This window comes from Hordeum vulgare, chromosome 6H, assembly GCF_904849725.1.
Source record: "Hordeum vulgare subsp. vulgare chromosome 6H, MorexV3_pseudomolecules_assembly, whole genome shotgun sequence".
NCBI lineage: Eukaryota > Viridiplantae > Streptophyta > Magnoliopsida > Poales > Poaceae > Hordeum > Hordeum vulgare.
The window spans coordinates 14,503,384-14,575,472 of NC_058523.1; the positions used below are offsets into that span (position 1 = coordinate 14,503,384).

The 72,089-nt window shown below is 45.5% G+C and overlaps 1 protein-coding gene and 2 non-coding genes across 3 annotated transcripts; 1 reads left to right on the top strand and 2 right to left on the bottom strand.

The window, feature by feature from the left end:
* The first annotated feature begins 11,507 nt into the window (after positions 1 to 11,507).
* On the top strand, positions 11,508 to 15,636 carry LOC123401865 (serine carboxypeptidase 3). The gene is made up of 9 exons (XM_045095719.1): positions 11,508 to 11,990; positions 12,145 to 12,313; positions 12,758 to 12,877; positions 13,677 to 13,820; positions 13,916 to 14,066; positions 14,366 to 14,454; positions 14,531 to 14,789; positions 14,951 to 15,084; positions 15,224 to 15,636. Exons 1-9 carry the CDS (start codon positions 11,671 to 11,673, stop codon positions 15,362 to 15,364), a joined length of 1,527 nt encoding a protein of 508 aa, XP_044951654.1. The 5' UTR covers positions 11,508 to 11,670; the 3' UTR covers positions 15,365 to 15,636.
* A 5,915-nt stretch (positions 15,637 to 21,551) lies between these two features.
* TRNAT-CGU lies at positions 21,552 to 21,623 on the bottom strand. Its single transcript has one exon. It is a non-coding gene; the product is annotated as a tRNA-Thr (tRNA).
* Positions 21,624 to 36,719: 15,096 nt separating this feature from the next.
* On the bottom strand, positions 36,720 to 36,791 carry TRNAT-CGU. Its single transcript has one exon. It is a non-coding gene; the product is annotated as a tRNA-Thr (tRNA).
* Positions 36,792 to 72,089: the final 35,298 nt, after the last annotated feature.

Sequence of the window (72,089 nt, forward strand, 5' to 3'; positions counted from 1 at the left end):
GAATCGATCCTGTAACATGAGTTGACAAGTTGATGCATTTACTAGAGGAGTTTGAACATGTATGATTTGTTGAATAAGCTTCTGCTAGGCACAACTATGTACAAATGTGTGATGGTTGAAGTGTGGCTGTGAAGAAAATTTTCAAGTCCCACCTGTTAAGTGTGCCTTATGAGGCCTCCGGCAGGAAAAGCTCAGTCCGATTGTTGCTTGTGCTTCTCTGGTGTTTACCTGGTCTGTATTTCTGGCTTACTACATTGTATTCGTACCATCCTTATGATGTTTAGTGATTAATTCTTGTACTCTGTACTGTTGACTCGGTGCATAGGATCTGGTTAATGCTGATGGAGTTCACATCACATTGCCAACAAACTAATTGTATGAATTTGCATGGTGATACAAACAGTAGTTCCGCGAGTAGCGGCAGCAAGGCAGGCCCCGAGCTACTGACACACACGCGTACAGCTTGTGGCTGCTAATACTGATACTACGTTCAAATAACCCTGTAGTGCAATGCTCACGCACGATGAGTGTGGCTGAGACAGAAATTAGGCCCATTTGGTACCATGATCGCTCGGCCTTGTGCGTAAATATATATGTACGCCCACCCTCGTTCGTCTTCCCGCCTGAGAATTTCACCATGTTCAAACAAAAACAATTAACCAAGCACGTGCAATCAAGGAGTATTTCTTTCAAAAAAATCACTCCCGCCTCTTCAGGTCGCAATTTTGCCTTTTTTCGTAGATTCTTTATTTTAAAAATATTTTATCTCTTAAACCATGCGTTCAAACCATGAATCATTTTTATCGTTGGATTCCTCGAGTCGACATCTATAAAACTTGATCTCGTGTTGATAAACTCTTTTTTTCACGAAAAAAAACTGAATGGAACTGTACCTCTCGCAGAAGAAAAAGAATAAAACATGTTTTTGTTTTGTTTTGGAGAGGTCGTGCCTCCCGCGAAAGTAATACAGTGCCTCTTCCGGAAGAAAAACAAAAAAAATACATATTTTTTTGTTTTCGAGAGGCATGGCCGTGCCTCTCGCATGAGAAAATTCGTGTCTCTAGCAAAAGAAAAGAAATGCATTTTTTTTCTCGAGAAGCAAGTAAATCCGTAACTCTTGCGGAAGCAAAATAGTGCCTCTCAAGAAAGGAAAAAAATGCATTATTTTGTTTTGTTTCCGAGAGGCTCAGCCGTGCCTCTCGCGAAAGAAAATCCATGCATACAGGAAAGAAAAATCATACTTTCTGAAGAAAAAAAACGCATTTTTTCATGTAAAACAAGCTAAAACAGATCGGTGGAAAACCGAAACACCGAGAAAAACCACTTAAAAAGCCAAAACGCATGCAAAAAAATTCAAAAATATAATTCAAAAGAAACATTCAGAATATGACATGTGGTAACGACCGAGAACGCGTCAAATGATGATGTCTGAGAATAATCGTTGGGATGCTCTTGAAGAAGCGATGTCAACTAGTTACTCTCTCAAGCACATGTTAACTGTCAAGTGCTAGTACACCACATCGTGTGTCCATGCTTGTGGACGAATCCTATTTAGGGCTTTGGGCGACGGTTTTAAGATATTTGGCAAACCAATAGTTTTTATACAGGCTAACCCAAGTAGCTTTTTCCCTTCAGTTCAGGTTCTACAGTGATTTCTAAGCGATTTTTCTTCCGTTTCTTCGTGCATAATTTCCGCTTGTTCTTTTTATGTTTTCACTAACTTCTCTTTTTTTAAAAAAAATATGTTTTATTTTTCCATAATTGATGAACTTTCATACAAATTAATCTTTTTTCAACCAATTATTTTTTTAATAAAATTATTAGTTTTTTTTCTAATTCAATTAACTATTTACAAAATCCATGAACCTTTTAAAAAATTGATAAAATTTTGTTTTTTGGCCGTGTTACGAGTAACAAATTATATAAACACGGGCATTTTTTTAACAGAATCCAAAAGATATGTATTGCCAACATAGGTGTCCACCAGGTTTTTAGTTTTTATGTGTACCCGTGTCGTCATTATGTACCAACCTAGGTGCCCACCAGAAGAAGAAGAAGGTTGGGCCTTTGGATCTAGATCGAGTGGTGGAGAGTCCTCGAGACAAACGTTTTGTGCATGATTTTCTTCCCCCAAAAGTAGGGCCTATCAAACATTAGGCCCCATAACATGAATATATACTCATTCTATTCCTGTGCAATGTGTGTGCGGTTCATACCCTTGTTTAAGAATTGCACTACCATATGCTTATTTTTACATATTATGAAACAATGTGATTTCTATGCCAATCATGTGCAGTTTTCTGCCATTATTTGATTTATGTTTTCTTTTCTTGCATTGCCTATCTTCTTTTGTGGGATGCAATATCATGCCACTAAGCTAGCTCACGCGCGCACGTACACGCCACAACACACCACACGCTGCATGCAGGGAAAATAAAGTGACTTAGCCAATTAAAACAGTACAGAAGCAAGCGTTTATATACACACACATATATTCATATAATTGAAGTATGCACACCTATTCTTATAAACATCTTTGAAAGACTGACTCGATATATCATGTTGAAATTTACGTAGTCACCGCCGAGAAAGGCGCGTCTGGATCGTCTGGGCTAGAGCGCTTGAACCTGGGTACCGGCAACATGGCATCATGGCCAAAGTGGCTGCCGGGCATGACATCCTTACGAGCAGCAGTGCTCCTCGATCATATATACGGGGACAACCATACGTGATACGTGCATAAATGCAGTGGAGACGGCGAGGTTGGGCAACTTCTTTCCCTTCCTTCCGTGTACACGTTATGTGTTGTCTGCGTTTGTTTCTTTTAGCGGTGGTGCGAGTGATGTGATTGACGGATCCACGCGAACCATGGAGTGTGGCGTTGCAGAGACCGGGCTCCAGTAAGCCAGGTATTTAAATATATATATAAATATTTGAAAGCTTCAAAAAATACCAAATTTTTTAATACAAATACATATACATGGTAGTTAAGTATGTAAAAAGTTTCATCAGGTATTTTGGCTTTTTACGTTCCATACAAAAAAGATAAAAATCTGGCCCAAATACAACAAAAATAAAGCCCATTTTAATCTATGTATTTGTCTTTTTTATATACCTACATAAGAGCATAAATATTAATGAAAACTTATACGCGTATATTACAAATACGTATGTATGTATATACTTTTTTCAGATTTTTTTAGCATGTGAAAATAGTATTTTGGTAAAAAAAAATAACGGCCTCGCCGGAGCCAGGGTGTCGCTGTGCTTTTTCGGCGAATCGTACGTACCTCCTACTTATGAGTAGTACTCCTACTTATGAGCTTGCGAGCTGCGGAAGCGAAGCAACCTCTGCTGCAACTCGCGTCGCCACAGAGAGTCCGAATCTGTAATCAATCCATCGATCCGATCGGCCAGGCGACAGGCGAAACCAATCAATCAACGCTGCCGCTGCGTGCAAGTGCAAGGAACACCCACACTACACATGTAGACGAGATAGTAACAAGTGTGTGTGCGTGCACTCCACCGCGCCCGCCCGCAAGATCGATCAATTATCATGCACCCGCCCATGCGTGTCGCTCGCACATAAAATGCCCACGTTTGAAGGCGACGTGGCCGCACCTTTAGTCCCGGTCCAGAGGCAGGCCGGGACTAAAGGATCCAGGCCAAAGGCCCGTTTTCCACTAGTGACGAAATCTTGCTGCTAATTAAGACATGCAGTCAACCTCCGTGTCGAGCAACGCGTCACGTCGCCAGCTTCCTTCCTTCCTTCCTTGCAAGCCAAAGGGAAAAGATTCAGGCTCACACGGCTGCTCTTACGCCGCCGCATGCACAATTAAACTCCAGGTTCATCCACTAGCTACCAGTGGGTGTTGGGGCCTTCAACCCAAAGACTACTCTACTACTACCAGGAGAACTTGGGAAGACTCCAACAAGCCACAACCAACCCAACAAGATTCAGCTCAGCTTGCGGCGGCAGAGGAAAAAAAAAGGAAGCCAAACGGTCGAGAATGAGAGAGTTTCGGTCAAATTCTCCGGCCGTCCATGCGGTCACGCGGCAAAACAAACCCAACCGATCTGATTTGAGAATCGGAAATATCCACCTCGTACGCTGGACGCTAAAAACATCTACTACAGTGTATCACCCTCGAACGTCTGAAATACCCTTTCGATGAGTGTCCATCTAAAAAATCCAATTAAACCTATTTTCTTTCTAAACGTATTGACATATCTCAACCCCGTCTCAAATTTGAAGGCCATATGAGGCTGCCCGATCACGTTCGGACACCTCCACTTGACCCCACATACACCCATGCGGGCTCAAACACGGGCGGGCGGCCAAGGGCACATAGCCACGAGCACGACCACGGACGCGTGCTTCGGCCGACTGATGGTGACGCATCCAAGTATTTGATAAAATGTCTACAAATATGAGAGATTGAAAATACGGATCATGGTTATTTTATAGCATAAATTAGATAATCATCCGGACATTGACCGGGCACGTTCGTGGGCGTTTGAGGCTTCAAATCAGATGATCGTGGTTGTAGAAGCTCTAATAATACGCAAAGGTCAACGATGAACTTTTTTCTGACTAATCAATCAGCGTTGCTGTTGCATGTCAGATAATCCATATTTGTTCCACGTAACAAGTTGCGTTCTTCTGCCTTACTATCAAGCACTTCGAAAGAGGGAAAGATGAAAAATGAGGGACGGGGAAGCTTCCTTGGAGACAGTAAGAAAGGATGGCGATCAAAAATAAAAAGAGAAAAAAGATAAGCTTCATATATTAAAACTTAATATATGAAGCACGTGTTGTAATTACAAGTCGTTATGTGTAGATTGAAATTATTAGCTTCATATATTAAAACTTAATTAAAAAAGACGTGTATTGCACGTACAAGCTTACTAGATATATATTAGGGATCAGCAACATTTCTACAGGAACTCGTGTACAATGCACAAGCGGCAATGTTTGGTCTCGGCTGTCCATCTTACATTCAACGGCTAGTGTCCCTCCAGTTACGACGCTCACTGGATCTCGTTCCCCTCCCATGGCGCCGCTGGTTCTTCCTACCACGCCCGCCTACCCGGCTTTCCCAAACTACCGCGTCTGCCATAAACTTGCAAGTGCATGGATAAATTTGAAATCATTGCACATGTAGAATTACAAGTAGTTACGTGTAGATTGAAATTATAAGCTTCATATATTAAAACTTAATTAAAAAAGACGTGTATTGCACGTACAAGCTTACTAGATATATATTAGGGATCAGCAACATTTCTACAGGAACTCGTGTACAATGCACAAGCGGCAATGTTTGGTCTCGGCTGTCCATCTTACATTCAACGGCTAGTGTCCCTCCAGTTACGACGCTCACTGGATCTCGTTCCCCTCCCATGGCGCCGCTGGTTCTTCCTACCACGCCCGCCTACCCGGCTTTCCCAAACTACCGCGTCTGCCATAAACTTGCAAGTGCATGGATAAATTTGAAATCATTGCACATGTAGAATTACAAGTAGTTACGTGTAGATTGAAATTATAAGCTTCATATATTAAAACTTAATTTAAAGAGACGTGTATTGCACGTACAAGCTTACTAGATATATATTAGGGATCAGCAACATTTCTACAGGAACTCGTGTACAATGCACAAGCGGCAATGTTTGGTCTCGGCTGTCCATCTTACATTCAACGGCTAGTGTCCCTCCAGTTACGACGCTCACTGGATCTCGTTCCCCTCCCATGGCGCCGCTGGTTCTTCCTACCACGCCCGCCTACCCGGCTTTCCCAAACTACCGCGTCTGCCATAAACTTGCAAGTGCATGGATAAATTTGAAATCATTGCACATGTAGAATTACAAGTAGTTACGTGTAGATTGAAATTATAAGCTTCATATATTAAAACTTAATTTAAAGAGACGTGTATTGCACGTACAAGCTTACTAGATATATATTAGGGATCAGCAACATTTCTACAGGAACTCGTGTACAATGCACAAGCGGCAATGTTTGGTCTCGGCTGTCCATCTTACATTCAACGGCTAGTGTCCCTCCAGTTACGACGCTCACTGGATCTCGTTCCCCTCCCATGGCGCCGCTGGTTCTTCCTACCACGCCCGCCTACCCGGCTTTCCCAAACTACCGCGTCTGCCATAAACTTGCAAGTGCATGGATAAATTTGAAATCATTGCACATGTAGAATTACAAGTAGTTACGTGTAGATTGAAATTATAAGCTTCATATATTAAAACTTAATTTAAAGAGACGTGTATTGTACGTACAAGTTTACTAGTTATATATTAGGAATCTTAAGTCCGGATTATACAATTGAGATTAAAGGTGCTTACAAACCGGAACAAAAGCTTGGTTATCCACTAGTGTGCGTGGCCCAGACGACGGAGGTCGCCAGTTTGTGCAGTGAATCTGACGCCTACAATAGCACGGACGGCCAAGGCCCCGACCTGATGACCGGTGACCGGAGGAGGCGGATAGCCATCGAGTGGTAACTTGGTTTAAGTTTAGTCTAAATTTTGGCGAAGTTGATGTAAATTGGCACTGGATTTCATTTCAGCAGGTTTTATATATATTTGTGGCATTTAAATGTTTTTTTTTAACCTACATCGTGATCCGCCGTGTTGCGACATGCAAGCATTGGGGACATCGATGCTGGCGAGAATTAATAATGGAAGCTGACGGCATGCATGCTGCTGCCCTCCTCTCTCTTTGGAAGCGGGGTTCGGACGTACGTACATGCATGCAGACATGACGACACGTACTAACGTACGTACATGCATGCATACATTCATCCGGCAGCGGCGACGGCGACGGGCGGAGATTTGCGCAAAGCTGCATGCTTTCCGCGTACACGTTGCCATGCTTGCCTGCCTGCCTTGGTCTTTCTTTTACCGGTAAAGAAAAAACGTGGCTTGCCCTATTTCTAATTTCTTTGTTCCGATCACGTGCCACCAGTAGTGCATAACTGCATATGTATATTATGTATATATATGTACTGTGCGCCGCTTGCGAGCTGCGGAAGCGAAGCAAACAATCAATCAATGCCGCTGCTGCGTGCAAGGAACACCCAACCCCGGTACTAGTACAAGTACCACCACCACTGATAGACAGCAGCAAGCGGTATGGTGTGCGTGCACTCCACCGGCACCGCGCCAGATAGATAGATAGAATTAGATACCATCAACCAATTATGCCATCCACCACGCGATACACATCAATAACGCCTGCGTCCTCACACGCCGCTGCTAATCCTGTTCTCATCAGAGCATCTTCAACAACGGCTGTAAAAAAAAAACGCATGCACGCGTTAAATGTCATTTTACCGCGTTAGCGCGCACGGGACGGTTTCGCGCGCTCCGACGGAGGCGGTATACTCACGCGTGCGAAAACGATTGCGCGCGCGGGAAAAAGCGAGCGGGCGCGCGCTAGATTTGGACGCGGCGGCGTGGCGCCTCAACATGCATCGTAGGGAGATGAATTTCCCTGAGATGATGACGCTTCAGTGGACGCAAAACCTCGCGCCTCGTTCACGGGTTGTCACCGAAGAGGACCGTCGTCGGAACCGGAGACAGAAGCGCCGCCTCAGCATTCCTGAGATGGACGAGCATGCCATGGTGAAGTGGCGCCCACAGTTCCTGCCGCAAGTCCTCGACAAACGCAAATTCTTCGCACAAAAGAGGGCAGAGAGGGCGGAGAAGAGGGCGAAGCAAGCCGCCTGTCGTGAAGATAGGCATACGCGCAAACAAGCCGTTCTTTTTTAGATAGAGTTGAAGGAATCGTCGACTTGGTCCTCCCACGATGAACGTTGGGCTGACGTCTTCATCATGACGGAGGAATCGGACACCGGCGTGTCGGAGTCCGGCGACGACGATGACTAGTCTTCTATGGACCGGGATCGGGTGACATGCCCATGGGCAGTCACGCCGTAACATGCGGCTCCATATCCACCATCCAAGCAAGATCCAACGTCACTGGTTGACCTTGGTAGAAAAACAATTCAGACTCGTTCATTTTTAGGCATTCAACGGTAGCAAACAGCTAACAAGAGCAATCAGTTAGCGATCAGTTTGTGAAAATAAAAACCGCAACGTATATGATATATCAATCTGTATCTACTGTTAATTTATCAACGCTTCCAGCCATCAGGCATCCAACACGATCTCATATTACTCCGCAAGGCTGTTTGGACGCATTTTCTCCGCAAACCCGAAACAAACATCGGAGGTTTAGTGGGCATCTGGACCCTTGCAAGGCGTGCTTCTGCGTGTCCTCGCCATCAAAATCCCTCGTCCGTCTTTTTCGTTGCGGTGTCGTCATGCGCGGGCTCCAGCCGCTACGCACAAGTTCAACTAATTTTCTTAAGTAAACAAAAACTAAGCAAGTTATCGGACGGATCTCCAACGTTGACGCCTGAATTCAAACGAAATGTACGAAAATAAGGGTCTTCAACGGTTGTCGTGCAACATGAACGCGAGCGTCATACCAATGTTCGGCAAGACATCGTGTCAGGCCGGGTAATGTCAGACCCGAGTTCGCGCTAGCCTGGGCCGAGGACCGGTTCAGGGCCACCGTAGAGACGTTCAGGCGGTGCCGACACCGGCCTCCGACAACGACAACGAGGACACATAGTTTAAATGTATTGTAAAGAACTTTGCAATATAGTGTATAGAACTCGCTAAACATAGGGCATGCATACGATTCATATTATACGAGTTCTATACACTATATTAAACCAACTTATGTTAGAAAATAGGCTATTTTAAAACTTTTCATCCGTCACAGTTTATAAGGCATGCGCGTGTACCTAGGTTGTCAATTTGACTTATATAAAATATATTGTTTAACATAAAAATTATATCATTAGAAAATAGAACATCTAAAGTTTCTAATGATATATTTTTTATAATATATGCCTCTCATTAAGTTGGTCAAATTAACGATCTAGATACACGTACCGTACTTATAAACTGAAACGAAGGAAGTAGTTGTTGATATCAAAATTTATTCCTAATTAATACCAATAATTATCCTGAATGTAGTTTCAATGAAAGCACTTAGTGCATAGCTCATGTATACAAAACTACAGAGAGTGGGCGTCCTAAAAACTGCCAAGTGTTGGCTGGTTTCCTCAAAGATCAATCGCCACCATTGGATTTTGAATGAACGCTGGATTTGTGATAGCATGTTACGGCGTGACTGCCTGTGGGCAAGTCACCTGATCCCGGTCCGTCTTCTATCTATCTAGACTATCCATGCTATGTTATGCATTTTTTTATATTTTTCTATCTATCTAGGCTATCTATGCTATGTATCGTTTATTAAAAACTATGCTATGTATAGTTTATTAAAACTATGCTATGATAAAAAAATTATGTTGCAAGCGCTGAAGTTTTTGCGTGAAGTATGGCGCGTGCGCTAAATTTTATGGTTTTCATTGGAGTCAGCGCTGGCCAACGCGCTAAAGTTAAATGTGTGTATGCTCTGAACTTATTTTTTATGCGTCGCGCGTTGAGTGCCTGTTGCAGATGCTGTTAAGAACCCAAGCCTGCCGTCCAGCCGTCTCTGTCGGCGTCGAGCCTCGCATCACATCGCCGGCTTCTCCTGCCGTCCAAGCCACAGCCCAGAAAAGGGAAAATGCTCAGCCTCGCCTCACACGCCTGCTCCCATGCCATGTTCAGATTAATTATATGTGTGTAAAGTTGAGCGGCTGACCGACCAGTGGTTGTTAGGGCCTTCAAGCCAAAGACTGCTGCCGGGGCAAGACTCCAACGAGCCACAACAAACCCAACGACATTCAGCTCAGCTTGCAACGCCAGCAAGAAAAAAGAGAGCCAAACGGTCGAGATCCGAGAATGAGGGAGAGAGAGAGAGAGTGAGAGACTTCAGTCAGATTCTCCGGCCGTCCATGCAGTCACCCGGCACAACCGAGCCAACCGATCTCAGTCCACGTTGCACCGTGTCGTGTGCGTCGGGCGTGTATGTGTGATGGCGGAAATTTCTGTTCCAGGCTCAGTGGAGGAGCACATGGATATCCACGCGGTACACGTCATGCTAATAATATGCATTCTCAAACGCCGCCTCAAATAATGCATTCTACATGACATGCTGATAATATGCATTCTCAAACGCGATCTCAAGTAATGCATTCTACAACTGAATATTTTAATGATGGTAGTCGATGACAGATTATTTATGAAAGAAGCCGACGTTCACCACGACGCTGTTGCGGCACCGCACTGATGCACCCTATGTGGCACCGGAGAATGTGACTCCGCCTTTGCAACATACATCGTTGTGGGGGCCTCCACCGCCTCTCGTGCCCGTTGCCTCGTATGACGGGTACGCCTCACCATGTTATCGTCCAAGGGCACCCATGGTTCGTGCTCGACGCGTCAACGGAGGGGTTGCACTTTCGCCGCGATGTTCGGACGAAGGACATACCGCACCACCGGATGACCGAAGAAGGCCGAAGATCGCCGGATGGGGGCTTGGGTGACGAATGAGAGTGGAGTGAGTGGCTAGGTTATGGTCCGACGAGTGGATGAGGACGAATATATGTAGCGTTGATGCGGCCAGGCAGACATGTCCGGGCTTCTCCATATCCACCCCATATTTTGACTGAATATGAAGAGTGCGAGTCAGGCGGGGCGTTTGAAACCGATTAGAGAGGTCCAATTGGATAGAAATATCTTGATCAATCAGTGACCGAACGTTTGAGACGGGTATAAATGGTTCAATTGTTGATGCTCTTACAATGTTTTTGACTTCGCCGGGAGGTGTGTGAAAGGTGGTGTGCATCACATCTGGTTCTGTAAAGAAGGCTTTGTTTTTCTTCTACAAGTTTGTTTCAGGCCAGCTTACGCTTGGTTCGTCATTTCTTCATCGTTTAAAATACATGTGTATCGAATTTACAAGCGTAACTTACATGTTCATAGCTATTTTCAGATAAAAAAATGAAATGATGGACGGACGTCCGTATTTTATTTATCAATGTATTTAACAACAAAACGACAATTCAAACAGGGCATTAATGGTGCTATTCCGCGGAAATCCCTCTCTCTTAAAACCTCCTCAATCCTCTTTAACCAAACGAGGCCTAATGGTGCTATCCGGCGGAGTAGACTGCGTGACTTTGGCGGAACTTCCGTCTGTAAAGAAAAATTATATACTATATATACTGAAAGAAGGAACAAAACCCTTTTCTGGTGACCGGTTTCCCTGGATCTGGGAAGTTTCTCTTTTCACGGTAGATACGTGCATCGTGTGAGCTACATCGTGTATCATGATTCGGATCGGATTAGGATTCTGATCAGAGTTATTTATTCATTTAATTATTAGTTTAGATCAGAGTTATTAATATAACTGAATAACACGCTCATAATACTGAATAGTTGGTGTCCAAATACAAAATGCAAAAGCAGTAAAGAGAAGAGCAGAGGAATCTCAGGAAGCGCTTCTTCCAAGCCAAGCCAAGCCAAGTCAACAAGAGAAACAGAAGCAGAGCATACTCCAGCAGCAGCAGCAGTCCGTTGCAAGCTCCACCACCTCCCCACCCCCACCCCCACCAACGCTATAAATTCCCGGCGAGACGGAACGGAGCCTCCGCCAAATCCCTGCGAAACCGTCCTCCGCGCCCCCACCACCGCGCAACAATGGCGACGACCCCGCGCCTCGTCTCGCTGCTCCTCCTGCTCGCGCTCTGCGCCGCGGCGGCCGGCGCGCTCCGGCTGCCCCCGGACGCCAGCTTCCCCGGCGCGCAGGCGGAGCGGCTCATCCGCGCGCTCAACCTGCTCCCCAAGGACTCCTCCTCCTCCTCCGGCCGCCACGGCGCCAGAGTTGGCGCGGGAAAAGAGGACGTCGCGCCCGGGCAGCTGCTGGAGCGCCGGGTCACGCTCCCCGGCCTCCCCGAGGGCGTCGCCGACCTCGGCCACCACGCCGGTTACTACCGCCTCCCCAACACCCACGACGCCAGGTCCGTCCGTCAGCCCAGCCCCACTCCTGCCGCCGCCCCTTTTCAGCTCCGGCCGATCCATGCCCCTCTCAAGCGAATCCGTCCCCAAATTCCACGCCTTTTTACTCCGTAGTAACGGCGCGCCGGCGATTGGGTTTCTTGCTTGTGCGCGCAGGATGTTCTACTTCTTCTTCGAGTCGCGGGGCAAGAAGGAGGACCCCGTGGTGATCTGGCTCACCGGCGGCCCGGGGTGCAGCAGCGAGCTCGCCGTCTTCTACGAGAACGGGCCCTTCACCATCGCCAACAACATGTCGCTCGTCTGGAACAAGTTCGGCTGGGACAAGGTACCCAACCAACCAACCAACCAGTCGGTCAAATCCCATCTTTAACTACCATATGCGCTTTATTAATCTTCCGAATGCTTTATGCGTTTCGTCAAGAAAGAAACAAAGAAACCGAATGCTTTGCTTACATAACACGTAACCGCTTCAAAAAAGTTCGCCTGAATTCTTGCAAGTCTGAAACTGTCGCCTGATTTCGGGTGTAAGCAACTGCTCTCAAGTATGAACTGAAGTGTTTTTCCTGTGCTTGGCTAGGGGTTCAGAAAATACTAACTATACGTATGTCTATGGTTAAACTGATTGATGGTGACGAGAAGGTCAATTTGAGGTCTTTGGGCTGCAGTCAGCTCCTGGATTATGTCACAACTATTATTCCGCACTCTAGTCTCAGAGTGGTCTCTGAATTCTGTTACATCCTCCTGTGCTGACGGCACTTGGTCCCTGCAGATCTCCAACATCATATTTGTTGACCAACCTACCGGGACTGGGTTCAGCTACAGCTCCGACGATCGCGATACCCGTCACGACGAGACAGGGGTCAGCAATGACCTGTATGACTTTCTCCAGGTTCAGTTTACTTCTTTACTCTATCGATCCAATTCGAAGCAGTATTATACTACTACTATTACACTACTGCAGAAACGTGGTTTATTCGTTCAGCAAGAAATACTTTGTCAAAAAGATGCTAAAATATCCTCCAGGTGTAAGATGATCATATAACAGCATAAAGGCGTAAACACATCAGGGCATTCTTTTATTTGTAGTACTAGTTTGGTTTCAGTTAATAATGCTCATATATAGTGCAGTCCTACTTTCTTAAGGCCCAACAATTCCTTTACGTTTGGATACTCCCACCGGAGCATAACCCATTTTTCCTGATTAAGTGCATTACAAGATGTTTCTCCCCACTTTCTAAATTCGGTGCTAGCTATTTCTGCACCCCTTAATCGACCAGAACAACGAATATCTATCCCCTTCAACCTCTTTTGGATAACTGTACAAGAGTTAGGCAGGTACACTCCGACTGATATGCCTAATTGTGTATCCTCTTCAATCTGTCCATTGTGTGCATTTGTGCGCATAAACAGAATGTTCCCCATGCTCCACAAAAATTGTTAAGGCTGAATGAAATTGATAACTTGCTTGCACAAGCATATGAATTTAGCAAATTTGAATGCATAGCTTCATTAGAGGTGGTAAAGAATGATTTACCTAAAGTTTAGGCCTTAAATCAGACCAGATGAAGTAGAAGAATCATGTAACAGAGCTGTGTATGGTTCTAAGGCCTGATTATTCAGATGTTGTTGACTTAGCGAAAACAGAAAAGTAATGTGTAGTGATTATTTGTTCTGAACTTCCATTTCAGGTCTTCTTCAAGAAGCACCCGGAATTCATAAAGAACGACTTCTTTATAACTGGTGAATCATATGCTGGGCACTACATTCCAGCATTTGCAAGCCGAGTTCACCAAGGAAACAAGAAAAATGAGGGCACTCACATAAACCTGAAAGTAAGGCCCTTACTGAAGTTCACGTTGTATTTTATTCTCTACTGATGATTTGATTCTTTATTAATATGCATAACTCTCTCTTATTTGTACTATAGGGATTTGCGATTGGTAATGGCCTCACAGATCCAGCAATCCAATACAAAGCCTATACAGACTACGCATTGGAAATGAATCTTATTCAGAAAGCTGACTATGAAAGGATCAACAAATTCATCCCACCATGTGAATTTGCAATCAAACTCTGTGGTCAGTACTACATAAATGCTTTTGACACAAATACTCTGTTTCCTCGTAATCATTTGCAGAAGATAAGATCATTGTTATGATTATGCCATTGCCTGAGACAAAAAGTTATATTCCAAGTGTTAAACTTCCTGAAAGTTTAATGAATCCATTTGGGTCTAATTAAGGTTGATTAATATTGCCTATGTTCTTTAATGGATCCTTATCTAGAAGTGTTTTCAACGCATTCAAATCACATCCTGATTCCTGAGGATTTGTTCAAGTTAAAAGAAACTGTCTCAAATTACATGCTGATGTTTCAGGTACAAATGGGAAAGCATCTTGCATGGCAGCATATATGGTCTGCAATACCATCTTCAACTCCATCATGAAACTTGTGGGGACAAAGAATGTAAGTATTCCATTGCTGTCAAATTACTCGTTATATTAGTTCACTAAGACTGAAAATGTTAATGGCCTCTTTACAGTATTACGACGTTAGGAAGGAGTGCGAAGGGAAACTCTGCTACGACTTCTCAAACTTGGAGAAATTCTTTGGCGACAAAGCAGTCAGACAGGCGATTGGAGTAGGTGATATTGAATTTGTCTCATGCAGCACTTCAGTTTACCAAGCAATGCTCACAGACTGGATGAGGAACTTGGAAGTCGGCATCCCAGCTCTACTTGAGGATGGGATTAATGTGCTCATATATGCTGGGGAATATGACCTTATATGCAACTGGCTCGGTAAGGATACGTTGGAAGTCAATAACTTCTACAGTTTGCAAATTTTCTTTGCATAAAATCGACGATGGGGTTTCCAGTTTTCTGTCGTCACCACTCCCCAAGCATAACACAGTTAACATATCAACTTATCACGTGTAATTGCATTGTTTATGTTTGAGCAGGAAACTCAAGGTGGGTCCACTCCATGGAATGGTCTGGTCAGAAAGACTTTGCCAAAACGGCTGAATCATCGTTTTTAGTAGACGATGCCCAAGCTGGAGTTCTGAAGAGCCACGGGGCACTCAGTTTCCTCAAGGTTTGTGATGAGGCACCTTTATTTCTCACTTGAACTCAATACCTTACTGCTCCAAAATAATTCAGAAGAAGCCAGTGTAGGTACATGACCTGTCTATAGATTACTGACAAGTAGTCTGTTTCTGTCCGTGCAAACGCAGGTTCACAATGCTGGCCACATGGTTCCGATGGACCAGCCGAAGGCCGCCCTTGAAATGCTGAGGAGATTCACCCAGGGGAAACTCAAGGAGGCGGTTCCTGAAGAAGAGTCATCGACGACCTCGTTTTACGCCGCGATGTGATTGTCAACACCGACCAAAAAAGGAGAAGAAACTTGCTAGGTAGCCTGCACGCTTCGCCCTTGCGGTCTCAAGGAGTGCCTGCTGTAGCTTCCTGTTTTCCATGTATCTTTTCTCCGATGTTTCAACTGGATATGTATAGTCCCTAATAACAAGAACGTTGGCCCCGAAATGTAACTGCACGATGTATGCTTGATGAAGTGATGATGATGAAGGATGGAATGCACAACACCATGGGGGGCAATGTTTGAGAGCTTTGCGTCATGTTTTAATCATGTCCATGTGTGTGCCTCTCTCTTTCTCGCTTTGATCTGATAAAAGAAATACCTTCTGGTTTATTTCATCTTGGGAAGGATCATTCTTCGGGCAGCACTGCCACACAAACACAAATTAAGGCTCATCATCCCTTTCTCCCAAGCAAAAAAGCGATCAATGAATCGATGTTCTGATGTATGAAGGGATACAAAGTGGTCCTCAAATTTGCCAACAAGCTAGGTTATGATCTAACTGACTCACTCTTGCACGCATGCAACAGGATAATCCTTAGGAATGCATGCAGAGAGACCATAACACAAATGGTAATTGAGTTGGATGAAGAAGAACACAAAATGATGAGGGTGTAAAACTGCCACCGTCTGACCTTGTCAGGCAGCAACCGGAAGGCTGCACATCGATTGGCCAAACTCTGGACAGTCTTTGGCAGCAGTCCGAGAGTGTTCACATGTAAATCATTGTTATGTGATGGCAGTGGTGGACTCAGCGGAACAAAGTGTGAGAGGGAGAGAAGCCAACGGAGGCCAACCAGTTTGCATTTAGAGTTGCATGTACTGCTTTGGAATATCGGGAATGCTTCTGCAAGATGCCTAAGCCGGCGGAGATCACTCAACACTGGACCCCCCCGGCGGAGATCACTCAACACTGGACCCTGCCGCCACCCCCACAGGATTTTGGATTTTGTTTTCTGTTTTTTACCGGTGCAGGGCAAAATGGGCAAAATTCGGTTTTTTGGAAAAATTTCTGACGAGAATCATAAACCAAAATTTGAATTTTGAACAAAATTTTAATAAAAATTGTCAATTTTTTTTTAAACAATCCCTGGGATCAGCATGGTGCTTGGGGTGTGCTGGCTCGGGATAGCGTTGGGGTTGTGGTCGCTGCTCGAGCGGGGCGAGTGGAACATGTTGCAGAGGCCTTTGACACTGAATTACATGCGGTGGAGAAGGCACTGGACCTGGCGGCTGTGCTCGGGGTGGTGAGGCTGATTATTGAGACAGACGCGCTCCTAGTCGAACAATCCCTCAATAGACGGACGTCAGATTTTTTGGGGCAGGCACATGTAATTGCAAATGTCAGGGTGTAGGCCAGACTTTGGTTTTCCTCTTGTGAGTTCGTCCATTGTAAGTGTGAGACAAATATGCCTGCCCATCAGATTGCCAAGCTTGGCTTATTGCTCCTTGAGGGAGAAGTGGTTGTACTTGATGATGATGTTCCAACTCATGTACCTGCTTTTGTTATAGGCGATTTACCCAAAACGTTGTGTAATAAAGCTTTATGCTTGTTCTAAAATAACTGCCAATGTCTGATTTCACCCCCAGCGAACGTTCGCCAAATAGCTATTACGATGTCAAAATGTTATAACATCGGCCAAAAAAATTTCCAAATGCAGTTACAAATCATAAAAGGTATTTTTTCTACATTTACAGAGCGGTTTTATCTCATGAATCTTACTCCATCAGTATAACAAGTAGCAACGATTTTAACAGCTACAGACATCTAAGTCAAATCCGCCTCTAACGAGTTCCACCTACCGGTCCACATAGGAAAATACTCGACAATGGGGGTCAGGGAAGTATATAATTGTTCCAAGGATCAGACATCTATCGCAAAAGAATGGAGGATTCATGACATCTCATATATAAATGGCGGTTGTATTGTGTAAAATATAGTCGCCTAAAAACGGTAAGTTAGCCATGAGCATCCAATAATGGATTGGTAGAAAAGATGTGTGAGGACGAGATAAATCATAGGAAACTTCTTGATGCCTCCCATGCTCATAATAATAACTAATAAGACAGAAATATACAAAAAAGATTTGGTATATTCAGATACGGTCTAAACTAATTTGGGGTCCAAGGCAAAATCTAATTAATATTTTATACCAAACGTTTATAATTATTTAACTTTATCTTATTACAATATTATGGAGTGTAATTTTAATGTTAGATGTTAAAGTTAATCACGCAATTGAGTTAGTATATTTAAAAATGTTCTTCGTTGTGAGTATTAATGTATATAACCGGTCACTTGGTTAGTATAAATTTAAATTAAGAAATTTTCCGTAAGTTATATTATGTCCATTTTTTTGATAACTTAAAAAGTTGCATAATACACATATACATAAAGTAATTAATAGACTAGAAACATACGGAGGATATGTGTCATATTTAAGGACGATTCAAACTAATTTGGGGTCTGGGGTGAAATAAAATTAATAGTTTATACCAAATTTTTATAAATAATTAACTTTATTTTATTACAATATTACATAGTGTAATTATAATATTAGGTCCTGAAGTCAATCACGAAACTGAATTGGTATAATTAACAAATGTTCTTTGTATATGATATATATGACCGGGCACTCTGCTTAGTATAAATTTAAATTAAGTAATTTTTTGTAAGTTATCTTATCTCCATTTTTGTGACAATTGAAAAAATTACATAATGCACACCTACATATTTGTATGAATGTGCCTATGTTCATTTATAATTTTTTTCATTAAATATCATGTGAGGTTTCTAAAGAATAATTCTAAACTAGTATTTAATAGTGATTTCTAGTGTGTTACTCGGTGTGCATATTTCTAGAACATACAAATTGTACCATTCGCAATGTTTAAAAAAGCGGTGAGCGTAAGCAGAGCGCAGCTTAGAGCAATGGGAGCTTAAGCGCAGCTTAACCGGGATTAAGCATTTTTTATAAATTGACCAGAGTTTGGCTGTTTTTGGATAATAAGCATAAGAAATAGGAAATATAGCACATAGGTAACAAAAAATAATCTGAAATAGCATATAAGGCTGAGGTTTTGCTAAAGTTGTTGCTGCACTAGCATCATCTCCTCCTCCTGACTCCATTCTAGAACAGAATTAAAGCACTAAACTACTGTTGCCTGCTGTTGAAATTAACAAAGGAGGCAAGGGACAATTAATGGAAGAGGAACTGGACAACTAAACAGCTATACAGCAACGCAAAAGCAAAATGATGCTGGAGTGCTGCATGCCTACCTATGGAAGAGGAAGAACCAGAGGAGGAGAGGAGAGGAGGAGGACGAGAGGAGAGGAGGAGGACGAGATCCTCACGTGAACTTATAGGGATGAACATCGAGGAGGATGAGGAGGAGCTCAGATTCAGTCTCAGGATGAGGAGGAAGAATCTGAATGCATGAAGCTCTCCTCAAATGTCCGAGAAACCCTAGCCGTCAGCAGTGGCAGAGCCAGGAGAGAATTGGAGGGTGTGCACATCTGAGGAAAAAAAACTCAACCAGATTTTTTAGGCTAAATAAGTACATATTAAAATAAAATTCTTCAAATTCTGGGTGGGCCACGGCCCACCATGACTACACGCTAGCTCCGCCACTGGCCGTCAGTGGAGCTCTCCTCTTCCTCTGCCCTTTTAACTGAGTAAACCCTAGCCTAACAGGAAAGTATTGGGCCAAGCCAGTATTGGACCAGGCAAGTAAACACTTACCCCTTCAGTCTGCGGCCCATTCTCGCTTTTTGAACGCTTAAGCGCGCTCAACGACCGCTTAGCCGGCGCTCAACGCTTAAGCGGTCGCTAAATTTTGCTTTTTTTGCTTAACGCTAAAATCTACGCTAAGGACAGAAGCGAAGCATTTAGCCTCCGCTCAGCGCTTAAGCACGATTAAGCGCCGCTTAAAAACGCTTTCTTGAACATTGATCATTTGCAAATCCGCTTCAAGTTAGATAACGTAAGAAATTTAACATATGCATGGTATAAAAATAGTCACTGACGAATCACAACATATCATCGATTCAACTATGCTAACCCATGATTTATATATTTGGTATACTCATCTAGACATTTGGTTCCATCTGATGTATACAAAGAATTTCGAATCTATCGAAACTTATTATCACCAAGAAGATTCACTATAGTCTTTTAGACTGGTTGTTAGTTGATGATGTGATGTTGATTTGCTCACGTAAAATTATAATTTTATTTTTCATGTTCGAAATAATGTTTTAAACATAACAGATAATTGGAGTATAACTTATTAGATAATACTATAGTGCTTAGTACGATATTTAATATTTGGGGCACTCCTTCTCTTGGGGCTTGGGGCGGTCGCCCTCTTTCCCCGACCTATGGACGAGGAGGGGAGTTGAATCTTATATGTGAGCACAATACTTAGATCATGGCACGAGAAGACGAAGTATATATAATATCGAAAGAGTTTAGGATCATGCCACGAATGAATATGTCATAAGTAAATCATACATAAAGATATATCAGATAATGTCCAATGGTGGGACATCAGCACAAACCATCTTACAAATTAAATGCCCAAGATTTTAATATTGATATCAAAATATGTTAAATGTCCAAATAATTATCATGAATAATATAAATGAATGCTAGAACATATTTATAAAGATATGTTGAAGTGTAAGTCAATATGTTTGTAGAGTCATTTTGCAATGCCCCTGTGTAGTTTTTGTATCAGATCAAAGCAATACATCGACTCGGCGTTTTCCGTCTAGAGTTTTACCGAGCCGATTCGAGTTCAATCGCCGCGTGAAGCTAGCTCCAGTTCACGTGTATGTACACGGCCAGAATCCATTAAGCTGCCTGCTAGCTTGCTGCCTAGCTAGCTTGCACTTGGTGTTTTGGCTTCCCGGAGGATACGAGCTAGCACTCTAAAACCAACACATGCCACAGCCTGTCAGTCATCTTGTTTGAAAATCAAAACATTGGTCTACATTTTGTTTGGAAGAAGGAGATGATCATACCTTTGTGTGTGAGTCCCAGGGGTATCGTCAGATTAGTACTAGATGCATCACAGATAATATATCAACTTATCAAGCAGGAAACTCAAGGTGGGCCCACTACATGGAATGGTCTGGCCAGAAAGCGTCTGCAAAATCTCTAGATGCGTCCTTTTTGGTTGATAATGCCTGCCCAAGCTGGAGTTGTGAAGAGCCACAGGGCGCTCAGTTTCCTCAAGATTTGTGGTCAAGCATCTTTTTTCACTTCATCTCAATAGCTACTAAACCAAAAATAATTCAAAATAAGTGAGTCTATTAGGTACATGGCCTGTGTAGATTACCGACAAGTAACCAGTTTTCTCTGTCCCTGCGAGTGCAGGTTCACAATGCTGGCCAGTGGCCACATGGTTCCGTTGGACCAGCCGATGTCCGCCCTTGAAATGCTCAAGAGATTCATACAAGGGAAACTCAGGGAAGCCATTCCTGAAGAAGAGCCATTATGTTATGGACACCAACTCTGAAAGGCGGGAAAACTTTTGCATGCGTAGTCGTTGCGGTCTCAAGGCATGACTGTCGATCTGTAGCTTCCTGTTCTCCTTCCCTGTACCGTCTTTTTCCCAAGTTTGAGCTGGCCACTAACAATATCAAGAATGTTGGCCCCGAAAATGTAACCGCACGATATATATACTTGATGATGATGAAGGATGGAATACACTACACCATGGGCAGGGGGGGGGGGGCGATGTTTGAGAGCATTGCCTGAAGTTTTAATCATCTCCATGTCCATGTATGTGCGTCTGTCTCTCTCTATCTCGCTTTGATCTGGCAAAAAAGATATACTTTCTGGTTCATTTCATCTTGGGAATTGAGGACCATTCCCTGGGACTCACACACAAAGGTATGATCATCTCCTTCTTCCAAACAAAATGCAGGTCAGTGTCTTGATTTTCAAACAAGATGACTGACAGGCTGTGGCATGCAACATCAGAATCCTTAGGCTGCATTCGTATCCATGCCCCAACCAAGGTGGTCCTGAGATGCAACAGGGGATATAAGGTTGGATGATGGAACGTTGTGACATGAACAAATGGAAGTTTGTAGGATGTTTGCTTGGGCTTGGGCTGCGGCTGAAGAAGAAAACAGAACAGCAAGAAGCAAAAGCGCAAAAAGAAAAAAGATGGTAAGCCCCCGGTGAGGATCGAACTCACGACCTTTCCCTTACGAAGGGAACGCACTACCACTATGCTACGGAGGCTTCAGCGAGGAATGCTAATATTTGTCTCGAAATTAGGACTATAGTTACAAAGAATGAAGGCGGTTATCCCTACATTTACGGAGCAGCTTTGTTCCATGAGTCTTACTCCATCATGGTAACGAGTAGCAGCGACCTTAGCAGCTGTAGAAATCGAAAGTCATATCCGCCTCCAGGGTACTCCTCCTACATATATTTCACCCACATAGGCTAGCAGTGTTAGAGTGTCAACAGTAGGGGTCAGGTAAGTACTTGAGCGTGCCAAGGACCAGACATCGGTCACAAAAGAGCCGACGATTCATGACAGCTTAAATAGATGGCGGGTGCGCGTGTACAGGGTAGTCAAGTACCACGGTATGTCAGCCATGAACATCCAGTCGTGGAATGGTGGACAAAATGAGTAAAGATGAGATACATCATAGGGAACTTCTTGACGCCTCCCATGTTCAGAATAGAGTACTGTAATTAGTGGCAAAATGAAAAAAAATGATCCAAAAACGAAACTAATTCACAAAATGAACTGTCCGCGGAAAACATTCATCCGCTTGACCCTTTTTTTTGGCGTCTTTTTCTTAGGCACCACACTACATTACGTGGCGTTCGATACTATGTTGTGTGGCGCCTAAGGCATATGCGTCACACTATACTGTGTGTCGTCTAAGACAAAAAAGCCACACAGTATAGTGCGGCGCCTGACTGTCGGCGCCACATAAAAAGATCAGTTGGGTATTTATTTTTTCAAAATATGGTTCAGTTTGTAAAATACTTTTGTCTATAGGTCAAATTAGTTATTTTTGCCATGCCAAAACATACAAGGAAAAGATGTAACATGTTGTTTGGATGATGAGCGGAGTTGTATATGAGAACACTACCTAGATCGTGGCACGAGAAGAGGAAGTATATATGGCATCTAAGAAGCTAATGATATGCATCATGTATTTCTCTCCTCTCTCTCTCTCTAGAGATGGAGGCAGGTGGCCAAATGATTCTTTCATAAAAAAAAGATATATTGGATAATGTCTAGTGGTGGGACATCAGCACAAACCATCGATCTTAGGAATTAAATGCCCAAGATTTCAATGTTGATAGCAAAATATGTTAAATGTCTAAATAATAATTGTGAACAATATAACTGAATGCTAGCACGTACTAATAAGGACATCTTCAAGTCAATATGTTTTTAGTGTCATTTTGCATAATTTTCGTCATAACTAATTAAGTACTACTGCAATGCCTTCGATTGATAAGTAGCCGCACATAGACGACAGGATACTAGCACAAGTACTGTGTTTTTGCTATATAACTAGGGTTGATAGTTTTCTACCATCACAACTCCCAGGCCATAACCAGCATACCACTTTAGCATCTTGTTTTGTTGTTCCCCACACCTAGGAAGCCTTTGAAAAATCTTCAAAGGAATCGTTTATAGTAGATAATGCCTAAGCTGGAGTACAGAACGGCCACACACTCTTTGGATCGCTCCCTCGAGGGCAATCAGGGGGCCAACCCCAGCGCCCCAGCCGCCGCCCCCTCCCCCCTCTCCTCCACCTTGTTGTCTCCAGAGACGTGTGCCAGCTAAGTCTCAGCGCCGCCGGTGATGGGGACGACGGGAATCTAGGCTGCAACCATATGGTCTGGAGGGACCAGCGGCGCGAGATTGCCCTTCGGTCTTTGTCCCTCCCAGCGATTAGGGGCTGCTCCGGCGGCTTCGTGGGGTGGGCGGATCAGGAGGGGATGAGGCCATGGTTGACTAGTTGGCGTTGCCTCCGGTCAGATCTGATCTGTCCGGTGCCGCTGGCGGTGGTGGTCATCTCCTCCCTCGGAGGTGGTCGGCTTGAGGCTGGATGGTTAGATCTCGGGATCCACCATCTAGTTTCGGCTGCGAGTCTGAAAGACATAGTTGCCGATGAAAACCGAGCCGATGGCAGGCAATGGGGGCGTTCTGCGTCGCTACGTTGATGAAGGCATCGTCATGTAACTATTGTCGACCCACTCATGCTGCTTCGAGGGAAACCCTAGGATCCGGTCTTCCAGATCGGACGATGACGATGCCTCGGTGTCGTTTTCTCTCTTGGGAGCATCGTCTGTGGAGCGGAGTTGGAAGACAGAGGCAGGAGGTGGAGCGGCTTTGTCTTGGACGGAGCTTTCGGTGGAGATGTCAACTCATGCTTCACTGACAGGTGTTATGCTGTGTCATGCCTGGTCAACAGGTGCTACATACGACAGATCTTTCAGAATCTTTATGTCTCGATTAGCGAGCATGAGGCGGTGGCGCCGTTGGGCATCGTGGTGGCGTCAACGGATGGACGGACTGGCAAGGATCATGCAGATCTCTCTTCTGAAGATGGGTCAGCGGTTCAATGATGATGGCGACGCATAAAACGTGTACAAGTGATGTACACTTTAGGTCTGCTGCATCGGCTGTGGGTTCCAATACGTTATGTGGATGGAATCGACGACGTCATTGGTTTTACATATGGAGAGTGAGTGCACTCCACATTATCGAGTTTTGTAGGTGTGAGTGGTGGCTTCGGGTGGCTTGATGTATGTTATTGTTAGACTTATGTTGAATAACAAATAAAGATGGTCATATGCATCGATAGATGCAGAGGCCTGGGGTTTTAACCTCCTTTTTCCAAAAAAATAAGGGACATGGGCACTCAGTTTCCTCAAGGTTTGTGGTCAAGCACCTTTTTTCGCTTCATCTCAATAGCTACTGTTCCAAAAATAATTCAAAACAAGCAAGGTACATGGCTTGAGTAGATTACTGACAAGTAACCTTTTTTTATGTGCAAAATGCAGGTTCATAATGTGGGCCACATGGTTCTGATGGACCAGCCCAAGTTTGCCCTTGAAATGCTCAGGAGATTCACGCAAGGCAAACTCAGCGAAGCCATTCCTCAAGGAGAGCCATCAACGATGTTCTATGCCACGATGTTTTCGGAACCGACTCACAAGGGTGGGGGCACTTATAGGTTGCGTGCTGGACTTGTGGTTGTGGTCTCAAGGAATGTCTGTCTATAGCTTCCTGTTTTCCTTGTATGTGCCTTCTTTTTCTCTGCACTGTCTCAGTTGGATATGTATAGTCCATAATAAGAAAAATGATGGCACCAAGTTGATCTCAAGAAGCAACAGGGAAGAAAAGGTTGGACAAGCGAGACCAGAACACGAAAGGTAATTTGATTTGGATGATGAAGCGATGTGACATGAACAGATGGAAGTTAGTAGGATGTTTGCTTGGGTGTGGATGAAGAAGAAAACAGAATGGCGAGAAGCAAAAGCGCAAAAAAGAAAAAATGAAGCCCCCGGTGAGGATCAAACTCACGACCTTTCCCTTGCGAAGGGAGCACACTACCCCTTTGCTATGGAGGCTTTGACGAATGACGTCGATAGTTACCATAAAATTGCAAATCTAGCTACAAGGCATAAAGTCTATTCTTTCTCCATTACAGAGCAGCTTTGTCCCATGATTCATAGTTCCGTACATCACCCTAGTAATGAGCAGCAAGGACCTTAGTGGATTTAGAAGTTGAAGTCATATCCACCTCCAGGGAGCTCCTCCTACCGATCGCCCACATAGGCAAGCAAGGTTAGAATGCCGATAATGGGGGACAGAGAAGTATATCATAGATGAGTCGATGATTGATGGCAGCTCAGATATAGATGACAGGCGGGCATGTACAAGGTGCTCTTTTGCCACGGTATGTGAGCTGTGATAATCCGGTCGTGGAATGGTGGGCAAAATGAGTGAGGATGAAATATATCACAGGGAACTTCGTGACCCTCCCATGCTCAAGATAGAGTAATTAATAGGTAAAACACACAAGGGGAAGATGTAACATGTTGTTTGGACGAAGAGGGGAGTTGTATTTCAGCACAATACTTAGATCGTGGCACGAGAAGAGGGAGTATATATGGCATGTAAGGAGTTAATGTTGGAATTATGCCCTAGAGGCAATAATAAATGTATAGTTATTATTATAATTCCTGTATCAAGATAATAGTTTATTATCCATGCTATAATTGTATTGAATGAAGACTCATTTACATGTGTGGATACATAGACAAAACACCGTCCCTAGCATGCCTCTAGTTGGCTAGCCAGTTGATCAATGATAGTCAGTGTCTTCTGATTATGAACAAGGTGTTGTTGCTTGATAACTGGATCACGTCATTGGGAGAATCACGTGATGGACTAGACCCAAACTAATAGACGTAGCATGTTGATCGTGTCATTTTGTTGCTACTGTTTTCTGCGTGTCAAGTATTTGTTCCTATGACCATGAGATCATATAACTCACTGACACCGGAGGAATGCTTTATGTGTATCAAACGTCGCAACGTAACTGGGTGACTATAAAGATGCTCTACAGGTATCTCCGAAGGTGTTAGTTGAGTTAGTATGGATCAAGACTGGGATTTGTCACTCCGTGTGACGGAGAGGTATCTCGGGGCCCACTCGGTAATACAACATCACACACAAGCCTTGCAAGCAATGTAACTTAGTGTAAGTTGCGGGATCTTGTATTACGGAACGAGTAAAGAGACTTGCCGGTAAACGAGATTGAAATAGGTATGCGGATACTGACGGTCGAATCTCGGGCAAGTAACATACCGAAGGACAGAGGGAATGACATACGGGATTATACGAATCCTTGGCACTGAGGTTCAAACGATAAGATCTTCGTAGAATATGTAGGATCCAATATGGGCATCCAGGTCCCGCTATTGGATATTGACCGAGGAGTCTCTCGGGTCATGTCTACATAGTTCTCGAACCCGCAGGGTCTGCACACTTAAGGTTCGACGTTGTTTTATGCGTATTTGAGTTATATGGTTGGTTACCGAATGTTGTTCGGAGTCCCGGATGAGATCACGGACGTCACGAGGGTTTCCGGAATGGTCCGGAAACGAAGATTGATATATAGGATGACCTCATTTGATTACCGGAAGGTTTTCGGAGTTACCGGGAATGTACCGGGAATGACGAATGGGTTCCGGGAGTTCACCGGGGGAGGGCAACCCACCCCGGGGAAGCCCATAGGCTTTGGGGAGACACACCAGCCCTTAGTGGGCTGGTGGGACAGCCCCAAGGGGGCCTATGCGCCAAGAATAAAGAATCAAAGGAAAAGAAAAAAAAAAGAGGGAGGAAGTGGGAAGGGAGGGGGACTCCTCCCACCAAACCAAGTCCAACTCGGTTTGGGGGGGGGGGGAGTCCTCCCCCCCTTGGCTCGGCCAACCCCTTGAGGGTCCCTTGGACCCCAAGGCAAGGTCCCCCTCCCTCCTCCTATATATATGGAGCAATTAGGGCTGATTTGAGACGACTTTCTCACGGCTGCCCGACCACATACCTCCATAGTTTTTCCTCTAGATCGCGTTTCTGCGGAGCTCGGGCGGAGCCCTGCTGAGACAAGATCATCACCAACCTCCGGAGCGCCGTCACGCTGCCGGAGAACTCTTCTACCTCTCCGTCTCTCTTGCTGGATCAAGAAGGCCGAGATCATCGTCGAGCTGTACGTGTGCTGAACGCGGAGGTGCCATCCGTTCGGTATTAGATCGTGGGACTGATCGCGGGATTGTTCGCGGGGCGGATCGAGGGACGTGAGGACGTTCCACTACATCAACCGCGTTCTCTAACGCTTCTGCTGTACAATCTACAAGGGTACGTAGATCACTCATCCCCTCTCATAGATGGACATAACCATGATAGGTCTTCGTGCGCGTAAGAAATTTTTTGTTTCCCTTGCGACGTTCCCTAACAGTGGTATCAGAGCTTGGTTCATGCGTAGATGTCTTCTCGAGTAGAACACTAAAGTTTTTGTGGGAGGTGATGTGCGTTTTGCTGCCCTCCTTAGTCTTTTCTTGATTCCGCGGTATTGTTGGATTGAAGCGGCTTGGACCGACATTACTCGTACGCTTACGAGAGACTGGTTTCATCATTACGAGTAACCCCCTTTGCTCAAAGATGATTGGCAAGTGACGGTTTCTCCAACTTTAGTTGAATCGGATTTGACCGAGGAGGTCCTTGGATGAGGTTAAATAGCAACTCATATATCTCCGTTGTGGTGTTTGCGTAAGTAAGATGCGATCCTACTAGATACCCTTGGTCACCACGTAAAACATGCAACAACAAAATTAGAGGACGTCTAACTTGTTTTTGCAGGGTATGATTGTGATGTGATATGGCCAATGATGTGATGTGATATATTGCATGTATGAGATGATCATGTTGTAATAGAAATATCGACTTGCACGTCGATGGTACGGCAACCGGCAGGAGCCATAGGGTTGTCTTTATACTAACGTTTGTGCTTGCAGATGCGTTTACTATTTTGCTAGGATGTAGCTTTAGTAGTAATAGCATAAGTAGCACGACAACCCCGATGGCAACACGTTGATGGATGATCATGGTGTGGCGCCGGTGACAAGAAGATCGTGTCGGTGCTTTGGTGATGGAGATCAAGAAGCACGTGATGATGGCCATACCATGTCACTTATGAATTGCATGTGATGTTAATCCTTTTATGCACCTTATTTTGCTTAGAACGACGGTAGCATTATGAGGTGATCTCTCACTAAAATTTCAAGACTAAATTGTGTTCTCCCCGACTGTGCACCGTTGCTACAGTTCGTCGTTTCGAGACACCACGTGATGATCGGGTGTGATAGACTCAACGTTCACATACAACGGGTGCAAAACAGTTGCGCACGCGGAACACTCGGGTTAAGCTTGACGAGCCTAGCATGTGCAGGCATGGCCTCGGAACACATGAGACCGAAAGGTCGATCATGAATCATATACTTGATATGATTAGCATAGGGATGCTTACCACTGAAACTATACTCAACTCACGTGATGATCGGACTTGGGATAGTGTAAGTGGATCATGAACCACTCAAATGACTAGAGAGATGTACTTTTTGAGTGGGAGTTTAGCATATAATTTGATTAAGTTGAACTCTAATTATCTTGAACATAGTCTAAGTCCACTTTGAATATATTTGTGTTGTAGATCATGGCTCACGCAAGTGTCATCCTGAATTTTAATACGTTCCTAGAGAAAGCTAAGTTGAAAGATGATGGAAGCAACTTTGTAGACTGGGCTCGTAATCTTAAGCTAATCTTACAAGCTGGGAAGAAGGATTTTGTCCTTAATGCTGCGCTAGGAGATGAACCACCCGCTACGGCTGATCAGGATGTTAAGAACGCTTGGTTAGCGCGTAAGGAGGACTACTCAATAGTTCAATGTGCAGTCTTGTATGGCTTAGAACCGGGACTTCAACGTCGCTTTGAGCGTCATGGAGCATTTGAGATGTTCCAGGAGTTGAAGTTTATCTTTCAGAAGAACGCCCGGATCGAGAGGTATGAGACCTCCGATAAATTCTATGCTTGCAAGATGGAGGAAAACTCGTCTGTTAGTGAACATGTGCTCAAAATGTCTGGGTACTCAAACCGTCTAGCTGAACTGGGGATTGAACTCCCGCAAGAAGCTATCACTGACAGAAACCTTCAATCACTGCCGCCAAGATATAAAGGCTTTGTGTTGAACTACAACATGCAAGGGATGAACAAGTCTCCCGGCGAGTTGTTTGCGATGCTGAAAGTCGCAGAGTCTGAACTCCGTAAAGAGCATCAAGTGTTGATGGTGAGCAAGACCACTAGTTTCAAGAGAAACGGCAAAGGCAAGAAGGGCAATTCGAAGAAGAGCGGCAAGCCTGTTGCCAATCCGCCGAAGAAACCCAAGACTGGACCTAAGCCTGAAACAGAGTGCTTCTATTGCAAGGGTATGGGTCACTGGAAGCGCAATTGCCCCAAGTATCTGGCAGATAAGAAGGCGGGCAAAGAAAAATCAGGTATATTTGATATACATGTTATTGATGTGTACTTAACCGGCTCTCGTAGTAGTGCCTGGGTATTCGATACCGGTTCTGTTGCTCACATTTGCAACTCGAAACAGGAACTGCGGAATAGACGAAGGCTGGCGAAAGACGAAGTGACGATGCACGTAGGAAATGGTTCCAAGGTTGATGCAATCGCCGTCGGCACAGTGTCACTTCAGCTACCATCGGGATTAGTGATGAACTTAAATCATTGTTACTTAATGCCTGCGTTGAGCATGAACATTATATCTGGATCTTCTTTATTGCGAGACGGTTACTCTTTTAAGTCTGAGAATAATGGTTGTTCTATTTCTATGAGTAACATCTTTTATGGTCATGCACCGAATGTGAGAGGATTGTTCATATTGAATCTTGATAGCGATACGCATATACATAACATTGAGACCAAAAGAGTTAGAGTAAACAATGATAGCGCCATTTTTTTGTGGCACTGCCGCTTGTGTCATATTGGTGTAAAGCGCATGAAGAAACTCCATGCTGATGGACTTTTGGAGTCACTTGACTTTGATTCACTTGACACGTGCGAACCATGCCTCATGGGCAAGATGACTAAGACTCCGTTCTCCGGAACAATGGAGCATGCAAGTGACTTGTTGGAAATCATACATACCGATGTGTGTGGTCCAATGAGCGTAGAGGCACGCGGCGGATATCGTTATTTCCTCACCTTCACTGACGATTTAAGTAGATATGGTTATGTCTACTTGATGAAGCACAAGTCTGAAACATTTGAAAAGTTCAAGCAATTTCAGAGTGAAGTGGAAAATCATCGTAACAAGAAGATCAAGTTCCTACGGTCTGATCGTGGGGGTGAATATCTGATTTTCGAGTTTGGTGCTCACTTAAGACAATGTGGAATTGTTTCGCAGTTAACACCGCCTGGAACACCACAGCGTAATGGTGTGTCCGAACGTCGTAATCGTACTTTGTTAGAGATGGTGCGATCTATGATGTCTCTTACTGATTTGCCGTTATCTTTTTGGGGTTATGCATTAGAAACAGCTGCATTCACTTTAAATAGGGCACCATCAAAATCCGTTGAGACGACACCATACGAACTGTGGTATGGCAAAAGGCCAAAGTTCTCGTTTCTTAAAGTTTGGGGATGTGATGCTTATGTCAAAAAGCTTCAGCCTGAAAAGCTGGAACCCAAAGCGGAAAAATGCGTCTTCATAGGCTACCCAAAAGAGACAGTTGGGTACACCTTCTATCTCAAATCCGAGGGCTAAGTGTTTGTTGCTAAGAACGGAACTTTTCTCGAGAAGGAGTTTCTCTCGAGAGAATTGAGTGGGAGGAAGATAGAACTTGACGAGGTTGTCGAACCTCTCATCCCTCTGGATGGTGGCGCAGGGCAAGGGGAAACCTCTGTCATTGCGACGCTGGTTGAGGAGGAAGTTAATGATGATGATCATGAAACTCCAGTTCAAGTTTCTGTTGAACCACGCAGGTCGACGAGATCACGTGCTGCTCCAGAGTGGTACGGTAATCCCGTCTTATCAATCATGTTGTTAGACAACAATGAACCTGCGAATTATGAAGAAGCAATGGTGGGCCCAGATTCCAACAAATGGCTAGAAGCCATGAAATCCGAGATAGGATCCATGTATGAGAACAAAGTATGGACTTTGGAGATACTACCTGAGGGCCGCTAGGCTATTCAGAACAAATGGATCTTTAAGAAAAAGACGGACGCTGACGGTAATGTGACCGTTTATAAAGCTCGACTTGTGGCAAAGGGTTTTTCACAAGTTCCAGGAATTGACTACGATGAGACTTTCTCTCCCATAGCGATGCTTAAGTCCGTCAGAATCATGTTAGCAATAGCTGCATTTTTCGATTATGAAATTTGGCAGATGGATGTCAAAACGGCGTTCCTTAACGGTTTTCTTAAGGAAGAGTTGTATATGATGCAACCCGAAGGTTTTGTCGATCCTAAAATGCTGACAACGTGTGCAAGCTCCAGCGATCCATTTATGGACTGGTGCAAGCATCTCGGAGTTGGAACAAACGCTTTGATGAGGTGATCAAAGCATTTGGGTTTATACAAGTGGTTGGAGAATCTTGTATTTACAAGAAAGTGAGTGGGAGCTCTGTGGCGTTTCTAATATTATATGTGGATGACATATTACTGATTGGAAACAACATAGAGCTTTTGGAGAGCATAAAAGGTTACTTGAATAAAAGTTTCTCTATGAAGGACCTAGGAGAAGCTGCTTACATTCTAGGCATTAAGATCTATAGGGATAGATCAAAACGCCTGATAGGACTTTCACAAAGCACATACCTTGATAAAGTTTTGAAGAGGTTCAAAATGGAACAGTCCAAGAAAGGGTTCTTGCCAGTTTTACAAGGTACGAGATTGAGTAAGACTCAGTGCCCAGCAACCGATGAAGATAGAGAGCATATGCGCTCCGTCCCCTATGCTTCAGCCATAGGTTCTATCATGTATGCGATGCTGTGCACTAGACCGGATGTTAGCCTGGCCATAAGTATGGCAGGTAGGTTCTAGAGTAATCCAGGAGTGGATCACTGGACAGCGGTCAAGAATATCCTGAAGTACCTGAAAAGGACTAAGGAGATGTTTCTCGTGTATGGAGGTGACGAAGAGCTCGCCGTAAAAGTTTACGTCGATGCAAGCTTTGACACAGATCCGGACAACTCTAAGTCGCAAACCGGATACATATTTATTCTTAATGGGGGTGCAGTAAGCTGGTGCAGTTCCAAGCAAAGCGTCGTAGCAGATTCTACATGTGAAGCAGAGTACATGGCTGCCTCGGAGGCGGCTAAGGAGGGTGTCTGGATGAAGCAGTTCATGACGGATCTTGGAGTGGTGCCAAGTGCACTGGATCCAATAACCTTGTTCTGTGACAACACTGGTGCCATTGCCTTAGCAAAGAAACCAAGGTTTCACAAGAAGACCAGACACATCAAACGACGCTTCAACCTCATCCGCGACTACGTCGAGGAGGAGGACGTAAATATATGCAAAGTGTACACGGATCTGAATGTAGCAGACCTGCTGACTAAACCTCTTCCACGGCCAAAACATGATCGACACCAGAACTGTATGGGTGTTAGATTTATTACAATGTAATTCACATGGTGATGTGAGGGCTAGATTATTGACTCTAGTGCAAGTGGGATACTGTTGGAATTATGCCCTAGAGGCAATAATAAATGTATAGTTATTATTATAATTCCTGTATCAAGATAATAGTTTATTATCCATGCTATAATTGTATTGAATGAAGACTCATTTACATGTGTGGATACATAGACAAAACACCGTCCCTAGCATGCCTCTAGTTGGCTAGCCAGTTGATCAATGATAGTCAGTGTCTTCTGATTATGAACAAGGTGTTGTTGCTTGATAACTGGATCACGTCATTGGGAGAATCACGTGATGGACTAGACCCAAACTAATAGACGTAGCATGTTGATCGTGTCATTTTGTTGCTACTGTTTTCTGCGTGTCAAGTATTTGTTCCTATGACCATGAGATCATATAACTCACTGACACCGGAGGAATGCTTTGTGTGTATCAAACGTCGCAACGTAACTGGGTGACTATAAAGATGCTCTACAGGTATCTCCGAAGGTGTTAGTTGAGTTAGTATGGATCAAGACTGGGATTTGTCACTCCGTGTGACGGAGAGGTATCTCGGGGCCCACTCGGTAATACAACATCACACACAAGCCTTGCAAGCAATGTAACTTAGTGTAAGTTGCGGGATCTTGTATTACGGAACGAGTAAAGAGACTTGCCTGTAAACGAGATTGAAATAGGTATGCGGATACTGACGATCGAATCTCGGGAAAGTAACATACCGAAGGACAAAGGGAATGACATACGGGATTATACGAATCCTTGGCACTGAGGTTCAAACGATAAGATCTTCGTAGAATATGTGGGATCCAATATGGGCATCCAGGTCCCGCTATTGGATATTGACCGAGGAGTCTCTCGGGTCATGTCTACATAGTTCTCGAACCCGCAGGGTCTGCACACTTAAGGTTCGACGTTGTTTTTATGCGTATTTGAGTTATATGGTTGGTTACCGAATGTTGTTCGGAGTCCCGGATGAGATCACGGACATCACGAGGGTTTCCGGAATGGTCCGGAAACGAAGATTGATATATAGGATGACCTCATTTGATTACCGGAAGGTTTTCGGAGTTACCGGGAATGTACCGGGAATGACGAATGGGTTCCAGGAGTTCACCGGGGGAGGGCAACCCACCCCGGGGAAGCCCATAGGCTTTGGGGAGACACACCAGCCCTTAGTGGGCTGGTGGGACAGCCCCAAGGGGGCCTATGCGCCAAGAATAAAGAATCAAAGGAAAAGAAAAAAAGAGAGGGAGGAAGTGGGAAGGGAGGGGGACTCCTCCCACCAAACCAAGTCCAACTCGGTTTGGGGGGGGAGTCCTCCCCCCCTTGGCTCGGCCGACCCCTTGAGGGTCCCTTGGACCCCAAGGCAAGGTCCCCCTCCCTCCTCCTATATATATGGAGCAATTAGGGCTGATTTGAGACGACTTTCTCACGGCTGCCCGACCACATACCTCCATAGTTTTTCCTCTAGATCGCGTTTCTGCGGAGCTCGGGCGGAGCCCTGCTGAGACAAGATCATCACCAACCTCCGGAGCGCCATCACGCTGTCGGAGAACTCTTCTACCTCTCCGTCTCTCTTGCTGGATCAAGAAGGCCGAGATCATCGTCGAGCTGTACGTGTGCTGAACGCGGAGGTGCCGTCCGTTCGGTATTAGATCGTGGGACTGATCGCGGGATTGTTCGCGGGGCGGATCGAGGGACGTGAGGACGTTCCACTACATCAACCGCGTTCTCTAACGCTTCTGCTGTACGATCTACAAGGGTACGTAGATCACTCATCCCCTCTCATAGATGGACATCACCATGATAGGTCTTCGTGCGCGTAGGAAATTTTTTGTTTCCCTTGCGACGTTCCCTAACAGTTAAGGATATCTCTCTCGGGAGGTAGACAGGTGGCCAAATGATTATGTCATAAATAAAGATATATTGAATAAGCTCCAATGGTGATACATCAGCACAAACCATATCTCTCTCGGGAATTGAGGTTTTAGAGGTAAAGAATATATGCTTGCTAAGTAAGTGGTTGTTTAGACTTTCGATAGAGACATAAGGCATGTGGATACAAATTTTGCGTAATAAGTACCTACATTCAAAAAACTTAGCCCCGGTAAATGTCAAACCCAATGATTCACCATTCTGGAAGGGATTGATGAGAGTAAGGTCAACCTTCTTCTATAGAACCAAATTTATTATTGGAAATGGTGAGGGTACGAGATTCTGGGAGGATTCATGGTTGGGGGAGATGCCCCTTGCTATTCAATATCTAGCTCTCTATAATATTGTACAACGTAAGGACGCATACGTAGCCACAATACTTCAGTCAAATCCTTTAAATATCCAATTCAGGCGGTCATTAATAGGCAATCGCTGGGCAGATTGGCTTCACCTGGTCAGGAGGCTCATGGATATCCAGTTACCAGAGGAACCTGATAGGGTGCAGTGGAAGCTTACAAATAACGGAATATTTTCGGTCAAATCAATGTATATGAATCTCATTGATACGACCAACATCCCAAAATCCATTAATATTTGGAGAGTCAAGATACCCTTAAGGATCAAGGTCTTCATGTGGTTTGTGCACAAGAAGGTGATTCTAACCGAGGATAATTTGGCTAAACGTAATTGGGGGGCGGAAGTACTCGATGTAGCTTTTGTGATAACGACGAGAACATTACATACCTCTTTCTCCAATGTTCACTTGCAAGAGTCCTTTGGCAGACAGTGCGTATAGCCTTCAACATTGTACCCCCGGATAGCATTGACACGTTATTTGGAGCGTGGCTGGATGGAGTTGATATAGTTTTTGCTAGGCACATTCGGATTGGAGTTTGTGCACTTCTATGGGCTATATGGAACTATAGCAATGATGTGGTTTTTGACAGACATACGAATATTCATTTTTTGCAGGTACTTCAGAGAGCAACGGCCTTGATCCGTACATGGTCATTACTCAATCCTGCGGAAACCAGGAAGCCTTTGGTTACTGGGTCTACCCGATGGGAGATGGTAGCGCGGGATATCTTCAACCGGTTTGGATGACGGTCCAGTAATAGGATAGATGGTTAGGCATGTAGGCCTATTTTGTCAGTTGTGGCACTTTTTAATCTATTTTCTATTTCATATTGCTTTGTCGGAGACTATGTGAAACCGAGGTCAGTTCGTTTATTTTAATAAAGAGGCCGTAGGCAATCCTCCTTTTCTAAAAAAAAATCAGCACAAACCATATTAGTACTTAAATGCACAAGATTTTAATGTTGCTAGCAAAATATATATGTTAAATATCCAAATAATAATTGTGATGAATGCTAGCACATGCTTATTATAAGGATACTTTGAAGTCAATAGTTTTTTAGAGTCATTTTGCATAATTGCTTGGTCATAACTAATTAAGCACTTAATTGCCTTCCATTTGTAAGTAGCCGTGCATATAGCTGGATGTTTCCTTGACAGGATACTAGCACAAGTACTGTATCGGTATTGCTACTCTACCATGACAACTCCCCAAGCCATAACTAGCAGAAGAGTTTAGCATAATTGTTTTATGTAGATAATGCCCAAGCTGGGGTTCGGAAGAGCCACGGGGCTCTCAGTTTCCTAAGGGCTGTAGTCAAGCACCATTTTTTTCATTTCATCTCGATAGCTACTGCTGCAAAAACAATTCAAAAGAAGCGAGTCGTAGGCACATGGCGTGTGTATTATAGATTACGGACGGGTAACCTGTTTCTGCCCATGCGAATGCTGGCCCGTGTAGATTACTGACGACTAACCTGTTCAGTTTGAAAAGCACCACAACCTGTTTGATTCTCTTGGGCAATTTTGCTGCCTGATCTGCACGATTACTGACCGAAGAATCACAGGCAAAGGCTCACCATCCCCTTCTTCCAGACAAAATACAGACAAGTGAATCGGTCTTCTGAACTTGAGATCTGCATCCACTTTGTTTGACAGACCAGTGGGAAACAAAGTGTGCCTCACATTTGCCAGAATGGTCTGAAGAAAGGATGCCGATGAAGAAGGAAACAGAATGGTCTGAAGAAATAAAAATAAAAATAAACACCCACGTCAAAATGATTTTTTTTTTTAAAAAGAGCCCCCGGTGAGGATCAAACTCACGACCTTTCCCTTACGAAGGGAACGCACTACCACTATGCTACGGAGGCTTTGATGCCTTTTTTGAAAACAGACATTCCTTATATACAGATGCCGGTAAACGGCAATGTCCAAAGGTAACTAAAACTGCAAATGCAAATGCCCCCGGTGAGGACAAAAAGACGAAAAAGACAGGTCAAAAAGGTTTTCCTACACTATCCCTGAAACGGGTGGTCTATCCATCAACAGAACCTAAGCCACATCAGCAATGGACCTACCATGTAGATAACCAGCGCCGCGATGTCAACAGTGAAGGTCAGGGCAGTCCATGAGTGCGCCCAGGACGAGGCAACAACCACAGACGAGCCGTTACTTCGGTCTTCCTGGTACGCAAATGGCTGGTGGGCGTGCACGGCCATCTTGTCTACCTTGGTATCTTAGCTACAAGAATCTGACTATGGATGAGATAGATCGTTGGGAGCTTCCTGACACCTCCCATGCTTAGGATAGTGATGTTGGCACGAGGAAGAGACGTAACATGTTGTTTGGGCGAGGAGGAGAGTTGTATGTTTGTGTGGAACACTTGACTAGTGGCACCGGAAAAGAAATTATATACTCCCTCCGTACGGAAACAACTCCAACAAGTATTTTCTGATGAAGGAAGTATATGGCATCTACAAAGCTAAGGATGTGTATCACGTCTCTTATATAATGGGCACCAAGGGTGGCAAGTAGTGGGATGAATCTTTCATTAATAAAGATAGATAGATGGAATAGTGTCCAACATGTGCGTCAGACAAACCATCTTGAGAATTAAACGCCCAATATTTCAATGTGTTGAAAGGAAACATACACTACGATATGTTAATAACGTGTAGTACGGGAGGCAGGAGGCCAGATGATTCTTTCATAAATAAAGATATATTGGGTAATGAAGGATGGTGGTACTTGAGCCCAAATTAAACCATCTTAGGGGCCCAAGATTTCATGTTGACAGAAAAGGTAAGGTAAAATATGTGAACAATAATTATTAATAAAACAAATGAATCCTAGCACCAAAAATGTTTATGTAGTTAATACTTTTGATGTGGATTTCCTCTCCCCCATGAGCCAGACACTACTACAAAAGTCATATAGATGAGCCGCTAAAACCTTTAGTGGCGGTAGGACATCTGGCTGCGAGCGACTTCCGGTTAATTGTGATACGCGCTTAATTAGGGAGACTACTACGAGCCGCCAAAAACACCACTGACTATAGAAAATCTAGCAGTCACTGACTTACGGTTAGTTGTGATTCTAGTGTAGTTGTGGAGAATAGTCTAAAATGCGAAAGGAATCATCCTACATAATTGTGATGCTTGTCATTTAAAAGTAAAAACAAAGGCATGATCACATAGTGTTAGAAATATGACTTACAAGCTATAATAAATTAGTTATTATTACTCCCTCCGTTCCTAAATATAAGTCTTTTAAGCAATTTCGCTAGGTGTCTACATACGAAGCAAAATGATTGAATGTACACTCTAAATTATGTCTATATACATCCGTATGTGGCCCATTAATGAAATCTCTACAAAGACTTATATTTAGGAACGGAGGGAGTATATTCTTTTGTTCATCACTAGTAGAAAAAGGGCCTTTTGTCCCGGTTCGTAAGGGCCTTCTGTCCCGGTTTCGGAACCGGGACTAAAAGGTCGTTACTAATGTCCTTGGCCTTTAGTCCCGGTTCTTACACGAATCGAGACAGATGGGCCTCCACGTGGCCGGTGCGGCGAGCCCGGGCAGGGGGGCCTTTAGTCCCGGTTGGTGACACAAACCGGGACCAAAAGGCATCCACGCGTCAGCATTTCAGGTGATGGGTTTTTTTGAAAGGGGGGGGGGAGTTTAGGGGGTTTGGGGAGGGGGGGGGTTAATTTAGGTGTTTCATATATTGTGTTAGCTAGCTAATGAATAGAGAGAAGTGTCCTCTCTTATCTCCGTGCTTGGTCGATGCTGCATACTATACGTATAGAGAGGACTAGACAGGCTAGCTAGTAAGCAAATGAAGGAAACAGAAGATCGTCATGAACATATGCATACAAAGAGAAGTGATATCGACCACCTCTCCTTCTCTGAGAGATTGGTCGAACAACAAGTTCTCGTATATCTATCCGACGCTACTGGCTACATATATACAATATAATTATCTCTTACAATATAATCTCCTAATTAAAATTCAACTCGTTAGGGTTCACATGGTATTCTCCGTCTTTAGCGATCACGTGGTCAAGAAAGAATGCCGCCAATTCCTCTTGAATTCCTCGCATACGATCTGCTGGTAGGAGTTCATTCCGCATCCGATATATCTAATTTGAAGAAGGGGGTCAATACATATATATGAATAAATGAAACTGAACACAAATGATGGTAATAAAATAAAATTGTGAATATTATTATTTACGCACGTCATATTGTTTGTCAGGGTAGCCCCGCTCACAGGTCACGTGGCGGATGGACTCGCAAATGTAGTATCCATAGTAATCATTCCCTGGTTCCTGCCACAACCACTTTACAAGAAATAGAGGTCAATCAAATTGATAGTTAGCAAGCATGCTAAATGGTATTGATGAAACTAGCGCTCGAATCACTAGGAGATGTGTGGAACATGCTACTATAGTACTTACTTTCGGGTGTCTAAATTGCAGCTTCTTCGGCAGTCCCGGAGTTTTTGCGGTGAATTTTTTCCAAACCCTGTCAGACAAAGAAAACAATTACTTGATATCAGGAAATGAACAAAGTTGCCGGTGCGATAATGATCGATTTAACTTACTTCTCTAGAATTTCAGTCATGTCCGCATACTCGTTGGGATCTTTTCGTCTCGAGTCTAAGACAGTTACTAGTCCCTGCTCAAGCTTAATCTCTAGAAGAATATAGTGGAAGCTGCGCACGCATGCATAACTCATCAATTACATTACTATAACCTTGACTAATAAGGGAAACCGAATATGCACAAGACAGTAACACTCACTGGAATTCGTAACGGAAGAGTATTATAGCTTTGTTTTGATTCAATACAAAAGATTGTAGCAGGTTGGCCTCGGTATCTTTGGCCTCAGATTTAATCATAAATGCATCTACGAGATTTGTGTTAATGAACGCAATATCATCGATTTGTCTTTTCTTCAAGCAAGTGATCATTAATTTATCGAGGGCCTTTAGATTGAAAAACGGGAAGAACTTCTCAAATGAAACTATCAACAGTTCAAGTCCAATGAGGTCATGCTCCTTTCTAACTCCCAGCGTCAAAATATTACTCCCCCAGACTCTTTGCAAGTTTTCATGTACCAATCATCGAATCTTCGCATCTTCATTGTTAGAGATCTTTCATCTTTGACGAGAGGCTTCCCGTACACGTATTTGTGTTCGTCCACCTCCAATAAATCAAAATGTGCATCATCTTTCGAGACCATCGGTGTCTCTGAGAAACGATGCAATGACATCACTTCCTTGTGCGATTATCTCCCCCAACATTGCTTCTTCCTCTTCGTCTCGGAAGTGATCCATAGTTTGTGCAAATATTTACAACATATCAATTATTATTCATACATGGTATAGATGGATATATATTAGTGGCAAACGTAGAACTAGCTAGCTAATCACAATAAGGAATCATGTTAGTGGCCTCGACGCTGCTTCTCTAGGGTTTGGTGTGTCCTAGACAACGCTTCAAGGGTTTGGGGTGGCCTCGACGACAACGTTCTTTTAACTTGGTAAATTTGGGTGGCCTCGAGAGAGTTTGTTGGGTAGGGGCGCGGCGGGAGGGGGTAGGAGACCAACATCGTTTTTTCTCTAGGGTTTGGGTGTCCTCGAGAGTTTTGGTCGAGCGAGAGGGCCGAGGGGGGTGCTCCCGTGGTATAAGTTATCACGGTCGAGAGTGGGTATATATATCGACCGCCCCTCATGTCTAAGTTATCCGGGAGGGGGTTATATCGACAACGACGCGACATACATATACATGGAAAAATAATGTTATCGGCGAGGGGGTATATCGGTACCCCCCCTCATGTTGAAGTTCGATCGGGAGGGGGTATATCGACAACGACATACCCGATAAAAAATAAGAAGACAAAAGAAGAAATAAAAAGAGGAGAAGAAGAAAGGAATAAAACAGAAGCAATCTAAGAAAAAATAAGGAGAAGAAGAAAGGAATAGAGGAGAAAGAAGTATTTTCTTCTTTTTTCCTCTTCTTATTTATTTCTCTTCTTCTTCCTCTCCTCTTCTTCTCCTTTCTTCCTCTTCTTATTTTCCTTTTTCTCCTCTCATTCTTTTTCTTCTTCTTCGTTATCTTCCTAGCTATATATAATACTTTTCTAAAAATGTAACTTTTGCATATATAAAACTTTTTCTTTTTCTTCTTCTTACTTCTCTTCCTTCTTTTCCTAAATATATAAAACTTTTCTAAAAATGAAACTAACCTAAAATGTACTAAATCAGAGAATATATATAGATAAAACTAACCTAAAATGTACCCAAATGTATTAAAAATCTAACTTTTATATGCACAGAGAACATACATACATATATACATTTTTATAAAAATGCAAAAAACAAATCGTCATTTATATGAACAAAGGAGAGGACACGGTGGGCGGCGCCGACCTGACCAAGGAGAGGCATGGCGACGGCGTCGGTGTAGAGGGCGGCGACGGCGGCGTGGTCGGGCCAGGGGCGACGGCGGCGAGGTCGGGGCAGGGGCGATGGCGATCGACGGGGCAAAGGGCGGCGACGACGTCGACAGGGCGGGTAGGGGCGTGGTAAAGGCACGGCGAGGGCGCACGGCATGGTCGGGCCGGGCAACGGCGGCGTGGTCAGGGGCAGGGGCGACGACGGCGAGCTCGGGCAGCCTAGCGGCGTCGTCGGAGGAATCGAAGAAACTGACGAAATTTTCACAACTGCTCGCTCATATATCAAAGCCATTGTTACCGGTTCGTGGCACCAACCGGTACTTATGCCCCCTTAAGTCCCGGTTGGTGCCACCAACCGGGACCAAAGGTCACTTTTCAGCAGCCCAAAGGGCGGGAAGCGGCGGCCTTTGGTCCCAGTTGGTGGCACCAACCGGGACTAAAGGGTGGGCATTGGTACCGGTTGGTGCCACGAACCGGTACCAGAGGCCCCTGTGCTGCCCGCGTCGCAGCCAAAGTTTAGTCCCACCTCGCTAGTTGAGAGGGGCGCGCAGTGGTTTATAAGCCCCACTGCCGCACCCCTCTCGAGCTCCTCTCGACTGCAGGCTTACGGGCCTACTTGCTAATGCTTTGCCCGATGGGCCTTCTGGGCCTACTGCGGGCCTGAATCCTGGCCCATGGATGGGTTTCTAGTCGTATTCAGGCCGTAGTGGCCGAGTTGGTGGTAAATTTTTTATGTTTTCCCAGTTTTTTTTGTTTTCTTTTTTGCTTTATTTATTTTATTTCTTTTTTGCATTGGTACCGGTTGCCTGCCACAACCATGGTGCGGTTGAATGTTTAGTCCCACCTCGCCAAGCGAAGGGCTTCCGAGCCTGTTTGTAAGCTTCGCCGCGGCTGCAACATGGAGAGGAACATCTATTTTTTAATTTTTTTTCCATTATTTTTGCTTTATCTTTGTTTTGTTTTTTTTATTTAGCTTATTTTGTTTTGTTTCTCCTTACAACAAAATACTTTTTTTTCGTTTCTAATGACTTATTTATTTTATTTTATGATAATTCTTTTTTCCATTAAAGTTTCTAACTAAAAAAGTTCTTTATGAAAATTCTTTTTGCTTTTAATGATTTTTAACAGAAAATACTTTGATAATTTTAGTTGTAATTACTGATTATTTTTTCTTTTATTTTTTGTTTTGTTTATTTTGTTTTGTTTCTACTTAAATTCTAAGTGCTAGTTAGCTTATTTTGTTTTGTTTCTACTTACAACAAAATACTTATTTATTTTATTTTATTTTGTTTATAATTACTTATTAATTTTATTTTATGATAATTCTTTTTGCTATTAAAGTTTCTCTCATATATGGTGGACACTCCCTCACCTGATTTTTCGGCCGTCGATGATGGCCGCTATTCCTTCTTCCCCTAATGCATAACAAATATCTAGAACAAGGAGAAGAAGGAAGAGCGACCCCCATAACAACAGCCGGCATTCTTCTTCTCTCATATGCATGAGCTAGAGTGGCAAGAGCATGGCATGCATGCTCACACCTCAACGCCCAAAAACACAGGAGAGGGGTGGAAGGGGGGAGGGTTTATATAGGCAATCCTTTAGTCACGGTTCGTATCTAAAACCAGGACTAATAACATATGCGGCATGCAACGTGTTTGCGCGGCACGCCACGTGGTTTCGCTGGATCTTTAGTCCCGGTTTTTGTCCTGAACCGGGACTAAAAACATATGTGGCACGCCACGTGTTTGCGCGTCACGCCACGTGGTTTCGCTGGATCTTTAGTCCCGGAAACTCGTCTATTACAAAGGGATTTCATTTTTTTGAACTTATTTGAACTCCATAGTTTTTCTGTGTTCAAAATACACCATTCAAAGCCACATCATCAATTTACAACCCTTTCTGACGTCATTTGTTATTTTTCATGCATTTAGTGATTATTTTGAGCTATAAGACCATGAAATTGAAAAACATTTGAATTGAACTCTGAGAAGGTTCCAAGTTGGTACGGTATCATTATTTCACCCACATAGCATGTGCGAGAAAGTTGAGAGGGTTACGGCAAAAACCGAATGCACTTCGTGTACAAAACGGACAATCTCTTTCGAAGTATTAGGGTTTCATACGGAAACTCGTCTGTTACAAAGCGATTTCATTTTTTTGAACTTATTTGAACTCCATAGTTTTTCTGTGTTCAAAATGCACCATTCAAAGCCACATCATCAATTTACAACCCTTTCTAACTTCATTTGTTATTTTTCATGCATTGACTGATTATTTTGAGCTATAAAACCATGAAATAGAAAAGCATTTCAAATGAACTATGAAAACGTTCCAAGTTGGCATGGTATCATCATTTCACCCACATAGCATGTGCGAGAAAGTTGAGAGGGTTACGGCAAAAAGTGGATGCACTTCGTGTACAAAACGGACAATCTCTTTCGAAGTATTAGGGTTTCATACGGAAACTCGTCTGTTACAAAGGGATTTCATTTTTTTGAACTTATTTGAACTTCATAGTTTTTCTGTGTTCAAAATGCACCATTCAAATCCACATCATCAATTTACAACCCTTTGTGACTTCATTTCTTATTTTTCATGCATTTACTGATTATTATGAGCTATAAGATCATGAAATTGAAAAGCATTTGAAATGAACTCTGAAAAGGTTCCAAGTTGTCATGGTATCATCATTTCACCTACATAGCATGTGTGAGAAAGTTGAGAGGGTTACGGCAAAAACCGGATGCAATTCGTGTACAAAACGGACAATCTCTTTTGAAGTATCAGGGTTTCATACATAAACTCGTTTGTTATAAAGGGGTTTCATTTTTTGAAACTTATTTGAACTCCATAGTTTTTCTGTGTTCAAAATGCACCATTCAAAGCCACATCATCAATTTACAACCTTTTTCGACTCAGGCATTAGTCCCGGTTCGTAATGTACTCCAAAGTGCGTCGGTCACCGTACATCCATTGGCGGTTCATCTCTATTATGAAATTAAGTATATATCAAAAAACCATTGCAGAACAGGAGAAATGACCAGATTAATACAAGTTCATCATCACATTAAAACCAAAGCACAATAGTGATCAAATGTTATTATTGAAAAATAAATACATAAAGTTCTCTCATAAAACAACATAAAACTATGTAAAACATTTAAATGCAACAACAAACGCGATCAAAATCGCAAGTAAGGCAACAATTGACCCAACAACATAATGATACCAAGCCTCTTTATCAATGACATATTTTCTAATATTCCTAATCCTCAAGCGCATTTCATCCATCTTCAAGCGCATTGCATCCATCTTCAACCGCATCGCATCGATCTTCATCTTGCGATCGTCAATGACCTCGGCAACATGCAACTCCATTTCCATATTCTTATCCTCAGTTATTTACAATTTTTCCTTCAAGTATTTGTTTTCTTTTTCAACCAAAGTTAACTTCTCGAGAAGCATTTCTAGGTGGGTTGGAATTTCCGGTTCACATACCTCCTAGATTAAAAATATATGTCACGTTGGTCATCATAATTGTCATAAACAATAAATGAACCAAATAGTTATGAAAAGATAATATATACCACATCTGAATCATAGACAGGACGAGGGCCGACGAGGGCGGATACCAAAACCATCGCACTATATAATAACAAGGAATAATAAAAGTAAGAAAATTAGACAAGTATCTATGTGAAGTCAGAATTTTTTTCTTTCAGAAAGAAGATAAGAACAAGAGGCTCACCACGATGGTGCCGGTGACGAGATCGACGTGGGCGATCGACGACGGTGAAGACGGGGCGAGGACGGGGCGTGACAGACCACTAAATCTAGACAAGTCTCGTTGAAAATGGAGCTCGGAGCTCGAGTTTCGAGAGGAGAAAGCTTAACTAGTGTGGCTCGGGCATTTCATCGAACACCTCATGTGCATAGGAGGTGAACTAGAGCATCCAAATGCCCTCCCCTCGCCGGCTCGACAAAAACAGAGCATTGTGGAGTGCTCTGCTGTGGCGGTGAGTATATATGTAGGCAAGTTATTTGTCCTGGTTCGTGGCATGAACCGGGACTAAAGGTTGTGGGCCAGCAGCGAGGACCATTGATCTCGGTTCGTGGCTCGAACCGGGACAAATGGTTCCACACGAACCGGGATCAATGCCCACGAGGCCCCGGCCGCCCCCTCTGGGCTCACGAACCGGGTCTAATACCCCATTGGTCCCGGTTTTTGAAGAACCGGGACTAATGGGCTGGCCAGGGCCGAACGGTAGCCCTGTTTTCTACTAGTGCATGATAATCGTTTATTATCCATGCTAGAATTATATAGATTGGAAATTCAAATACGTGTGGATACATAGACAACAGACTGTCCCTAGTGAGTCTCTAGTTGACTAGCTCGTTGAGTAAAGATGGTCAAAGTTTCCTGACAATAAACATGAGATGTCGCTCGATAACGGGATCACATCATTAGAAGAATGATGTGATAGAGAAGACCCAAACTATAAACGTAGCATATGATCATGTCATTTTATTGCTACTGTTTTCTGCATGTCAATGTATATCTGTTTCTATGATCATGAGATCATGCAACTATCGAACACCGAAGGAAAAACTTATGTATCAAACATCCGTGATGGTCCAGTCACGAAAATAACCAGCGCGTGATGTCGACAGTGACGGTCAGGGCATGTCCATGAGCGCGCCCAGGAGGAGGCAACAACCATAGACGAGCCGTTATTTCGTGCTTCCTGCTTCACAAATGGCGGGTGGGCGTGCCACGCCATCTTGTCTACCTTGATATCTTACCTAGGAGAATCTGACCGTGGATGAGATAGATCATTGGGAGCTTCCTGAAACCTCCCATGCTTAATTAGGATAGTGTAGTTGGCACGAGGAAGAGACGTAACATGTTGTTTGGGCGAGGAGGAGAGTTGTATGTGTGTCTAGTGGCACGAAAAAGGAAGTATATATGACAACTAGAGAGCTAAGGATGTGTACCATTTCTCTTGTATAATGGGACGTATGGGAGGCAAGTGGCTGGATAAATCTCACATTGATAAAGATAGACAGATTGTATAATTTACATCGAACGTGTGTGGAATCACAAACCATCTTGAGCATTAAATGCCTAAGATTTTGATTTTTTTTTTAAAAGGAGGATATATCCCCGGCCTCTGCATCTGGACGATGCATACAACCATTTTATTAATTAATCACAGAGTCCATACAAAGTAATACATCAGTCAGCCCAAAGCCACCGTCTGGACAACACCTGTTGCTACTCCTATCCTTTGATGAGGGTGTGCTGAATATCCGGGTCAAATATCAAACAAATATGGCACCAAATCCTAACATCTATAGCCGGATGCCCCAGCCCAGCCACCACTGAGAAAGGATCCCATACCGGTCCGGCACACTTTCAGAGGCTGCTTCCACCATCTTTCACCAATCAATATCCAGAGCTAGATCAGACGCATCTTTCTTGCTAGGTTTGCCTTCGACGCCACCACGGCGCCAGACAGCGCCACCATCTCCTCCTCTCTTGTCCCGTCCACCCAGCACGTACTCCAAAACGATGCCCTCAGGAGGAAAACAACATCGTAGATGCCATCATCGTCCGACCGGTAGATACAGATCTAGAGTTTCCTCCGGAGCATCACGAGTGTGGTTCCACGACCTGCAACAACGATGCCTCAAGATGGTAACGACGTCCTAGACGCCGCCATCGTCTGCCATGACCGAGGTCGGTGCGGTTTTCACCGGAAGTTGCGTTCCCCCGATCTCGTGGCTGGATAGAACCGAGGAAGGCTCGTCGTGTAGACGAGGCCGCCGTCGGCAAGCCGGCAGGGGGCCTCCAGCCGCCCCTCACCAATCCTCCTCGCGCCACCGGCCGATCAAGGTCAAGCTGTGACGGATCTGGGCAGGACACGCTAGATCCGCAGCCCTTGCTGGATGAAGTGCTGCACCGTCACCATCCAACCTCCACCCACGGTCGGCCATGAGGGCCAGGAACCCCGCCGTAGCAGCGGCGGGCGGGGAAGGGAAGAAACTCTCTGGCGGCTAGGGTTTCGGGGCCCCTGGTGTCGTCCGAGGGGAGGCGACGCAAGGCGACACGGAAAGTCATTTAAATGGGAAGAAGTATCAAGATATTTCTTGATGAATAGTTCCACCACACATCAAACTTGATCCTTAATAAATAAGGGAAAACTCATGGGCATCACGTGTCAATTCTAGAAACTGAATTCGGATCGTTAGGCTGCACAACCGCATGCCTAATTGATGGGGTTATAGTCCCGGGGTAGGGTCATAGGCCTGCCCTATAGGTCCTACCCAAGGACTACCCTTCATAGAGGACAGGGCCCTTAGACAGTTCGACTGAACTAAGGACTCCCCCATCATTCAGTCGGTGACGAACATTCGGAGCGTATTTAACGTACCGACTGAATTCCACTGTGTACATCGTAACCTCCCAGGAGGGCAACGGTCATACGTTTTCATACACCATTATTAACATTAAAGGCATACGTTACCTGTAACGTAGGAATTTATTCGCCACTATTCCACCCCTGTCCACCGGGCCATTATGAAGGGTAGCGCACTCTATATAAGCCGCCCTTCCCCACTGGTGCAGGGGTTGGCATTTACTGTAATCCTATATTCCACTCGACACTAAGCTCCCAAGAGCACTGTGACGTAGGGCTTTTACCTCCACCGTAGAGGGGTCTGAACTCATACATCCTCGCCGTAGCTAAGGCTCTGCCCATCCTTTCGTACCCTACACATCTACTGTCAGACTTATACCCACGACAGTTGGCGCCCACCGTGGGGCAGGCGTCTCAGCGACTTCTGGCGAGTTTGCGACTTCATTTTTTCATCATGTCGTCCGGCGGTGATTTGTGCATGGGTCATGAGATCCTATTCGGCGCACTCTCCTTCATCGTCGACGATTCGGCATGGCTTCGGGATGCGCCCCTCGATCTCGAGGCGCTGCCCAATCGCGGGGCTACGCACTTCCGTGCCGGTTCCCGCGGCATACTTCTTCTCCAGCAATCGGCCCCGGTGTCGATCTTCGCCCCCGTCACGCACCGCAACAAGCGGTCCCGCCGTTCGCGGCTCCAGCATTGGGTGCGACACGCCCAGGCGCGACAGAACGTGTCCTGTCAAGTGGGGTCCTCGAGTCGGTTGTAGTCGCGCCGCCGTCCCAGTGCTTGGACTCAGTTCTGACTGAGTTACCTTCCGAGTACTTGGGTCGCGGGCCTGCAGCCAAAGTTCTCATGGCCGATTCCCATGAAAGTCCCCTCCAAACTGGTCGGAACGAGCATGAGGTCGGCGAATCATCCGGCGCTCGTCATCAACACCACCGTTCTGCCAGTCGACGCACGCGCCAGAGCAACGTCGAGGTGTTCCGCACCACCGTCCTCAACGTGGCCGCCGCCGCCAAGATAGCCGATTCCCTCCAACCGACTTATTCAGAGACTGGTAGAGGGATCGAGCAGATCCGTGCCCTGTTGCATACGGCGCAGCAGCAGAATTCGGCGGTCTCCTAGTCGCACAACAAGATCCACAACAGTTCTGTTCACGCGAACACGCATCGGTCGGTTTTCAGCCCCGACTCTCATCAGCGACGCGGAGGAGGCAGCCGTTCCCGGAATTCTGAAGATCGTCGCCGTTCACGCACCCCTCCGCGGGGTGGGCCTTACGGCCCCCGGCATCACGATGGTCGGCGTTGAGTCGGTGACGCGTATGATCCAAGGCCCGACGCAAGAGGGTACATCGCCCAGAGGAAGGTCGACATGAGTCGAGCCCACTGTGATGGTCACGATAGAGACCATCCGAGTGGAAGCAGGACCATCGTCTCTGGTCCGAATGCTTCAGTCGGGCCATCCGTTTAGCTGACATCCCTCCCAACTTCCGATTGGCGACGGGAATCAGCAAGTTCACAAGAGAATCCAAGCCAGAAACGTGGTTGGACGACTACAGAGTGGCGGTCCAGATCGGTGGCGGAGATGACCAGGTCGCCATGAAGCATCTCCCCCTGATGCTCGACGGCTCGGCACGGGCATGGCTGAACCAGTTGGCTCCGTCAAGCATCTACAGCTGGGCAGATCTGTCCCGAGTCTTCATCAGGACCTTTGAGGGCACGTGCAAACACCCTGCTGGTCTCGTGGAGCTCCAGCACTGTGTCCAGAAGCAGAATGAGCCCCTGCGCGATTTCATCCAACGCTGGACGACCCTCTACCACACGGTGGAGAACGTCACAGAGCATCAAGCAGTCTGCGCCTTCAAGGCAGGCGTGCGGTACAGGGACCTGTACCTGAAATTCGGTCGGACATGCGACATCTCCATGAGAAAGATGATGGAGATAGCCGCACGCTATGCAAATGGCGAAGAGGAGGACCGCATACGTAGCGGCAAGCATAAGGCAGTCGCCGATGGAGATGGAAACAACAATCGGAAGCAGAAGCAGAAAGCTCCATCCACTCCGCAGGCAGAGGCAGCAGCCGTTACAAATGCCAAGTTCAAGGGCAAGGGGAAAGCTCAGTACAACCCCAAGAAGAAACAGTTCGGGAATTCCATCCTAGATCAGCCATGTCCAATCCATACGAAGATGGATGAAGAAGGCAACGCCATATTCCCGAAGCACACCACTCGACAATGTCGCCTCCTGATCCAAGGGTTCGGCGAAGGGCAGCCGAGTGAAAAGGACAACGAGCAGGATGATGAGGACAAGGAGGATCCATTCCCCCAAGTCCATGCAACATTGATGATTTTTGCTCACGTGGAAAGCAAGAGTCGACTGAAGCTGGTGAACAGGGAGGTGAACATGGCAACCCCAACCAACCCCACGTTCCTCAAATGGTCTCAGACTGCTATCACCTTTGATCAGTCGGACCATCCAGCACACGTGCCCACCCCAGGGAGGCAAGCTCTGGTCGTTGACCCGGTGGTGGAAGGAATCCGACTGCGCAAAGTCCTCATGGACGGCGGCAGCGGCTTGAACATCATGTACGCCAACACTCTCAAGGGGATGGGCATTCCGATGTCCAAACTTAGCGAGAGCAGCATGCAGTTCCACGGAGTTGTCCCAGGACGAAAGGCCAAGTCACTCGGCCAGATCGCGTTGGACGTCGTTTTCGGCTTCGACAAGAACTTCCGCAAGGAAAGGCTGACCATTCGAGGTGGTGGACTTCCAGAGTGCATACCATGCAATTCTGGGCCGTCCGGCGTATGCGCGTTTCATGGCCCGTCCATGTCACGTGTATGTGAAGCTGAAGATGCCAGGTCCTAAAGGTGTGATCACGGTCACAGGCAATCGGCAGCGAGCCGAGGAGTGTTTGCGGCAGGGGTCGAGGATTGCCGATCAGCAGATGGCTATACTCGAGCTAGATGAGTACAAGAAGACCGCCGACCCCGCTGACCTGATGCGCTCAAAGAAGCCAGCTTCCAAGTCCGCGTTTCAGTCGGCGGGCGACACGAAGAAAGTCAGCATCCACCCGACAGACGACACCGCCGCCCCGACAAACATCTCCACCACCCTTGATCCAAAATAGGAAGCCGAGCTCATCCAATTCCTTTGTGAGAACTGGGACATTTTCGCATGGAAGCGCGCTGACATGCCAGGTGTACCGAGGGAGTTGGCTGAGCACCGACTGCATGTGGATCCTGCTTCTCGGCCCGTCCGAGAACGCCTGCGTCGGTCCGCCGCGCACAAAAGGAAGGCAATCGTAGAGGAGCTGCGACCCAGAATCGCCTAAGTACAAACTCGCTCCGAGTGCGTACTAAAAGCCGCACTCGGGGACTTAGCTACGATCCAGAATCGCCTAAGTAAAAAAGCTTCCTTCGAGTGTGTCCTCGAGATCCACTCGTAGGCTTAGCACACCCTCATTGAGGCTCATGTGGATGTGAAGACAACTGACAACTACATGAGTAACAACTCGCTCCGAGTGCGAGCTTACAGCCGCACTCGGGGACTTAGCTGCGACCCAGAATCGCCTAAGTACAAACTCGCTCCGAGTGCGCACTAAAAGCCGCACTCGAGGACTTAGCTGCGACCCAGAATCGCCTAAGTACAAACTCGCTCCGAGTGCGCACTAAAAGCTGCACTCGGGGACTTAGCTGCGACCTAGAATCACCTAAGTACAAACTCGCTCCGAGTGCGCACTAAAAGCCGCACTCGGGGACTTAGCTGCGATCCAGAATCGCCTAAGTAAAAAAGCTTCCTTCGAGTGTATCCTCGAGATCCACTCGGAGGCTTAGCAGACCCTCATTGAGGCTCATGTGGATGTGAAGACAACTGACAACTACATGAGTAACAACTCGCTCCGAGTGCGAGCTTACAGCCGTACTCGGGGACTTAGCTGCGACCCAGAATCGCCTAAGTACAAACTCGCTCCGAGTGCGCACTAAAAGCCGCACTCGGGGACTTAGCTGCGACCCAGAATCGCCTAAGTACAAACTCGCTCCGAGTGCACACTAAAAGCCGCACTCGAGGACTTAGATGCGATCCAGAATCGCCTAAGTAAAAAAGCTTCCTTCGAGTGTATCCTCGAGATCCACTCGGAGGCTTAGCAGACCACCACTGAGTCTCATGTGGATGTGAAGACAACTGACAACTACATGAGTATCAACTCACTCCGAGTGCGCATGAAAAGTCACACTCGGGGACTTAGCTGCGACTCGGAGTCGCCTAAGTAAAAAGCTTCCTCATGTTTTCCATTGGCTTCACCAAGAAACGCCAAACAAAAACCACGAGCCAAAATCGTGTCAAAAACATTTGGCGAAAGAAGAGCAAAATATTCGGTTCGAATTGAAAGTTTGATCTACGATCAGTCGGCTCGGTGTGGATCAAGCTTATCCACACCGAACCACGAATGTGACGGCCAACAGCAGTGGCCAAAGTTTGATACAGATACCACTCGGCATACCAAGGTAAAGTTTTTCAAGCGTGAGGTAAAGTTTTTCAAGCGTCACCGGGACTGGCAGGCTCCACAAAGGTGTCAAGGTTGATCCCGTCTGCTATGCGAGTGGCTGTGTCGAGGAAGGTCTCCATGAAATCTTCGAATCGAAGCTTCTTGGTGTTGGCGACCTGCAACGTCTTTAGCTTCTCTTCGCGAGCTTCCTTGCAGTGCACTCGGACCAGAGATAGCGCCATGTCCGCACCACAACGAGCGGCAGACTTCTTCCATGCATGCACTCTGTTCGGGACGTCCTCCAACCGTGTCATCAACCCTTCTATCTCTTGCCAGGAATCATCTTCGGGCCACAACTCCTTGTCGATCCGGCCGATGACTTCTCTCAGGTGGTCAATGAAAGGTCCCACTCTGCCAAGGCGAATATGCGCTCGGAGCAAGTCCCGGTTGGCTTCGTCACCGAGTGGAACGTTCGGAACAACCGACCGTTCAATGTCGGCTGCTTCAGCCTCAGCGTCCAGACAAAAATCTGCAAAGAAAATACAAGCAGAAAGTAAGTGCAGAATGAACTCCAAAGTCAAGAAGCACTCGGCAAAAGGCTTACCACCAAGCAGTGCAATCATCTTCCTTGCCCAGTCGCTGACGTACTTCTCCTGCGCCATGCACCAATTGTTCATCAACTTCAGCTGACCCATCCGTTCAATTCTTTGACTCTTCAATTTCTCAATTTCGGCTACCAATGCCTTGTTGGTCTCTCGGGACTCCTCCAAAGACTTCTCTCGGTCAGCAAGAGCCCCCTTCACACCAGCCAGGTCATTCACAGCCGCCTCCAAGTCCGCAGCAAGCTGAATCTTTTCAGCCTTCAGAGCATTGTACGCGGATCCCATTTCGCAAGTCTTCTGCCAAATAAGAGCAAAGGGAAGATCAGACACATTAAACAAGGAAAACAATCAAAGATCAAAGTTCTTCAGTCCCCTGCCGATGCAAGCAATCGACAGCGGTCTCGGGGACTACACCCAGTGGGTTCACTAAGAGTGACCCCACTAGCATGAAGCTCGAACAGGTCGGCCCTATTGAGCCCCATGACAAACAGACAAATCTACGAGAATGCTATTACCCGACCTGAGTAACACTACTCTCGGGAACTACATCCAGTGGGTGCACTCCGAGTGCCCCCACTGGTAATATTCGGGCAGATCAGCTCTAATCTGCTCAGATCACGGGAAATACATATAAAGACAACTACCGATGCAAGCACTCGACATAAGTTTCGGGGACTACACCCACTGGGTTCACTCGGAGTGAACCCACTGCAAAATAATACTACTGTATCCGAGTATATTCCTTACACCCCCAGTGGGTAACAAGAGGAAAGTAAACACTTACTAGCGCACTTACTCGGATATCGTCCCGGAGTTCCAAGCTTTTCTTGTATAAAGACACGATGGGGTCATACGCTCCCTTGGCGTCACCCACCATCAGCTCCACCTACACCATGGCGTCCTTAGCAGCCCCTACCTGGTCTTCCGGGAGGTGTCGGGCGTCATATTGAATGGTTGACGGACCCGACACGACAGAAGACTTCTTGGGCATCCCAAGCTCCGCTCCAGTCGGTTCCGCCGCGAGGAGCACCGTCTCAGTCGGCGGCATCGTCTCGGTCGGCGGCACGTTCATGGTGGGAGCAGCAGCAGATGGGACAACCTCAAGGACAGGCGCCAAAGTTGGCCCTGACCCCCTTTGGTCGTCGTCCTCCAGATGAATCACCTTCGAAGGAAGCCCGACTGAACAACATGAAATTACAGAAAAAAGGCAAGATTAAAGGCAGCACTCGCGAAACAATAAATACAAACTCTCAGAGTCATGACAACGTACCTTGCTGGGATGTGGCAGCGTTATCTGTGTCCATGGGATCATCGTCCTGGTGCGGCAGAGAGGCGGCGGAGGTAGCAGCTCTGTTGAGTGAAATCCACTCGACAGATAAGTATGAGTTCAATCAGATACCGAAGGATGATGGGAGAGCAAGACACTTACGCTGAGGCGACTGGAACAGCGATCCTCATCCGAGGCAAAGCTTTCCGAGGCTTGGGCCTGCTAGGTTTGGCCACCTTGGACGGCTGGTCCGTGGATTCGGCAGCAGTGTCCCTAGTCCTCTTCACACTCCGAGCACTCAGAGCTACGGGAGGGGCTGGCGGAGCACTCGGGGCCGCTGGAGGAGCCGGCGGAGTCGCGGGATCGTGACGGCGCTTAGTTCGATGTTCTAATGGTGGAGGTGGCAAGCTCTGCTCCCCAACCTCCTCCTCCTCCTCTTCGGTCTCCTCCTCCATCTCCCCACTGTCGGAGACGTACTCGGCGCTGTCCACGCTGCCCTCCTGGCTGCCCTCCTCTTCCTCAGCTAGATTCCCGTTCAAGACGGCAGAATGCCAGTTAGTCCACTCCTGCACAAGACACAGTCGGCAACGTCAGACGCCAGGCGGCGGTACGAGAAAAGCGATAAATCTAAGAAGATTGAAAGCACTTGACAAGATGCGCTCACCTCATTCGGAGGAGGATTGTCGACGCGGAAGGGCCTCACTCGTCGGGCTCCTTGGGGGTTGTCGCATGCGCCTGTGATGCCGCGGACCAACGCTGTCACAGTCTCCCCGGTCACGCACTGTGGATGAGTCCGAGTGGAATGCTCAGGCCCCACGTAGTGCCACATGGCGTGGTGTCGGGCTTGCAGCGGCTGGATGCGCCGACCCATAAAAGTCTCCAGCAAGTCCGTGCCGGTGACTCCCTTGCGGACAACGGCTATCAACGCATCGACCAGAGGCTCGATCTGGACCTTTTCCACCTTTGAGAGCGCAAGCTGCGTGGGAGGGGCCGGGCGGTCTAGACTAAAAGGTGGCAACCCAGTCGCAGCATTCGGAAAAGCGACGTCGTGACAATAGAACCAGGTCGACTGCCAGTTCCTAACTGACTCGGACAACTGGAGCGGGGGGTAGCTACTCTTTGTTTTCTTCTGGAAGCCTAAGCCCCCGCAGAGCTGGAGAAGATGGGTCTTATCGTCCGACTGGCTACGTTTTTTGACGGTTTGAGACCTAGCGGAGAAGACGTACTTGAAGAGCCCCCGGTGGGGGGGGACATCCAATAAAGCACTCGCAAAGGGTGACGAATGCTGCAAGGTGGGCTATCGCGTTCGGAGGAAAATGATGGAGCTGCGCCCCGAAGTGATTCATAATACCTCGGAAGAAGGGGTGGGGAGGCAAGGAGAAGCCCCTGAACACATGGCTGAGCAGCAACACGCGATCCCCCTCCTTCGGCGCCAGCTCCGTCTCGCCCTCCGGCAGCCTCCATGACTTGTTGGCGATCATGCCGTGCTCCACCAGGTCTAGCAAGTCGTCCTGCGTCACCGTGGAGGGGAGGAAATCCCGCTGGATTTAACCCGCCGACAGTGCCCGCTGTCGCTGCTGAACAGGGGCCGTCCCCTTCTTCTTCTTCTTCTGCGCTTCGAGTTTGCTGGTCTGCCCCTTCGTCATGGTGAAGGCAACAGATCCGCAGAGGAGGAGAGAAAGGAGGAGGCTTGGGGCGCGCAGGGAGCTGCGGGAGGAGCGAGGTTAATGCGAGGAAGAAGAGCAGCGCAACAAGAGATCCCCGCCGGAAGGGCTTAAATAAGCTTCCGACTGAGTCACTAATAGGTGGCCCCGAAATCTTATCCCCCCGACCGGCTACTGCGATGTTAGTGGAGAAGATAACGACACGGTAATCGAGGCGGCAGAAACCACTCGATGGCGATGTCGTCATCCCCGCTGAGCGCGCGGCAACCGAAATTTGAGGATCCCGGAAAATCCGCCGCTGTCAGTTTGACCGGTCACATCGAAAGATTCCGCGGAAGCACTCGGTCCCTCACGGTTCGTTTCACTGGTATATTCACTCGGGTCACTGGTTGAAAGGATAAAATGGATCGAGGCAAACAACGCCAAAGTCACATCCATACCAGTCGGATCCGCACTCCAGGCATCACTTCATCGTTCCAACCCCGATCCATTCGAGGACTAATGATGGGGTTATAGTCCCGGAGTAGGGTCATAGGCCTGCCCTATAGGTCCTACCCAAGGACTACCCTTCATAGAGGACAGGGCCCTTAGACAGTTCCGACTGAACTAAGGACTCCCCCATCATCCAGTCGGTGACGAACATTCGGAGCGTATTTAACGTACCGCCTGAATTCCACTTTGTACATCGTAACCTCTCAGGAGGGCAACGGTCATACGTTTTCATACACCATTATTAACATTAAAGGCATACATTACCTGTAACGTAGACATTTATTCGCCATTATTCCATCCCTGTCCACCGGGCCATTATGAAGAATAGCGCACTCTATATAAGCCGCCCTTCCCCACTGGTGCAGGGGTTGGCATTTACTGTAATCCTATATTCCACTCGACACTAAGCTCCCAAGAGCACTGAGACGTAGGGCTTTTACCTCCACCGTAGAGGGGCCTGAACTCATACATCCTCGCCGTAGCTAAGACTCTGCCCATCCTTTCGTACCCTACACATCTACTGTCAGACTTATACCCACGACACTAACCAACCGCATCACCTAAGATTTTGATGATGGTAGAAAAGATATGCTATAATATGGGCTCCCTGAGGCTTGTCTGCTCTACGCTGAGTAGCCCAAGACCTGACGCAGTGATGGGTGCCATCTTCCCTGTCGCGGCCTTGGACGTTGGGTTCGACGCCAATGTCCCGCTCACATGCATTGAGAGATACTTCAAGGTGTTTCTTGTTTGAGAGAGTGCCCAATAGAGAAGAGTCGAGTGGATGGGGTGTGTGTGTGTTTTAATCATGTCCATGTATATGTCTCTTTTTCTCGCTTTGATCTGGAAACAAAATAGTTTTGGATTTTAATTAATCTTGGAAAGGACAATCGTGTTTGATTTTCCTGAGGAATCTGCTGCATGATCACTACTCGAGGAATGCACGGCGCGGCGGACCAAATGCACTAGCAATGGACAATGCTGACATGGCGCTTACGGTGCCGGGAGGCTAGGCGGTGGAGATGGCCAGATCGCTTCGTCTCCGGCCTCGGGCATTCGGTCCAGGTGGAGGGTCGATGTGGGAACCGCTGCATCCAGGTATGCTCCTCTCCCTCAACATCCATTGGATGCACTGCCCCTCAAGATATACGGACATAACGACTGCGTGCTTACTCACTCTCTCAGTTCAATTCAGTTTAGGATATTTTTACATTTTTGTTGTTGTGCCGTTGATTGCATATTCTTGCAAGTGAATGTCTTATGGTAACTATTTTTGAGCGTGCTTATCAAAGGTTGGACCTTGGTTGGGATTTGATTGATTCTGTCCATGGAACTGGTTGCCAATGTATCACGTACCAATGTGGCTGATCCCTACTTGGTATGTTCATTTTACTTGTGTGACTGCGGCTGTTCTTGCAAGGATGAACAACTCGCACCTTGTACGGTGTTTGTTCGTTCGTGTGTGATAAGATAACTGAATTTGTAACACCTAGCTAGCAGAGTCACACCAAACAAGCCAGCTCAATGGGCGGTTACATGCGGACAAGTAGAGAACAAAAAGGACTCAAAGGGTTAATTAAGTTCAGCAATAGTTGACATATTGGGTATCATCACTTGCGTATCCATGTACTACCCGGAACTGGGAAAAAGAAGGTGAAATAGTTCAGCAATAGTTGACATATTGTCGCTTCTAGAAACCATCACTAATTTTTGTATGCATGTTATTTCATCTTGATTACCTGCATCAGATATGTCCCTTTCTTGCCCATGCAGAAAAATGTGAAGATAACACCCTCAGTTACCTGCATCAGAAGTATGGAAATTTTACATTGTGCATAATTTTCTATGGCTGTGATAGAACAAATAGTTTGACAAATGCAGTGGAGAAGGAGAATACAACTTCATTGTTATGGATTGGTGGGGCCAAGTCTGCATGATCTATTTAATTTTGGCAGCATAAATTATCTCTCAAGAATGTACTTGTGCTTGCCGATCAGATGGTACTACGTACATGTACATCAACCATTTGATGCCATTCCTTCTTGTTGCCTCCATCAAACTGCTTGTACATTGCAATCAACAAGCAATTAATTCTGTACTTGTCCTTAATTAATTTTCATGGACCTCTGCTCCATAGTTGCTGCCCATACTGAAGCTTGTTTTTCTGCACAAAACATTTCATTGCTTTTTTGCCATTCATACATTAGGATTTCCATCCTCCCCTCTCTCTGTTATTAATTAATTTTCATGGACCTCGGCTCCATAGTTGCTGCCCGTACCGAACCCTGTTTTTCTGCACAAAACATTTCATTGTTTTTTTTTGTCATACATATATTAAGATTTCGATCTTCCCCTCTCTGTTTTATACACAGAGAGAGCCATGCTGGCAGCACAACAGTGGTTCAGTAGATAGGCTGTGCAAGAAAGTTCAGATTAAGGACTATCATTCTCATAGTATGGTTTGCAGAGGTATATCTTCCAAATTTATCAAAGTATTGTAAATCTGTTTTGTTCACGTAGCTACTTGGTTCCCCACTTTTACTGATGCATTTTATTCTTATATCTATCTGATTTCTGAACTGGTTCATGTGTTGGCTTAAATAGTATGTAAATTAGTACTCTATATTGATTACATTTTTCCTTCCATTTACTAATCTCATCTTCCGCGCTAGATCTTTTGAGCTCTAACATAGCAACAAGAAAATCTATCTAGGTTGGTCATATCACATTTGTTGTACTCTTTACTCTTTTTGTGCTTATCTTGCAGTCACATAGCTGCCTTATTTCTCCTGTTGCAAACCTATGTGATAATGAACATAGGGAAAATGGGAGGCAAAGGCGAGACCCCACTATCATTGCTCATGTAACCTGTAAGAATACATTCTCTGAGTGTGTTGCTTTTGCACATCTCTTATTTTAAAGTTCCAGTTAGCAACTTACACGTATCAATACTAAACATCTATATAATTTGAGTGATGAAACAAACAAGAAAGTGAAAGGGGCGTGTCCTTATATGGCACCGCCCCAACTTCCGTTGAGGAGGCCCGCAATGACAGGCCCCAACCACTAGTGCAAACTAGTGAGTTGATGTTGTAGCTGCTTGCACGCTTACACGCTTCTCTTGCCAGGAAATTCATAGGGACACACAGATGCCGGAGCATGCACGTGTCTAACCCTGCTCGGCCGCCTGATTACCTAGTGATTCATAAAGTTGTTGTATGTCTCACGAGCCACACTAATTTTTAAGCTGAAGTTCTAAATTATTTGACTTTAACGTTCGTAGTTTCTAAAAACATGCGGTTTTGCCGGTTGCTTGCACCAAGTTTTAGATTCTAAGTTCACGGTTTTTGAATCTTGTGATTTTGTCATTCACTCGGTTACATTTGAAACTTAATGAACTTCATAAAAAAAATCATCAAAACATCTTATATGAAAGTCCCCATCAGAAACAACACGAATTCAAAAACAAAACTTAATTTAAACTTTTGATAAAAAAATATGAAAGTTCCAAATTCAAAAGCTAAAAGAAAAACACACGCGTACTTTGTTTTACGATATTGATAGTATCACTCTTAGCAGTTAGAATATGAAAAGGTTACAAAATGTGCCAAAAAATTCAAACGCGGGGTTAGAATGCATAAGGGCAGTTTTTTTTTGCCATTAGTTGTGACCAATTTAATGTTTACTGTTCATGTTAGATGTTACTACCTAGAGGCTAAAGCAGATTTTTTGTTTCTCTCTTCATTTCACAGCATGCTGATGGATTTAATTTAGTTTATAAAGTTTCACAACACGATAGAACATTATTTCGATCCACTCAAAACGAGTCTAGCCAATGTCCATGATGGGCCCACAACCATGTACCCCAATGTCCATGATGGCCCCACAACCATGTACTCACACTCCTTAACTCATGGACATTCCAAAGAAGCGAGTCTAGGTATAGGCGGTCTAGATTACTGACAAGTAACCTATTTATGCCCATGCAAATGCAGGTCCGCAGTGCTGGTCACATGGCCCAACCGAAGGCCGCCCTTGAAATGCTGAGGGGATTCATGCAGGGGAAACTCAAGGGGGCTGGTCTGTAAGAAGAGCTATCAACTACGTTCTATGCCGCAATGTGATGATCGACACCGACCAAAGGGGGAATAAACTTCTTGATGATGTACCTTGCCTGATGTTTTAGTCATGTCCATGTGTGTCTTTCTCTTTATGTCCTTGATCTGCCCTAAGGAATACTTTGTGATTGATTTTATTTCATCTCTGAAAGGACCACAACCTGTCCGATTCTCTTGGGCAGTTTGTTGCCTGACCTGCACGATCACTGACCGCGACTCACACGCAAAGAAAGGCTCATTATCCAGGGAAATCCGACTCAGCTCTTGGGAGCATATGCTGCTGCCCACTAAAAATGTTCAAAGCAAATGGATTTTTTTTTGAAAAAAATAGATGTCTTCTTTGTCATACTCAAATGGTACCTACAATTTTTTAGCAAAAATCTTAAGTATTTTGAGTTGTACTAAAAAAATCAAACGCAAAATGTTACCGATAAATGTTACAATTAATTTTGTTTTTTTCACCAACGAAGTACCGCTATTCTGTTTCGCATGAAAATTGTCAAGCACACTTGTTATACTAAAGATGAACATCCACACAAAAAATCATTTTTTTAAATCTATTTACTATTTGTTTTGAATTTACTATTTATCATGGAGCATATGCTCCCAAGAGCCAAAACGGCCCTCTCATCATCCCTTTCTTCCAAACAAGATGCAAGACAAACGAATTGATGTTCCGAACTTTGAGATGCATGATGGCAAGCTAAGTTGTCCTCAGATTTGCCAACAAGGTTAATTATGGTATAACCAACAGACTGTAGCATGCAACCGGAGAAAAGGCTCATGTTTGAGATGCAACAGGGAAAAAGAAAAGGCTGGCACAATGTTGAACTCAAAAGGCAATTCAGTTGGACGATGGAGTGTTGTGACACGAGCAAATGGAGGCCACTAAGTCACTAGGAGGTTTACTTGGATATGGATGAAGAATAAGACAGAATGGTGTGAAGAAAAATGTAAAACGGTGAGGATCAAACTCACAACATTTCCCTTACGAAGGGAACGCACTACCACTATGCTACGAAGGCATGGCGCATGGTGCATGGTGCATAAATAGTTTTTTCTTGTCAACAGACAGAGCATACGTGCTCCGGTGAACATCAGTGTCATAAGGTTGCAGCATGTGTACCAAAAACTCCAAATGGAGATCGTATATAGGAGTTAGAAGACATAAAGGCGATTTTTTTTGCTATGAGTCACTGCCCCACGGTTTCCTACTCTGTCACAAAACGAGTAGCATGGATATTTCAAGGTACGTACAGGGACCCAAGTCATATATGTGAAAAGAGATGGGATAACGCTTGCATCTTGCAGGGGCGTTTTGCGTGTTAATATAGGCCAAGCCGCCGGCTAGGGCTAGGAGATTACAAGGAGATTTACATGGTAGTTAGGTTGTTAGATTGCTCTACAAGTTATATCCCAACAACCTAATACAAACACAACCCATATACCGTTTATCTATACCGGTATATGTTACATCGTTTAACACTCTCCCTCAATCACAACTATCTAAGTTGAGATTGTTTCTAAATGCTACTAACTGCCGAGTAGAAAGTGGTTTAGTAAAATCATCTGCAACTTGATCACCAGTTGGTACAGATCTAATACACGAACAAAATGATAATCAATCTCAATATGCTTTGTTCTGGCATGAAAAATAGGATTAGCAGACATATATGTTGCACCAAGATTATCACACCACAATGAGGCTGCCTTTGGATGACGAACACCAAGTTCAGTCAACAAATTCTATACCCAAATGATTTCAGCAGTTGCATTAGCTAAAGCCTTATACTTAGCTTCAATACTTGATCTGGATACTCTAGGTTGCTTGCGAGCACTCCATGATACTAGATTACCTCCAAGAAAAACAACAAAACCTCCAGTGGATCTCCTATCATTAGGACATCCTGCTCAATCTGCATATGAGAAAGCACTTACAAGCATAGAGTCTGTTTTGCTAATTTTAAGTCCATGGCTCTTTGCCCCCTGGAGGTACCTCAGTATCCTCTTAACTGCTGTCCAATGTACACTAGTAGGAGCATGCAGGAACTGGCATACTTTATTTACTGAATATGAAATATCAGGCCTAGTTAGTGTCAAGTACTGTAGTGCTCCTACAATACTTCTATATTTGGTGGAATCTTCGGATCCTAATATTTCTCCATCATGAAGAGACAATTTTTCAGAGGTGGACAAGGGTGTAGTAGAAGGTTTGCATCCCTTCATCCCTATTCGCTGAAGTATTTCTTGTACATATTTTTCTTGTGAGAAAAGAACTCCAGTGCATGTATGTTTTACCTCAATGCCAAGAAAGAAGTGCAAATCCCCAAGATCCTTGAGTGCAAAATCTCTACCTAGATCCTTAAGGAGAGCCTCAACTGCTTCAGAGGATGAGCTTGTGACCACTATATCATGAACATAAATGAGCATAAAAATAGTAACTCCATGCTTATGATAGAAGAAAAGTGAGGTATCTCCCTTGGATGGAACAAGACCTAGAGATTGCAGTTTTGAAGACAACCTGGAGTACCAGGCTCTAGGTGCCTGTTTCAGCCCATATAATGCCTTCTCAAGTTTGCACACATATCGAGGTGAGTCAGGATTTTCATACCGAGGAGGTTGCTTCATGAACACGTCCTCTTCCAGAACACCATGCAAGAACGCATTCTTCACATCTAGTTGTCTTAAGCACCAATTGCGAGATACCGCAACAGAAAGGATCAACCTAATTGTAGCAGCTTTAACCACATGACTAAAAGTGTCCTCATAGTCAATCCCATACCTTGGTTTGAAACCTTTGGCAACCAGGCGTGCTTTATACCTGTCAACACTACCATCAGATTTCCTTTTTACCTAAACCCATTTGCAATCAATGATATTTCTGCCCATGGCTGGAGGAACGAGACTCCAAGTCTTGTTTTGCATGAGAGCAGAGTATTCCTCATCCATTGCCTGCTTCCACTCGGGTGCACGAAGTGCTTCTTGTAGGTTGTGTGGTTCACCTGTGGCACAAAATGATCCCCAACGAATACAACCGTCATGGTATACCTTTGGTTTTATCACACCACCTTGGGATCTGGTGTGTGCACGCTCAGGTGGAGGCAGGGCAGGTCGTGAGAGCTGTTGTTGAAGCCGGTTGGACGAAGTAGAGACCAGGGATCCAGAATTCATAGAGGATCCAGAATCCTGTAGCGGCGGCTCCTGTAGCAACTCCTGTTGTGATTCGCTGGACAGCGCCGCCTGATCTGCAAGCAATTCCGCGCCATGCACAGGCGATATACCGGGCGCCGCGTCGGCATGAAGGTCCACGTCGCGCACGGGAGACTCAACTGCCGATCCAGGGGACCCACCTGCCGCCCCACCTGACTCTGTCTTGGTCAGTGGAGACCGGGCAGCGCCACACATCGGGGACCCACCTGGTCTGGCGTCGCGCCTGCGCAGCGACCTGCCTGGCGCCGCGCCCGAGGACCCGACCAGGGGTGCAGCACCTGGGGCATCGATTCCCGAGGCGGATGCGCCTGAAGCCGCAGACCCCGAGGCCGATTCTGTGGGAGATTGCACCGAATTTTCTGTGGCATGGCCTGCACTGCTTGGAGACATAAAATCATGCATGGTTGCACCAGTTTCGTTAGTATTTTCCTACACACTTGCATCCGAAACTTGGTCAGCAATAGAGCTATGAGAAATTGACATATGATCAACAGAATTGTCCCCTTCTCCTAGCGAGAGATCCGATGAAGGTAGAATATGGGAGGGCAGCAGAATAAGCTCCTTGCGGAGTTGCGCACCAACATTGGGATGAAGTTGTGCAAAATGGAAATTTTGCTCATCGAACACCACATCAAGCGAGACATAGATCCGGCCCGATGCTACATCAAGGCACTTGTAACCTTTGTGCATAGTGCTATAACCCAAGAAAACACATTGCTTAAACCAAAATTCAAGCTTATGTTTATTGAAAGGACGTAAGTTGGGCCAAACAGCACACCCAAAAATGCGAAGAAAAGTGTAGTTGGGTTTGATGCCATAGAGACGTTCAAGTGGTGTTTGATTTTGTATCACTCTAGTGGGAACACGGTTGATAAGATAAATGGCAGTGGAAAACGCCTTATCCCAAAATTTCAAAGGCATAAAGGCATGAGAAAGAAGTGAGTGACCAACTTCAACAATGTGGCGATGTTTCCGTTCAGCTGATCCATTTTGCTGATGAGCGTGAGGGCATGAGACATGGTGGATGATCCCAATGCGCTCAAAAAAGGTGTTAAAGTGTTGATATTATCCCCCCCCAATCGGTTTGCATAGCAAGAATTTTACGGTCAAATTGACGCTCAACAAGTTGTTGAAAGAGAAGAAATTTCTCAAACACGTCAGATTTGTTTTTGAGCAAATAAATCCAGCTGAATTTGTTGAAATCATCTATAAAACTCACATAATATTTTTGCCTGCCTACAGAAACGAGTCCAGGACCCCACACATCTGAGAAAACAAGTTCTAAGGGAAACTTTGACACGCTACTAGAACGGGAATAGTGAAGCTGATGGCTCTTAGCCTTTTGACATGAATCACACACTAGCAAATGATTTTTTTTATTTGAGACTGGAAGACAAAAATCACGAAGAACATTCTGGACGACCGGTAACGCAGGATGCCCTAGACGTTTGTGCCACCGTGAGGTAGATGGCTTGACCGCACCAAGGGCTTGTGAATGAGGAACGTCTTGGCGGCCAGACACAGGACATAAGCCACCCTTACTCTTGCTTTGAAGAATGGTTTTCCGAGTGTCCCGATCCTTAACAAAAACAATTTCAGGGTAAACTTCAAGAAAGGCATGATTGTCAAGCATGAGTTGGTAGGCAGAAAGAAGACTTTTGTCGGCTTGAGGAGCATGGAGGATATTATTAAGATCTAATGAGCCATGAGGGGTGGACAAAACTGAATGACCAACATGAGCAATTCTCATACCTTGACCACTCGCGGTGTGGATTTGTTCTGTGCCGGTGTAGCGGTCATGAACTGTAAGCTTCTCCAGTTCTCCCGTTATATGGTCGGTTGCGCTGGTGTCAAGATACCAATTGGTATCCACCCCATAGGAGTGTGCGGCGTTGGCGGATCGATTTCTGCCTCCACCTCCACCTCCACTGCCAGCAGGGGTTGCGGACGTTGTTGTTGTAGCTACGGTCATAGCGCTTCCGACAGCGCCACGCCCCATGGCCGCTTTCCTTGCAGATTTGGCAGTTCACGTACTTGCGATCACCGCCGCGATCACCATGGTCACGACCCTGGCGTGAGTTGTTGTTGCCGCCAGAATTGTCGGAGAGGCGCCCCCCCGTGTGATTGTTGTTGTAGCCACCACGGGTGTTGTTGTTGCCGCTGCCTCCACGACCGTGACCCCCACCTCGAGAGGCTAGGTTTGCGGAGTAGGCGTTGGTTTGCGCGGTGATCCAAGCCTCGGCGGCGAGGAGCAGGGAGAAGAGCTCCCCGAGGCCGATCGGCTGGTCGGTGATGGTGCGCGTGGAGATGGCGGAGACGAAGCCATTGTACTCCGGCTCGTGCATGAGTCCCTGAAGAATGTGAGAGACGATGTCGTCCTCATTTAGGGGTTTCCCGGCTACTGCAAGTTCATCAACTAGGCCCTTCATCTTGGTGAAGTAGGCGGCTGCGGAGGAGTCACCCTTCCGGGTACTCCCGTTCAGCGATCGCGGCTGGATAATACGCGCCTGTGACTGCGAGGAGAAGCTCTCAAGAAGCTCTTTCCATGCTGCCACAACAATGTCGCAGTTGCTAACCTGAAGTAGGATGTCATGGGAAAGAGATGCAAGCAGGAAAGTAAGCACCTGCTGATCCTGAGTTACCCAAACAACATGTTCGAGATTTGGTGCGGTGACGAGTTCCATCTTCCCGGAGACATCCTTCTCCAAGACGAGCTCCGCGGAAGGTTCCTTGAGTGATCCATCAAGGTTGCACATCATGTCGGCATCCCGGACACGGGGCAGCACTTGCGCCCTCCAAACAAGGAAGTTTTCCCTATTTAACTTCTCGGTGATGGTGTCGCCGAGGGATGCGATGGAGGGGTTGGCCATGACGACGGCAGAGGAGGAGGAAGAGATGACCTAGATGTGATGGAAGAGTTAGGCTCTGTATACCATATGAAAAGAGATGGGATAACGCTTGCATCTTGCAGGGGCGTTTTGCGTGTTAATATAGGCCAAGCCGCCGGCTAGGGCTAGGAGATTACAAGGATATTTACATGGTAGTTAGTTTGTTGGAATTGCTCTTCAAGTTATTGTTGGAATTATGCCCTAGAGGCAATAATAAATATAGTTATTATTATAATTCCTGTATCAAGATAATCGTTTATTATCCATGCTATAATTGTATTGAATGAAGACTCATTTACATGTGTGGATACATAGACAAAACACCGTCCCTAGCAAGCCTCTAGTTGGCTAGCCAGTTGATCAAAGATAGTCAGTGTCTTCTGATTATGAACAAAGTGTTGTTGCTTGATAACTGGATCACGTCATTAGGAGAATCACGTGATGGACTAGACCCAAACTAATAGACGTAGCATGTTGATCGTGTCATTTTGTTGCTACTGTTCTCTGCGTGTCAAGTATTTATTCCTATGACCATGAGATCATATAACTCACTGACACCGGAGGAATGCTTTCTGTGTATCAAACGTCGCAACGTAACTGGGTGACTATAAAGATGCTCTACAGGTATCTCCGAAGGTGTTAGTTGAGTTAGTATGGATCAAGACTGGGATTTGTCACTCCGTGTGACGGAGAGGTATCTCGGGGCCCACTCGGTAATACAACATCACACACAAGCCTTGCAAGAAATGTGACTTAGTGTAAGTTGCGGGATCTTGTATTACGGAACGAGTAAAGAGACTTGCCGGTAAACGAGATTGAAATAGGTATGCGGATACTGACGATCGAATCTCGGGCAAGTAACATACCGAAGGACAAAGGGAATGACATACGGGATTATATGAATCCTTGGCACTAAGGTTCAAACGATAAGATCTTCGTAGAATATGTAGGATCCAATATGGGCATCCAGGTCCCGCTATTGTATATTGACCGAGGAGTCTCTCGGGTCATGTCTACATAGTTCTCGAACCCGCAGGGTCTGCACACTTAAGGTTCGACGTTGTTTTATGCGTATTTGAGTTATATGGTTGGTTACCAAATGTTGTTCGGTGTCCCGGATGAGATCACGGACGTCACGAGGGTTTCCGGAATGGTCCAGAAACGAAGATTGATATATAGGATGACCTCATTTGATTACCGGAAGGTTTTCGGAGTTACCGGGAATGTACGGGGAATGACGAATGGGTTCCGGGAGTTCATCGGGGGGGGGGGGGGACCCACCCCGGGGAAGCCCATAGGCCTTGAGGGTGGCACACCAGCCCTTAGTGGGCTGGTGGGACAGCCCAAAAGGGCTCTATGTGCCAAGAAGAGAAAATCAAGAGAAAAAGAAAAAAAAGAAGGAGGTGGGAAGGAAGGGAAGGACTCCCTCCCACCAAACCAAGTCCAACTCGGTTTGGGGGGGGGGGAGTCCTCCCCCCTTGGACTCGGCCGACCCCCTTGGGGCTCCTTGAGCCCCAAGGCAAGGTCCCCTCCCTCCCACCTATATATACGGAGGTGTTAGGGCTGATTTGAGACGACTTTTCCACGGCAGCCCGACCACATACCTCCACGGTTTTTCCTCTAGATCGCGTTTCTGCGGAGCTCGGGCGGAGCCCTGCTGAGACAAGGTCATCACCAACCTCCGGAGCGTCGTCACGCTGCCGGAGAACTCTTCTACCTCTCCGTCTCTCTTGCTGGATCAAGAAGGCCGAGATCATCGTCAAGCTGTACGTGTGCTGAACGCGGAGGTGCCGTCCGTTCGGTACTAGATCGTGGGACTGATCGCGGGATTGTTCGCGGGGCGGATCGAGGGACGTGAGGACGTTCCACTACATCAACCGCGTTCACTAACGCTTCTGCTGTACGATCTACAAGGGTACATAGATCACTCATCCCCTCTTGTAGATGGACATCACCATGATAGGTCTTCGTGCGCGTAGGAAAATTTTTGTTTCCCATGCGACGTTCCCCAACAGTGGCATCATGAGCTAGGTTCATGCATAGATGTCTTCTCGAGTAGAACACAAAAGTTTTTGTGGGCGGTGATGTGCGTTTTGCTGCCCTCCTTAGTCTTTTCTTGATTCCGCGGTATTGTTGGATTGAAGCGGCTTGGACCGACATTACTCGTACGCTTACGAGAGACTGGTTTCATCGTTACGAGTAACCCCGTTGCTCAAAGATGACTGGCAAGTGTCGGTTTCTCCAACTTTAGTTGAATCGGATTTGACCAAGGAGGTCCTTGGATGAGATTAAATAGCAACTCATATATCTCCGTTGTGGTGTTTGCGTAAGTAAGATGCGATCCTACTAGATACCCATGGTCACCACGTAAAACATGCAACAACCAAATTAGAGGACGTCTAACTTGTTTTTGCAGGGTATGCTTGTGATGTGATATGGCCAACGATGTGATGTGATATATTGGATGTATGAGATGATCATGTTGTAATAGAAAATATCGACTTGCACGTCGATGGTACGGCAACCGGCAGGAGCCATAGGGTTGTCTTTATACTAACGTTTGTGCTTGCAGATACATTTACTATTTTTCTAGGATGTAGCTTTAGTAGTAATAGCATGAGTAGCACGACAACCACGATGGCAACACGTTGATGGAGATCATGGCGAGGCGCCGGTGACAAGAAGATCGTGCCGGTGCTTTGGTGATGGAGATCAAGAAGCACGTGATGATGGCCATATCATGTCACTTATGAATTGCATGTGATGTTAATCCTTTTATGCACCTTATTTTGCTTAGAACGACGGTAGCATTATGAGGTGATCTCTCACTAAAATTTCAAGACGAAATTGTGTTCTCCCCGACTGTGCACCGTTGCTACCGTTCGTCGTTTCGAGACACCACATGATGATCGGGTGTGATAGACTCAACGTTCACATACAACGGGTGCAAAACAGTTGCGCACGCGGAACACTCGGGTTAAGCTTGACGAGCCTAGCATGTGCAGACATGGCCTCGGAACACATGAGACCGAAAGGTCGATCATGAATCATATAGATGATATGATTAGCATAGGGATGCTTACCACTGAAACTATACTCAACTCACGTGATGATCGGACTTGAGCTAGTATAAGTGGATCATGAACCACTCAAATGACTGGAGAGATGTACTTTTTGAGTGGGAGTTTAGCAAATAATTTGATTAAGTTAAACTCTAATTATCTTGAACATAGTCTAAGTCCACTTTGAATATATTTGTGTTGTAGTTCATGGCTCACGCGACAGTCATCCTGAATTTTAATATGTTCCTAGAGAAAGCTAAGTTGAAAGATGATGGAAGCAACTTTGTAGACTGGGCTCGTAATCTTAAGCTAATCTTACAAGCTGGGAAGAAGGACTATGTCCTTAATGCTGCGCTAGGAGATGAACCACCCGCTACGGCTGATCAGGATGTTAAGAACGCTTGGTTAGCACATAAGGAGGACTACTCAATAGTTCAATGTGCAGTATTGTATGGCTTAGAACCGGGACTTCAACGTCGCTTTGAGCGTCATGGAGCATTTGAGATGTTCCAGGAGTTGAAGTTTATCTTTCAGAAGAACGCCCGGATCGAGAGGTATGAGACCTCCGATAAATTCTATGCTTGCAAGATGGAGGAAAACTCGTCTGTCAGTGAACATGTGCTCAAAATGTCTGGGTACTCAAACCGTCTAGCTGAGCTGGGGATTGAACTCCCGCCAGAAGCTATCACTGACAGAATCCTTCAATCACTGCCGCCAAGCTATAAAGGCTTTGTGTTGAACTACAACATGCAAGGGATGAACAAGTCTCCCGGCGAGTTGTTTGCGATGCTGAAAGTCGCAGAGTCTGAACTCCGTAAAGAGCATCAAGTGTTGATGGTGAATAAGACCACTAGTTTCAAGAGAAACGGCAAAGGCAAGAAGGGCAATTCAAAGAAGAGCGGCAAGCCTGTTGCCAATCCGACGAAGAAACCCAAAGCTGGACCTAAGCCTGAAACGGAGTGTTACTATTGCAAGGGTATGGGTCACTGGAAGCGCAATTGCCCCAAGTATCTGGCAGATAAGAAGGCGGCCAAAGAAAAATCAGGTATATTTGATATACATGTTATTGATGTGTACTTAACCGGCTCTCGTAGTAGTGCCTGGGTATTCGATACCGGTTCTGTTGCTCATATTTGCAACTCGAAACATGAACTGCGGAATAGACGAAGGCTGGCGAAAGATGAAGTGACGATGCGCGTAGGAAATGGTTCCAAGGTTGATGCAATCGCCGTCGGCACAGTGTCACTTCAGTTACCGTCAGGATTAGTGATGAACTTAAATCATTGTTATTTAGTGCCTGCGTTGAGCATGAACATTATATCTGGATCTTGTTTATTGCGAGACGGTTACTCTTTTAAGTCAGAGAATAATGGTTGTTCTATTTCTATGAGTAACATCTTTTATGGTAATGCACCGAATGTGAGAGGATTGTTCATATTGAATCTTGATAGCGATACGCATATACATAACATTGAGACCAAAAGAGTTAGAGTTAACAATGATAGCGCCATATTTTTGTGGCAATGCCGCTTAGGTCATATTGGTGTAAAGCGCATGAAGAAACTCCATGCTGATGGACTTTTGGAGTCACTTGACTTTGATTCACTTGACACGTGCGAACCATGCCTCATGGGCAAGATGACTAAGACTCCGTTCTCCGGAACAATGGAGCGTGCAAGTGACTTGTTGGAAATCATACATACTGATGTGTGTGGTCCGATGAGCGTGGAGGCACGCGGCGGATATCGTTATTTTCTCACCTTCACTGACGATTTAAGTAGATATGGTTATGTCTACTTGATGAAGCACAAGTCTGAAACATTTGAAAAGTTCAAGCAATTTCAGAGTGAAGTGGAAAATCATCGTAACAAGAAGATCAAGTTCCTACGGTCGGATCGTGGGGGTGAATATCTGAGTTTCGAGTTTGGTACTCACTTAAGACAATGTGGAATTGTTTCACAGTTAACACCGCCTGGAACACCACAGCGTAATGGTGTATCCGAACGTCGTAATCGTACTCTATTAGAGATGGTGCGATCTATGATGGCTCTTACTGATTTGCCGTTATCATTTTGGGGTTATGCATTAGAAACAGCTGCATTCACTTTAAATAGGGCACCATCAAAATCCGTTGAGACGACACCATACGAAATGTGGTACGGCAAAAGGCCAAAGTTGTCGTTTCTTAAAGTTTGGGGATGTGATGCTTATGTCAAAAAGCTTCAGCCTGAAAAGCTGGAACCCAAAGCGGAAAAGTGTGTCTTCATAGGTTACCCAAAAGAGACAGTTGGGTACACCTTCTATCTCAAATCCGAGGGCAAAGTGTTTGTTGCTAAAAACGGAGCTTTTCTCGAGAAGGAGTTTCTCTCGAGAGAATTGAGTGGGAGGAAGATAGAACTTGACGAGGTTGTCGAACCTCTCATCCCTCTGGGTGGTGGCGTGGGGCAAGGGGAAACCTCTGTCATTGCGACGCCGGTTGAGGAGGAAGTTA

Bases quoted from the DNA above. Each gene is read 5' to 3' on its own strand.
- LOC123401865 (XM_045095719.1), top strand. From the start codon at position 11,671: ATGGCGACGACCCCGCGCCTCGTCTCGCTGCTCCTCCTGCTCGCGCTC. The intron at 12,314-12,757 runs GTACCCAACCAA...TGGTCCCTGCAG, and splicing joins ACAAGTTCGGCTGGGACAAG to ATCTCCAACATCATATTTGT. The intron at 14,067-14,365 runs GTCAGTACTACA...CTGATGTTTCAG, and splicing joins ATTTGCAATCAAACTCTGTG to GTACAAATGGGAAAGCATCT.